Source organism: Hevea brasiliensis, chromosome 17 (genome assembly GCF_030052815.1).
Source record: "Hevea brasiliensis isolate MT/VB/25A 57/8 chromosome 17, ASM3005281v1, whole genome shotgun sequence".
In the NCBI taxonomy this organism is placed as follows: Eukaryota; Viridiplantae; Streptophyta; class Magnoliopsida; order Malpighiales; family Euphorbiaceae; genus Hevea; species Hevea brasiliensis.
This window is the reverse complement of record NC_079509.1, coordinates 22,881,388-22,953,476: the sequence shown is the minus strand read 5'-3', so window position 1 is coordinate 22,953,476 and position 72,089 is coordinate 22,881,388. Positions and strand designations below refer to the sequence as shown.

The window sequence follows — 72,089 nt, the reverse complement described above, 5'->3', positions numbered from 1 at the left end:
TTTTCTGGATTGGCAGTGTTTGGTCATCCGGTTTGGGCAGAATTGGTCATGATTTTGACAGAATTTGGGCAGGGTTTCTTCTTGAAAAATGAAGGTTTGGATGTCCCAAAACACCTTCAATTGGCCTCATACCAATTGGAGTCACACATTGTCAGTTAGGGTTCAACAAACACACTAGACTCATTGAGTCCCAACCTGCAGAAAATTTGACACTCCCAAAATTCAATCTTCTCCTTCTCCAAACTCCAAATAAGCATAAATGTCACTTCTATTATCATTAATCTCAACACAATTAGGTTAAATTCAAAAATGTCACAAAATCCCCACTTTCAAGTGTACAACCCTAATTTCAAACATCAAATTCACATATATAACCATGAAATCAATTCCCACATATAATACCTTGTTAATTAACTTCCCTAACTAAACTAAAACCAACAAAATCCATCATTTTCATGGTTCCTCTAGGACTGCCAAATTCAAGGGTTTCTTTCCCAAATTTTTTTGTTTTTAATTTCATGTAAATCTTCATTTGGTTTAGCATGATTTTCATGCTTAAAGAAGAGATTAAGAGTTTTGAGCACTAACCTTTTTTTGTAACTTGTTAAACTTCACTTTTCTTGCTTCTTTTTGGTATCTATAGCTTTCTTAAGGTGTGGGGAGTATTTTTAATGAAGTGTGTTATGTGTTTTGGTGAGTGAAAGCTTGGGAAATCAAGCTTGGAAGCTTGAATATCAATGGAAGAAATGGGGACCAAGGGTGGCGGCACAATGGAGAGAAAAGAAGAAGATGGAGAGAAAATGTTGGTGGGTTTTGTCATCTTATGGTATATATATATTCTATTTGTGTACTTTAATTTTTTTTAATTTTTCATAAGCCATTTTTCTTTTCTTTTCCTTTCTTTTCTTTTCTTCTTCTTTCTCTCCTCATTTCCCTAATTCAAATTCAATAAAAATATTTTATGTTAATTATTTTATTTGTCAAATTTTTAATTTGACATTTAGATCAAAATTCACCTCTGGGGGTGAAATGACCAAAATGCCATTCATGGTGCATATCGATTTATTTTTATTATTTTGTTTTCTCAAAATTTTTTCTATATTTTTTTAACATTTATTTCATCAATTTATGCCTCATCACTATAGTCTAAGCGTAGTTTCAGACATTTTGACTGTCCGAATAGACATTGGTTGTCGGAACAGTAAAATATACGGACTACCTATGGTGAGGACGTTACAAACGCGCTAAGCATAACGCTTAGTGGTGCATAATTTATAATAACAATAATTTAACAATTGAAGTAATATCTGCAAATCATAATTTATGAGTCTTTTACATTTTTATTCTCTTTGGAAGCAATTAACATTATCGGGATCTTTTATGATTATTTATTGTATTTTAAGTCTTAATTAATTTTTTTATCTGTGCCAAGAAACCTATAACAAATTATAAAAACTAGATGCACGGGTGTATACTAGTTAGACAGCTATATGTCTATTCAGTATACGTCTATCAGGCACAAGGCCAGTTGTCAGGCATGAGATCCACTGTCAGGCTTGTAAAGCCAGAAATAAAGTAGGCACAATGACCAGTAAGTAGGCATATAGCCTGTAGAATAATCATATCAGACATATATTGTCAGTTCATGATTTTTTCGATAGGCAGTACTGCTATCTGTAGTCCCTAATTGGTATACCAATTTATCTAAACTAAATAAATAAGTCTATGTATACTATGGGCAATTAAACATTTTTAATTATTTTAGCACTATTCACTGTTACTACTTTCTCTGCATCGTTCATTGGTACCATTAATTTCATATTAATAGGACATTAGTCCCAATTTACATATTCATATCATTTTTAATATTTAATTATCCTTATGAGTATTTTAATTATCATATATAGCATTTTTCCCATGAACCTTTCTTTAGGTTCATTTTGATGTGTTATCTTTATCTAGGAATTTGACTAGGTTAGGATATTTATTTAGTCACACTTCCTTCATAACAATTGCTCCTCTATGTTTAAACTTGAATTTCAATTTTCGAATCACTGAATTTGGGGTTATAGAACTCAAGTTATGGTCAAAATACCAAAGGAACAGTATTTTGGACAATTTCTGGGTTGGCAGTTTTAGTGACCCAACTTGTGCTAACAATTTGAATTGGTTAAAGCCAAAACTGGGTCAAGTGGTCTTCATGAAAAGTTTAGTCCTATGTCTAAGCTTTCCATTGATGGAATTTTAGGTCATTTAGACCAGTATGGAGAGAGTTATGACCAAATGAACACGCATCGCTCATTTGGTCATTTTCTGGTTGGTATTTAGTGACCCAATTTGTGCTAACAATTTGAATTGGTTAAAGGCAAAATTGGGTCAAGTGGTCTTCATAAAAAGTGTAGCCCTACGTCTAAGCTTTCCATTGATGAAATTTTAGGTCATTTGGACCAGTATGGAGAGAGTTATGACCAAATGAACGGTCATTTTCTGGGTTTTAGTGTTTGGTCATCCAGTTTTGGGTAGAGAATTGGTCATGATTTTGACAGAATTTGGGTAGGGTTCCTTCTTGAAAAATGAAGGTTTGGATGTCCCAAAACACCTCCAATTGGCCTCATACCAATTGGGGCAACACAAAGGGAGATATGGCAATAAAAAGCTACTGGATTCAATAACAACACAACCTACAGAAAATTCACACTCCCAATTTCAATCTCCTCCTTCTTCCAAACTTCAAATAAGCATATATGGCACTTCTATAAGTATCAATCTCAACTCAACCAAGTCAATTTCAAGTATTTACATAAAGTCCCCACATCATATACATAAACCCTAATTCCAATCACCCAATTTATACAAACTCAACTCTTTTACACTTCTTATCATATCAACTATTCAAACATCCTTATGGAACCATTTTTCATTATTTAAAAATAGCAAACTTCACAAGATTCATGGCTGCCAAAATTAGGGTTCTTCAATTTCTTTTTTTTTTTGTTTTCATTTTTATGGAATACTCACTCATCTCATCATTCTTACAAGATTTAAAGAAGAGAGGGAGTGGTATTTTTGCACTTACCTTGTGACCCAACTTGCAAACTTCAATTTCTCTTCTTCAAATGGGTATCTAAAGCTTCCTTAGGGTGTGGGGAGCATTTTTAATGAAGAGTGTTATGGGTTTTGGTGAGGAAATGAGGGAGAAATCAAGCTTGGAGCTTGAATGACAATGGTGGAAATGAGGGACCAAGGGTGGGCGGAAACTTGAGGGAGAGAGAGAGAAAGAGTAGAGAAGAAGATGGTGTTTGGTGGCTTTTGTCTCTTATGGCTTTATATATATATATATATACATTTATGTGTACTTGAATTTGTTTTTTTTAAATGCCATAAGTCTTTTTATTTTCCTTTCTTTTCTTTTCTTTCCTTTTCTTCTTCTTTCCTAATTCAACTCATAATATTAATTTGTGTTAATTATTTTTATTCTCTAAATTTAATTTTGACATTTAGGTCAAAATTCACCTCTGGGAGTGAAATGATCAAAATGCCCTTCATAATGCATATTTGGTTATTTTATTATTTTTGTACCAATTTATAAATCCTCTAAACTTTAATTTATTTTTCTCCAAATTTTTCCTATATTTTTTTAACATTTATTTCTTCAATTTATGCCTCCTCACTATAGTTTAGGTGTAGTTCCAGACATTTTGACTGTCCGAACAGACATTAGTCGTTGGAATAGTAAAATGTATGGACTACCTATGGTGAGGGCGTTACATAGAGGCAGAAAGGGAAGAGGACGGTTGAGAAAGGAGTCATTGTTCAGTAGACATGGTGCCAAAATGCTGTAAAGCTCAAGGCTCTAATACCATGTAAAATTCTTATTCTTATTGAATTCCTTTAGAGGTTACAACTATACGTGTATATATAGCAGCTACTGGATATACAGAGGAAGTGCAAGATATACACGTAAGGTTATCCTAAACTATTAGAGATAGAGATAGAGAAAACAACAAATATGATTTGTTACAACAAGATATCAGCTGTAACTATTGGATAAACCTTATCAATAAGAGACATAAAATTATTAATATTACATATGAAATTAACAAGGAAGTTTAAAAAAGAAAAAAACATTACTAGGAGATTTTTAAGTGTATATATTGGCTTAGATATATATTAAATGAACTATCACTCACACACATAATTTAAAATCATTGCCAATTTTCAATGTTATGAAACACAGATATATTGTTTTATTTTTTTTTTCACTTTTTTTTAATGTTTGTTTGCAGCCTTCGTTGTAGGCACAATTATATTATGACTTTCAAATTTCTAACTATTATAATTACATTTTAATTAAATTTTACAGGTTATGATTGCCTTTTTCTGTGAGAATATTTTGAAAAATGACCATGAAAATAACTATGAATTACAAATTTTCAAGATTAAAAACTGTCAAATAAATTAATATAAATATATAATTATCGTTATTACATTGATAATTCAAAATCAGATTAAATAAAGTGAATTTGTAAAATTTTAGAAATGTATTATAAAAAAGCGCTATTTAAATGAATAAAAAGTTTGGAATGCACAGCTATTTGAATAATCAAAAACATGACACGTGTTAAGTTTTACTTAACATGCAGATCTAAATTCACATTTATGCGTGTGTGAATTATTATATATTTTTAAATTTAATTTTAATTTAGTAAGTTTTATTTTAATTTTTCAATCAATATTATTATTTTTAATTTGTGTGCATGATTACATCATCTCCAAAAGGACTAAATATTCAACCATCATCTCAGAATAAGTTCGAATTTCTTTGTGGAGAGAAGTAAAATCAGCAAGAACTTATCAAAACTAAAATAAATGAATGCATAAAAGTTTAACTAAACTTAAAAAGAGGTTTCCATTATAGATGGATAGTCTGTGTAGTCACAGGTTTCTAATGTAAAGTTCAAAGAGGAATTATTAACTCAAAGAAATTCTTATAAACACATCAAATATAGAGTTAGAAATAGGAAAAATCTAGGAAAATAAGTGGAACTGAAAAGCATTTATGATGTTCTACAAAACAAGTAACTATTTGTTTTTTGATAGAGAGAAATTTAACACCAATATCACCTACCCATAAGTATCCTGTCTAGGGGAGATTGGGATCTACTAGTGAGACCAATAGTTGGTTTGTGTTGACCCCACAAGCTCAAAGGAGCATAGATTTTGATGATACCAAAACTCAACTAGAATCAAACTAACATTGTTTTAAGTGTTGTGAAAAAGACCAAGGATTTCATGATGGATTCGTGCTTTTGAAGAAAGGATGACATTCTAAGGATAACACAGGACGAATCAAAGGAGATAAAAGAAGAGAAGGTTACCTTCCAAGGTTGCATTGAAAATCAGAATTGAAGGTACATATAGTATTAGAGTTAGTTTTATCTTTTAGGATTACTTGTGAAAAGAATTGAGGAGTAAAAGTCAATGATGCTTATTTTCAATCCCTCAAAAGATTTTCTTTTAAATATCATTACTGGCCTAAAAAGTATTTGACTATGATTTGGTGTAAAGTTTTATAGTTTTGAAAGTTATGCAGAAAAGTTTTCATGGTATGCTAACTGGTTTGCTACTTATTTTAGTATGCTAACTGGTTCGCTATTTTCTCAAGTACGCTAACTGTTTCAACTCTGCACAACATCGCAGAAAACGACAAAATAACGGCTATTTTCTTGAAATTGTATTCAGAACGTTCAAATGAGTTCTGCAACGGTAAAAAACGTTCCAAAGCTATAAATACACATTCCTTTGGCCATTTTGCACTTAATGAAAGTCCCTCTACTGTTCAAAATCTTTAAAGCTTTCATTCAAAGTGCTCAAAGTGATTTATTGCTCATCATTGGCTTATTTACTCAACTCTTCTTTATAGATTCTGTTGTATTGAGTAAGAGTGAGTTTTAAACACATTATTATCATTTGTGAGAGGTCATTCAAGCACCTATTGAAGCTTGGTTGTGAAAAGTGTTTGGGATAACACTTGGTAGAAGTGTGAAGCTACTTGTAAAAGCTTTGTTGAGAAGATTTGTAAAGGGCTTTGTCTCTTGCCTTGAAAAGAGAAGAATAGTGGAGTGAAGACTCAAAGTGGGATCTTTGAGAGAGTGGACGTAGGCTAGTTAAAGCCGAACCACTATAAAAATTTCAGTGTTCATTTTCTCAACCCTTGCTCTTTACATTTATGCATTTTAACTCTATGATTGATATGCTTTTGCTGATATGAAAACTGATATCATATGCTGTTGATCTTGCTGCTATCTGAGAAAAACAAGCCATCGCTAAATCCGATATCCGATATAATCGCTTGTTGCTTAATCGCCGCTTAGTATATCCGTATTCTCGCTTCGTTGCTGTGTTAAAAATCTATCCAGATTACTGATATATTTACTGAATGCTAATATAGTCTGTTATATTAGTATACTGATTGCATATAGCTTAACTTTGAATCAACTTGTCATTAGAGTTATATTGTTCATATTTCACATTAGTCTATTGAGTTGAACCTATCTGCAATTTTCAAAGGTTTTGAGCAAGAACCGAAAATTGTTTTTAAAGTCCAATTCACCCCCCTCTTGGACATATTTTGGGACATCAATTTGGTATCAGAGCTTGTCTCTCTTGCTTGAGGATTAAACCCCTTAGAGTGATCCACACACATGGCTAGTTCATCTAGAAATTCTGCTGGTATACCTGCCCCCTTAGCTAAAGGTTATTCCATCACTAGACCACCACTTTTTAATGGCATAAATTACTCCTTTTGGAAAACTAGAATGAGAAACTTTATACAATCTGTTGACATTGATGCTTGGAGAATAGTTAAAGATGGTCCTTATATTCCTTATAAAACCAGTGAAGGAACTGTACAAATCCCTAAAGCTGAAGTTGAATTTGATGATAATGATTGGAAGAAAATTTCTACAAATGCCAAGGCTATTAATATTCTTCATTGTGCTCTTGATATTAATGAGTATAATCGTGTTTCAGGATGTCAAACTGCTAAAGAGATATGGGACAAACTAGAAGTCACATATGAAGGAACTGATGTGGTGAAAGAGTCAAAGGCAAACCTCCTCATCCGTGATTATGAATTATTTGAGATGAAACCTGGTGAAACTATTGCTGAGATGAGTACCAGATTTACAGACCTTGTAAATCTACTTAAAGCTCTTGGAAAGAGATTTGAAGAACAAGAACTTGTAAAGAAAATTTTGAGGTCTCTTCCAAAGACGTGGGAAGCAAAGACTACTGTTATTCAAGACACCAAGGATTTCAGAAAATACACCTATAATGAGCTGATTGGTTCTCTCATTGCACATGAGATAATTTATAAGAAAGATGAGAATGAAGGTGATCAAAAGAAAAAGAAAGGGATAGCTTTCATGTCCGAAAAAGTAGATGAGAAAAAGAAAAATGTTGCTCTTAAAGCTAGTTCAAGTGATGATTCAAGTGCTTCAAGTGATGATGATGAAGATATGGCTATGATAGTCAAAAGATTCAAAAGAGCATTTAGAAAAGGTGGAAGCAAATACAAGAAGTTCAGAAAGAAATATGCTCCAAAGACTCCAAATCATTCAAGTGAAATAGTTTGTTATGAGTGTAACAAACCAGGCCACATTAAGCCAAAATATCCTACATTGAAGAAGAAAAACAAGTTCAGAAAGGACAAAAGCAAAAAGGCAATGGCAGCAACTTGGAGTGACAGTGACTCTTCATCAAATGATGAAACAAGTGACAAAGAGGCTGCAAACACTTGTATGATGGCAATTGAAGAGAAAGGTGAAAGCTCACACATCGAAGATAGTGAAAATGAGGTAAATCTTGAACTTTCTAACGTTGATGAATTAGAACTTGCATTTGTGAAGACATATGATAAATATAGAACTTTTAAAAAGAAATGCAAAATTTTAGTTCATGAAAATTGTGCTTTAAGATCAGAAAATATTTCATTGAGTATGGTTTCAAAGGAAAATGAATTTTATAAATCTCAAATGAAATTATTTAAGGAAGTTAATGATGAGCTTCAAAGATCAAAAGAAGTGTGTGAACAACTTCTTGAGAAAAATAGAATTCTTGAAGAAAAAGTTGAATCTTTGACAAGAGATTTATCTAAATTTACAAAAGGTAAAGAAACACTTGATATACTTCTTGGGAATCAAAGATCCACAAATGAAAAATCTGGAATTGGATATGATGGATTTATAAAGTATGAAAAATACAAACAATTTTTTGTTAAATCTACATCCTTTTCTCAACCGAGTATTACATGCTTTTATTGTAATCATAGAGGTCATATGATTAATGCTTGTCCTATTAGGAAAGGAACCTTTAAGGCAAAGAAAGTATGGGTGCCTAAAGGAACCGTACCTAATGTTACTAACATTCAAGGACCCAAAGTTGCTTGGGTACCTAAGAACGCTTAATCGATTTCAGTGTCCGCTAAGGAGTATCTGGAAATGTAACATTGGTACATTGATAGTGGTCTGCTCTAGGCACATGACAGAAATAAAGGCAAGTTTTCCTCTCTTACCCTGAAAGAAGAAGGTTATGTGAAATTTGGTGATAAAAGCAAAGCTAAAATTGTTGGATGTGGAACTATTGGTAAAAATCCTTGCATTGAGAATGTTGCATTAGTTCAAGGATTAAAGTATAATCTTTTAAGTGTTAGTCAACTATGTGATAATGGTTTTAAAGTTATTTTTACTTCTACACATTGTGAGATTCATGGAAATGATGTTATGTTTGCTGGTGCTATAATAGATAACATTTACTTACTTGATTTAACAAGTCTTGAAGAAAATTGTGAAACATGCTTTATGACTTCAGATGATAGTGCATGGTTATGGCATAGAAAATTAGGACATGCTAGCATGAGTACACTTGCTAAACTTTCTAGAAAGAACCTTGTTAAAGGACTTCCAAAGCTAAGATTTGAAAAAGAATTTCAATGCAAAGCTTGTACACTAAGCATACAAAATCTTCTTTTAAATCAAAAAATGTTGTAACTACGTCTAGACCATTGGAATTATTACATCTTGATCTTTTTGGTCCAATCACACCTAGAAGTCTAGGAGGCAAGGCATATGCATTTGTAATTGTTGATGATTTTTCAAGATTCACATGGACTTTCTTTCTTACTCATAAAGATGAAACCTTTGATATATTTGAAACTTTTTGCAAAAGAACTCAAAATGAAAAAGGATATTGCATTACATCCTTGAGGAGTGATCATGGAAAAGAATTTGAAAATAACTGCTTTGAAAATTTCGCTCTCAAAATGGTATTTATCATACATTTTCAGCTCCTAGAACTCCACAACAAAATGGAGTTGTTGAAAGGAAAAATAGATCTTTGCAAGAAATGGCAAGAACAATCTTGAATGAAAACAGCTTTGCCAAAATATTTCAAGCGTAAGTAAATACAAAGATGCTACATTTTGAACAGAGTTTCCGTTAGAGCTATTTTAAAGAAAACTCCTTATGAACTATGGAAAGGAAGAAAACCAAATATTGCATATTTTCATGTCTTTGGTTGCAAATGTTACATTTTGAATAACAAAGACAACAATCTCAAGAAATTTGATGCTAAATCCCATGAAGGAATTTTTCTAGGCTATTCAACAAATAGCAAAGCATATAGGATTTTCAACAAAAAAACATTGACCATGGAAGAATCAATGCATATACTTTTTGATGATGCTAACACTTCCCTGCAAAGGAAAGATTCTTGTGATGATGAAATTGAGCAGATTCTAAACTCAAAGAGTTCAAATAATGATGAGCTTGAATCAAAAGAACCAGTGGAGGATGATCAAAATGACAAAGAAGAAGAACTCCCTTGCTCCACAAATATTGAAATTCAAGATGACTCCCAACCAAATGTGGAAGAGCTACAAATTGAGGAACCTCAACATCAAGATATTCCACAAGAATGGAGGTATCATAGAAATCATTCCAAAGATGACATTCTTGATAGTCCATCACAAAGAATGATGACAAGAGCTCAACTTAGAAGATATTTTGGTAATGTTGCTTTTGTTTCTCAATTTGAACCCAAAACATATGATGATGCTCAAAATGATGAAAATTGGCTTTTTGCTATGCAAGAGGAATTAAATCAATTTGAAAGAAACAAAGTTTGGACACTTGTTCCTAAACCTAAAAAGCACTCTGTCATTGGAACTAAATGGGTATTTAGGAATAAGATGGATGAAAAAGGACATGTAGTTAGAAATAAAGCTAGACTAGTAGCTCAAGGATACAAAATTGATTTTGATGAAACCTTTGCCCCGGTTGCTAGAATTGAAGCTATTAGAATGTTATGTGCATTTGCATGTTTTAAGAATTTCATGCTTTATCAAATGGATGTTAAAAGTGCATTTTTAAATGGATACATTGATGAAGAAGTTTATGTAGCTCAACCTCCTGGTTTTGAAGACCCTTACTTTCCAAATCATGTTTACAAGCTTACTAAAGCTCTCTATGGATTGAAGCAAGCTCCTAGAGCATGGTATGAGAGACTTAGTAAATTCTTGCTTCAAAATGATTTTAAAAGAGGAAAAGTGGATACTACTCTTTTCATTAAGAAAATGGGAAATATTGTGCAAATTTATGTAGATGATATTATTTTTGGTGCTACTAACCATTCTCTTTGTAAGAAATTTTCCAACATGATGAAAAGTGAATTTGAAATGAGTATGATGGGTGAACTTACCTTCTTTCTTGGATTGCAAATTAAGCAAATGAAAGATGGAATTTTTATAAATCAGTCCAAGTACATAAAGGATATGCTAAAGAAGTTCAAAATGGAGGATATGAAAAGTGTTGGAACTCCCATGAGCTCAACAATTAAATTGGAGAAAGATGAAAAAGGTAAAGAGGTAGATAACAAATTTTATAGAGGTATGATTGGTTCTTTACTCTACTTGACAGCATCTAGACCAGATATTCATTTCAGTGTATGTTTATGTGCAAGATTTCAATCATGTCCAAAAGAATCTCATCTTGTAGCAGTTAAGAGAATTTTTAAGTACCTCATTGGCACTCACAACATTGGCTTGTGGTATCCAAAATGTGAATCATTTGATCTTATTGGTTATAGTGATTCAGATTTTGCTGGTAGTAGATTGGACAGAAAAAGCACTTCTGGAACTTGTCAATTTCTAGGTCATGCATTAGTTTCATGGCACAAGAAAAGCAAACTTCATTGCACTTTCATCTGCAGGTTTGAATATATTGCAATGGAAGTTGTGTTGCACAGATTTTGTGGATGAAACAACAGCTTGAAGACTTTGAAATTAAATTTGATCACATTCCCATAAGATGTGACAATACTAGTGCTATAAACCTATCAAAAAATCCTGTTCAACACTCTAGAAGCAAGCATATTGAAATTAAACATCATTTTATTAGGGATCATGTTCAAAATGGTGATATTCAAATAGAATTTGTCCCTTCTGAAAAACAGCTTGCTGATATTTTCACAAAGCCACTTAATGAAGAAATTTTCTGCAAAATAAGAAGAGAACTTGGTATGATTGATGCTTTTGATTAAGTTTTGATGCATTCTCATGTTTCTATATGAAAATGAAGTGATATATGTTGGTCTGTAGTGTTAAAGATGCATTCTGATATTTTTGGTGCAATTTGAAAAATTCTGGATCTTATCAGATATGAACAGTGTTCTGCAGAATTTGATCACAGTGGCATACTAATCCGTTTGCTAATTTTCTTGTTTGCTAAATGCTTTACCACTGCTCCTACTTTTTCGTTGGCAAACTCGAAGTCAGGTCTGATTGCTCTAAAACTCTAAAATTATTTTTTCTCTCGAGCGCCTATTCTGCATGTTTAAAGCCCATATTACTTAAATACCCCTCTACTTAGAGTATTGCATCTTTATGTATCTAAGGGCAAAATGGACTTTTAACACATTAATTTGCGCGGGATTCAATTTTTTTTTCTGAACCATCAGTCTTCTCGCCGTCTCTCCTCTGCTACACGCTACCTATTCCCTGCAAAAACCTACAGTTGTGTCTTTTCAAGTTTTAAAATTCAAAACTTCATTTCCTTTCGTCGCTCCGTCTCCCAGAACCCGAACGGCTGCATTTTTCCTTTCCACCTGCAAACCCATTTCGGTCGCACCCTTCCAAGCCATCGTCTCTCTTCATCATTCTTAAATATTTTCGAAATCTGTTGATAGTGAATCGATTAAATCGATTGTTTGCAGAAAGAAAATCCACAAAATTTTTCGTTTCCTTTATTTCACTAAATCTGCCCAAAAAAATCATTTGCTGTTGGATATTTTTCTTTTGCCTAAGTCGATTCGCACTCTCTGTTTCAGTATATTTCAGGTATAAAATATAAACCTTTAATGGAATCGTGTTTTACATTTTATCTATGCCTGTTTTATTTGCTTTCGCAATATGCTGATATTTTTCGACCTGCTTTCGCTTGTTCTGTTTTTCGCGCTATTATTTTTGGGCATTAACATTTCGTAAAATGTGGTATATAATAATAAATCGACTGCCATGGATTCGTAAGAACCTGAATATTTTTTTTTGCTGTCTGTTCTATTTTTTTGCCATTGCGCTCTGTTGTGATAAATGAATGTTGATATGCTTCGATTGATTATATATATAAATATATATTGGCTGCTCACATCGCTAAATTTATAATCTCAGTCCTCACTGTCCTTACGGCCTAATTTGCTTCTGAGATTGGTTATGGCGCGGGACAAAGGAAAAGGGAAAGCCAAAATCCCCACATATTCATCATCGGACTCCACTGACGCAAGTGTTCCAGCGTCTCCTCCTCCACAAAAAGATGCTCCTCTGGTAATTGGTAAACCAAAAGAAACACCCAAGAAAAGAACCAGTGAGCCAGTTCAAGAAAAGGGAACCAAAAAGAAAAAGACTTCAAAAGCTCCAGTTGTGCATATGGAAAGGGCCATTCATGAGCCAAGGTATATCCACTGGCCTGCTTTTATTGAAGTTTCTGTTCCTTTACAATCCTTATTTGAATATCAGAAATGGGATAAATTGTGTTCTGACACTGAAGGAGTGTATGTGGATTTAGTTCAAGAATTTTATAAGAATTTGAGGGTTGATGATTCTGACAAAGATGAGTCTTTTAAGGTGAAAATGAAAGCGAAAATCTATGAAGTGATAGTAGCTAGATTAGCTAAAGCCCTAGGAATCCCAAACAGTGGGAATAAAATATGTTCTCACAAAGATGTTTTTGCTGTTGGTGGATTTAACAAAAGGGATTTTGAGGGTGAAGTGTTTAAAGGGGAAGTTAAGGATAAAACTAGCATTACCCATGCTCATCAACACATCAAAATTCTTCATAGTTTTATCATTTATGTGTTGAATCCTAGAACTTGCAGTCCAAACTATCTGAGTACCGTTGATCTATGCATAATTTGGCATATTGTGAACTAAATTGAATTTAATCTTGCCTATTTTATGCTGAAGCAAATCATGAAATGGAAACCACCTTACAAGCTACCATATGCCCATCTTCTTAATGGTCTGTTTAGAGACTTTGGGATACCTTTGGAAACCGAGAAACTTAGGACCAATATGATCCCAATTACTAGTTTGCAAAAAGATGATGATGGTAGAAAGCTTAGATTTGAGCAAGGTGCTAGTTCCAAAGATAGTGCAAGCGGCACTATTAATGTTGAAGGTATTTTGGAGGAAGTAAACAATTTGAGAGAATTTGTTGAAATGGAACTTGGAGAGCTACAGAAATTTAGAGGCTTTCAAACTGTTCTTATGAATGCTCTTAATTCTAAAGTTGATGGGACTTTGATGTTAATGTACAAGATTGTGGAAGAATTGTTTAAAATCAAAGTTCATTTGGGTATTTCAACCACTGAGGCTGGAGAAACCAGTAAGGCTACTACTGGTTCTGTTCCTCTAGCCGAGAAACAAAAAGAAAAGGAGGAAGAGAAAGAAAAGGAGGAAGAAGAAGAAACAAAAGAAGAAGAAGAAGAAGAAACAGAAGAAGAGGAAGAGAAAGAAACAGAAGAAGAAGAAAAGGAAGAAGAGGAAGAAAAGGAAGAAGAGGAAGAAGCTGAAGCAGAAAAAGATGACGATGATTCTGATGATAATGGTAATGGAGGCAGCAAAGAAGGTAGTGGGAAAGATATGAGTGACTCAGAGTCTGAGGCAGAACCAGAGACCCCTGCTCCTGCTGCTCCTGCAAAAGGAAAAGGAAAAATAGCTCAACAGGAACAGAGAAGCAAACAGAAAGAGGAAACTGGTAAACCCTCTGGCAAAAAGACTAAAACTGGCAAAAAGTCTGCAGCTGAGTCTGGTACTACTGTTGTCACTGAGCTCACAGCTGGGCCTATTGTTCATTTGACACCCAGAACTGAATTGGCTGCTGCAATTCTTCAAACCTTGAGTGACAAACCTGTCAAGCCCAAAAAGCTGAAAATGGCTGCTCCAAAACCAATCAGGAGAAGCTCTAGGCTGAAAGGATAAACTGAATTCTGATTAAATGTTGTCTAACAATCTGTCTGTTAGTTTGCTACTTAGTTTGCTACTTTTGGTTTTTCCGAACTTTAAATTAGTCTGCTATATCAGTTACTGTTTTGACTGTTTATTCACTGAACTTAAACTGAATCTTGATTTATTCACATGTGCATGCTTTCTCCCGTATTCTTTTGATGCTGACAAAAAGGGGGAGAAAAGTAATGAATGGTAATCTTGATGTGTGACATAGGTTGTGATTACTTATGGATGATATAGTTTGTGCATATTATTGATATAACTTTATAGTGTGCATATTGTTGATATAGTTTATGAATGATATACAGTTTGTGATTAGTGTGCATATTGTGCATATTTAGTTAGTATCTTTAGTCACACTTGACTCCTTAAGAAAATGATTATGAATATTTCATTGAAATTATTAAGGGGGAGTTATTTGTGAATAATTGTTGATATAAGCACATATATAGGGGGAGTTATTCACACATCATACATATACTCACACTTATTAACATTTACATGGTGATTCAATTGAGTTTTGTCATCATCAAAAAGGGGGAGATTATTGACCCCACAAGCTCAAAGGAGCATAGATTTTGATGATATCAAAACTCAACTAGAATCAAACTAACATTGTTTTAAGTGTTGTGAAAAAGACCAAGGATTTCATGATAGATTCGTGCTTTTGAAGAAAGGATGACATTCTAAGGATAACACAGGACGAATCAAAGGAGATAAAAGAAGAAAAGGTTACCTTCCAAGGTTGCATTGAAAATCAGAATTGAAGGTACATATAGTATTAGAGTTAGTTTTATCTTTTAGGATTACTTGTGAAAAGAATTGAGGAGTAAAAGTCAATGATGCTTATTTTCAATCCCTCAAAAGATTTTCTTTTAAGTATCATTACTGGCCTAAAAAGTATTTGACTATGATTTGGTGTAAAGTTTTATAGTTTTGAAAGTTATGCAGAAAAGTTTTCATGGTATGCTAACTGGTTTGCTACTTATTTTAGTATGCTAACTGGTTCGCTATTTTCTCAAGTACGCTAACTGTTTCAACTCTGCACAATATCGCAGAAAACGACAAAATAACGGCTATTTTCTTGAAATTCGTATCTGTAACGTTCAAATGAGTTCTGCAACGGTAAAAAACGTTCCAAAGCTATAAATACACCTTCCTTTGGCCATTTTGCACTTAATGAAAGTCCCTCTACTGTTCAAAATCTTTAAAGCTTTCATTCAAAGTGCTCAAAGTGATTTATTGCTCATCATTGGCTTATTTACTCAACTCTTCTTTATAGATTCTGTTGTATTGAGTGAGAGTGAGTTTTAAACACATTATTATCATTTGTGAGAGGTCATTCAAGCACCTATTGAAGCTTGGTTGTGAAAAGTGTTTGGGATAACACTTGGTAGAAGTGTGAAGCTACTTGTAAAAGCTTTGTTGAGAAGATTTGTAAAGGGCTTTGTCTCTTGCCTTGAAAAGAGAAGAATAGTGGAGTGAAGACTCAAAGTGGGATCTTTGAGAGAGTGGATGTAGGCTAGTTAAAGCCGAACCACTATAAAAATTTCAGTGTTCATTTTCTCAACCCTTGCTCTTTACATTTATGCATTTTAACTCTATGATTGATATGCTTTTGCATATATGAAAACTGATATCATATGCTGTTGATCTTACTGCTATCTGAGAAAAATAGTTTACTGCTAAATCTGCTGATATCTGATATAATCTGCTTGTTGCTTAATATGCTGTCAGTTAGTATATCTGGTATTCTGTTCTGGTTGCTGTGTTAAAAATCTATCCAGATTACTGATATATTTACTGAATGCTAATATAGTCTGTTATATCAGTATACTGATTGCATATAGCTTAACTTTGAATCAACTTGTCATTAGAGTTATATTGTTCATATTTCACATTAGTCTATTGAGTTGAACCTAGCTGCAATTTTCAAAGGTTTTGAGCAAGAATCGAAAATTGTTTTTAAAGTCCAATTCACCCCCCTCTTGGACATATTTTGGGACATCAGTTTGATACCCACAATTAACACTGGATGGACATAAGATGGAGCCATCAGTCTCAGTCCCGTGACACTATCGCCATTTGTCGCATCGATATTCTTGATCCGCTACTTGACCCACATGGCCCTGCTGATTGAACATAAGGATTCTGCAACCAAACTCAAACACAGTTCCCTTATTTATCTATTACACAATTGAAATCACTTGGCTAATTAATAGAAATAGTATTAATTTGTGAATAGCATTAATTTGTGTGGATGTTTGGTTTGGTTTACTTAACTATTAATTTTCTGCAAACAAGTAAGAGTATTCTATTAGTCTTCATTCCGTTATTAATCCTTCCATTTGCAGCTTCACGTGGTTGCATCGCTAGTTCTGAATTATAGTGAAAAATCAAGGAAATTAATGTTTTTTTTATTATTATTTTTAGTATTAAGCTAATTAGGTTGATAATCATCTAGCAGAATGAATTTTTTTTTTTTTTTTTTTTTATTTATGAAAAGTCGTTGGCAATCTTCTAAAAGTACAAAATTTCTTAGGCTCTGTTGGGATGGATGGGGTGAGGGAAGGGTAAATAAAGGTAAGGAGTGGTAAATAATTATTATAACCCTGTTTGGAAAAGGGTGATTAATAATTTATTAGTAGGCCTTGTTGTTTTGAATATTGTTTAATAGTCTCCTCCATGAGGAAGCAAATCCTAATTTAACGTCTAATATTAACAATGTCCAGGAATTATTTTCAAATATATAATTAGCTTAAATCATTTACAAGTGCCAGAAAATTCAAATACATCATTTGGTTAGGGGGAAAAAAACTAAATGAAAATAATTGAACACTGGAAAACATAGATCGTCAAACAATGAACATGGAGAGCCTCAATTATGTGAAACTCTAAATTTGGAAAAAAGAGGAGTATTGTCCACCACAAAATAGTAGCAATTGGTGAGGCTCATCTCTATGAAGTAAAACCATCTCCCTCGCCAATATGGGTTTATGTATAAAATTGCTGCTATTCCTAGCAACACCATGATGTAAGACACCATAAAGCTCACATAAAAAACACCCAAGTCCATGAAGCCATTATCTTCTTGTTCTCCTGTTGAAGTTCTTGGTGGTGATGGAGATGTGTTGTAGCAACTCTTTGGCAGTGGTGGTCCGCAAAGGAAGGGATTTCCCTCATAGCTACTTTGTTCAAATGTTGCAAATTGTGCAACTCTCTCTGTGTTTTTTCCAGATAGGTTGTTGTGTGCTACAATCGAATACCGCTAGAGAATATAGCTGAATAAGTTGAGGAATTTTTCCATACAAATTGTTATAAGAAAGATCCAAACTCTCAATTTGCTGGAGGTTTGAAAATGTTGGTGGGATTGGTCCAACCAATTTGTTGTGGGACAAATTCAACACCTTGATCATGCTAAGATTTCCAATTTCAGGAGGAATCTCACTTGTCAAACTGTTGCAAGAGAGATCGATTCCAGAGAAATAGCGGAGGATTCTTGGTTGGTAAAAATAGAAATTATTCTTGGTTGTAAACTCCACAGGCTGTTCAGGTTGTACACTAGATATTGGAGCTAACCAATCATCATTTCTAGATCTTAGGCAATAAGGAATATGACCAGAAAGATTGTTATGAGAAAGATCAATCAAGTGCAAGTTATCCAACTTGCATAGCTGAAAAGGGATTTCACCTTCAAAATGATTATGACTCAAGAGAACATAGCCCAATGGAATCTCGCCAATCCAATTTGGAATGTGCCCTATCAAATTATTATGACCGAGATCTAACACCAATAATGAAAGGCAATTATAGAATGAATCCATTAACAATCCTTGTAGCCTGTTTTTAGACAAATGGACTTCTATTATACCTAGAGGGCAGAAATTGGATGGCAAACTTCCAGAAATGTAGTTCTGTGAAAGATCCAAAATTTGAAGAGAAGACATATTCCTCATCCAATTAGGGATCTTACCAGAGAGATTATTATGACTAACATCTAACTCTCTCAAGTTATTACAATTAGAAAGGCTATTTGGAATGCTTCCAGTGAAACTGTTGTCTGAAAGTATGAGTTTATCTAATGAGACACATCCCATGGTTAGGTTTGATATACTACCTGATAATCTATTGTTGGATAAGTCTAACATTCGCAATAAGCTCATATTTCCAAAAGAATTGGGAATACTACCCTTGAATCCATTTCCCCTCATGTATAAATATACCAATCTTAGTAGATATGTTTCGATCTCCACTGGAATTGATCCATTGAAGCAATTGTCTGAGATATCTAATATTGACAAATTCATATGAGAATGGAGTGGCAGTTGGAGAGGCCCTGAGAGAGAATTGTTGACCAAGTAAAGTGTTGCTATTTTTGTGTTGTTCTTTATCAACCAATATGGAAACACATCTCTCATTTGAATGTGTGATAGATCAACAAATTGTAGGTTATGCTGATGATGTAGGAATTTGGGGAATGCTTCACAATATCCACCACTAGATAAATCAAGCCACTCTAATTGAAACCTTGGGTTCAAATATTGGTGATTTGTTTCTACAAATATCTCGTTACCCCTACTACCCAGGTGCTTGAGCTTTGAATGGTTGAAAAATGGACTTAATGAGATTGGGATTTGGAAAAGATTGTTTGAGAGAGCTAGATATTCGAGACTTGTTAAACTCCTCAGGGGAGATAAAGAGATGTTTCCAATAAAATGATTTTCAGAGAGATCTAACTGTTGAAGGGATGTCAAATTTGCTAGACATAAAGGCAAGCTACCACTGAGTTCATTGTAGCTAATATCTAGCGACTGGACATATTTTAATTCGCATAAACCTGCAAGTTATTCATTTATAAAAAAATTTGTTAGAATATATAATTAAGATAAAAGAGATCTTAAATAAAAAGATATCATATCCAATTTACCTTGGTTCATGAACATTGTGTTATTAAGTTCACAGCCCCACATTGATAAATGTTTTGAGGGAGGACAACACTCCAATTATTTGCAGAAAGTTACCGTTAATAAGAGATTCATTGAAATATAAATGTTCCAAATTCTTCAGACGTGTCAAACCTGTAATAATAATAATAATAATAATAATAATAATAATAATAATAATAATAATAATAATAATAATAATAATAATAATAATAATAATAAATTCAAATATATATGGGAGAAGATAATGATATATTAGACTTGAATGTGAAGCTAAAACTCTTGTATTCTCCACGAAGTTAAAATGTTACCATTGTTCTTCTCGATAAAAGAGAGAGTTAGAAAACAAATTTACCTTGGATTGGTAGGGTGCAATTCAGTTGAACTAAAGACAAAAGCTTAAGAGAAGAGAGTGCTTCAAGACTTTGGAGGAAGTGTTCATCTAGAGAAGACCCATCTAGATATAACTCTTTCACATTGGTCACATTAGATCCTGCTTGTAAGAAGTAGCAAATTTTAATTTTTCATGAAAGTATTGCATTTGTAATAAGCATATTTAACTACTGATACTAACCTTTATTAAATAGTGTCCCTTCAAAATTACTCCAACTTAGATGCAGGATCTTGAGATGGGTCAAAGCTCCTAATGATTCTAATAGCATGCTTCTTCCTTTTATAGTGATATTGTAACGCCCTCACCATAGGTAGTCCGTACAATTTACTGTTCCGACGACTCATATCTGTTCAGACAGTCAAAATGTCTGGAACTACACTTAAATTATAGTAAAGAGGCATAAATTAATGAAATAAATAAAAAAAAATATAGGAAAAATTTTGAGAAAAATAAATTAAAGTTTAGAGAATTTATAAATTGGTATAAAATAATAAAAATAACCCGATGAGTACCATGAAAGGCATTTTGGTCATTTTACCCTTAGAGGTGAATTTTGACTTAAATGTCAAATTAAAATTTAGAAATAGAATAATTAACATAAATTAATTTTATGAATTTGAATTTGGAAAATGGAAAGGGCAAGAAAAGAAAAGGAAAGAAAAGAAAAGAAAGGAAAATAAAAAGACTTATGGCATTTAAAGAAAAGAAAAAAATAAGCTTATGAAAATTTAAAACAAAATTAAGTACAATAAAAATATAAATATATAAAGCACAAGAGACAAAACCCACCTACTTTTCTCTCCATCTTCTTCCCCACTCTCCCTCTCTCTTGCCGTCCACCCTTGTGCTCCCTCTCCACCATTTTTGTCAAGCTTTCAAGCTTGATTTTCCAAGCTTCCACACACCAAAACTTATAGCTCCCTTTACAAAAAATACTCCCTACACCCTAAGGAAGCTTTAGATACCCATTTGAAGAAGAGAAATTGAAGTTTGGCAAGACACCCAAAAAGGTTAGTGCACTAATCCCTCTTCTTCTCTTTATTAAACATGAAAAGCATGTTTAGCTAAGCATAAATACCATTAAAACAAAAAGAAAATCTAGAGGAAAGAACCCTTGAATTTTTGGCAGCCATGGAACTTGAAATTTATTGCTTTTAAGTGATGAAAAATGGTTCTATGAGAATGTGTAATTAGTTGAAATGTTTGGGTGTTTGATTGTGTAGTGTTTGTGTAAATTTGAAACTTTGAAAACTAGGGTTTGTGTAAATGTTGAGGACTTTGTGTAAGATGTTGAAATTGATCTATTGGGATGAGATTGTTACTTATAGAAGTGTATTGCATGCAAATTGAAGTAAGGAAGTTGGAGGAGATTGAGTTTTGGAAGTGTCAATTTTCTGCAGGTTGTGTTTGTTGAGGGCAGTGTACATTTTAGGCCATAAATAAAATTGTGTGACCCCAATTGGTATGAGGCCAATTGGAGGTGAAACTAGACCCAAAATAGCCCATTTTCCATGAAGAAACCATGCCCCAATTCTGTCCAAAACTTGACCTATATACTGCCCAAATTCGGATTTCCCTGCAACCCAACCCAGAAAATGACCAAATGAACAGTACATGTTCATTTGGTCATAACTCTCTCTATACTGGTCCAAAAATCCTAAAATTTTAACCATGGAAAGTTTAGACATAGGGCTACACTTTTCATGAAGACCACTTAACCCAGTTTTGCCTTTAACCAAATCAAATTGTTAGCACAAGTTGGGTCACTGAAACTGCCAACCCAGAAAATGACCAAATGAACAGTACGTGTTCATTTGGTCATAACTCTCTCTATACTGGTCCAAAAATCCTAAAATTTTAACCATGGAAAGACATAGGGCTACACTTTTCATGAAGACCACTTAACCCAGTTTTGCCTTTAACCAAATCAAATTGTTAGCACAAGTTGGGTCATCAAATCGCTAACCAGAAAATGACCAAATGAACAGTACGTGTTCATTTGGTCATAACTCTCTCTATACTGGTCCAAATGACCTAAAATTTTAACCATGGAAAGTTTAGACATAGGGCTACACTTTTCATGATGACCACTTAACCCAGTTTTGCCTTTAACCAATTCGAATTGTTAGCACAAGTTGGGTCACTGAAACTGCCAACCCAGAAAATGTCCCAAAATACTATTCCTTTGGTATTTTGACCATAACTTGAGTTCTATAACCCCAAATTCAGTGATTCAAAAACTGAAATTCAAGTTTAAACATAGAGGAGCAATTGTTATGAAGGAAGTGTGACTAAATAGACATCCTAACCTAGTCAAATTCCTAGATAAATATAACACATCAACATGAACCTAAAGAAAGGTTCATGGGAAAAATGCTATTTATGAAAATTAAAATCCTCATAAGGATAATTAAATATTAAAAATTATATGAATATGTAAATTGGGACTAATTTCCTATTAATATGAAATTAATAGTACTAATGAACAGTACTAGAAAATAGTAACAGTGAATAGTGCTAAATTAATTAAAAATGTTTAATTGCCCATAGTATACCTAGACTTATTTATTTAGTTGGATAAATTGGTATACCAATTAGGGACTACAGATAGCAGTACTGACTACCGAGAAAATCATGAACAGACAATATAAGTCCGGTATGATTGTTTTACGTGCTATATGCCTACTTTATTTCTGGCTTTACAAGCTCGACAATGGCCTCGTGCCCGATACCGCCTCGTGCTCGATGACGATATATCGATAGACATATGGCTGTCTAACCAGTATACACCCGTACATCCAGCTTTTATAATTTGTTATAGGTTTTCTTGGGCACTGAAAAATAAATAAATAAATAAGACTTAAAATACAATAAGTAATCATAAAAGATCCCAATAATGTTAATTATTTCCAAAGAGCAATAAAAATGTAAAATACCCAGAAATTATGAGTTGCATATATTATTTCAAATTATTAAATTATTGTTATTATAAATTATGCACCACTAAGCGTTATGCTTAGCGCGTTGGTTTTCCATCGCGTAGGTATCGAGATCACCAAGAAGAAGACTAAAGAGTACAATCGATGAGCTTTGATCAGATCTGCCATTGTCCAGAGTCACCTCACCGGTCTGTTGTATTTTGGTAGGGCCCATGTATAGACTAGTATTTTGGTTCATTATGTTTAGTCATGATGTAATTACTAGTTTATGATGTATTTCATTTTGGACTTGTAATTAAACTTTGAGATTGAAATGAAAACTTGTAATTTATTATCTATGAATTTCTATATGAATGCAATAGATAATACTTCATTTTGAGATCTCATAAATAATTGTAAATGATATGATACATGAGAATATGATATGGAAATGTGTAAAATGAATATGAACATGTTAACAGGTGATTAGTGGAATCCGCCAGATGCTAATAAATAAGGGAGGCTCTGTCCGGGTCTCCACAGAAATAAGATATAAAAAAAAAAAAAATTTCTACACATAGAATACATGTTTTAAATGACATAAAAAGTTTACAATAGATATGATAAAACAAGATAGGGTGCTCCGGCACCGAATGTGGTACTTCTTGCTCGGCTATACTGTAGACGGGTAAGGGGTGTCACATTTAGTGGTATCAGAGCAGAGGTTTAGGCGGTCCTAAACCTAGATAGATAGAAAGAAATAGTTGCATCACTTGCATGGGCCTTTAAATATAGTCGAGGTGACACTAATGCAGATCTGTTCTTTATCTGTTTTATAGGATCGATGGCATCTGATCCTTCAGAGCACGGACCTCCGAGACCGATAGAGGAGGAAGTAGAGAGTCACGCACCTGCTCCTAGTCGGGGGAGAAGTGGTAGTAGAGCAGAGTCATCTCGAGGTACTGTGAGTAGGGCACAGCAGGCCTTCTATGAACAGATGACACACTGCTCCATCGTCACGGAGCCATTCCACAGCCACCTCCACCTCCACAGCCACAGCCACAGCCACCTCCACCTCCACAGCCACAGCCACAGCCACCACCACCCCCACCACCTGTACAGCCACCTCCACCCCCACAGCCACAACCTATACACAGATCTCCACTAGAGAGACTGCGAAAGTATGGGGCAGTTGACTTCAGAGGTAAGAGGGATGATGATCCAGCTGCAACAGAGTATTGGCTGGAGAGGACAGAGAGGGTATTGCAGCAGTTGCATTGCACCCCAGAGCAGCAGTTGGAGTGTACTCTATCACTGCTACAGGAGGATGCATATAGATGGTGGGTGACAGTATCTAGAGTAGTACAGCCTGCACAGATCACCTGGGAGTTCTTTACGCTGAATTCGTAAAGAAATACATCACCATGTGTACTTGGAGGCCGAAGAAGAGAATTCTGCACCGAGACAGAGGCAAGCGATACCTCGAATATGAGCGAGAATTCGTGAGACTTAGCGAATATGCATTGGAGTTGATGCCAACAGAGGTTCATAAATGCGTAAGATTTAAGGATGGATGAATGACAACATCAGTTGATAGTGACATCTCACCACTTCACGATTTCTCTCGTTGATAGCATCACTTGATGTGGAGAGAGTCGAAATGAAGAGCATCCAGAAAGGATAGGCAACGCAAGAGGGGTTCTGGTCCGGTCATCCGTTCACAGACACGGTAGTAAGAGACCCAAGGTGTCTCGTGGTCGACTCAAGGTCGGGCAAGAAACGAAGTCTCGGTTGCTCCAAGGAGAGGAGGAGGACAACTGGGTGCATCGGTGGGTAGTTCACTGTGTGCGATACACGGGATCACCCCACCACCGCTTGTGTACATTGTGGTAGACCCCACGCAGGAGAGTGCGATTGTTGACAGGTGGATGTTTTCAGATGTGGGTCTACGGATCACTCCTGAAGGATTGTCCACAGAGGAACACTAGTGCTCCCACTGCTCCACCTCAGATGGAGAGGTCTCGCCTCAAAGAAGACAGTAGGGGTAGGAGACTGCGAGGCCCGACACACCGGGCACATCACAGGCCTACTGCAGAGACACCTGCAGGCAGAGATTAGGTAGCACCTCGTGCTTATGCCATGAGAGCTCGAGATGAGCCAGAGCCAGCTGATGTCATTAGAGGTACATTTTCTTTTTATGACCTGCTAGTATGTGCATTGATTGATCCGGGTTCCACACATTCATATGTGTGCATCACACCACCAATTGATAGAGGGGTACAAGTAGAGGAGCTAGAGGAGGACATACAAGTCACAAACCCTTTAGGCCATAGTGTCATGGTGAAAAGGGTCTACAAGGATTGTCCTCTGAAAACACAAGGGTATGAGTTTTTAGCTGACTTGATTGAGCTACCATTCCATGAGTTCGATGTGATATTAGGTATGGACTGGTTATCACGTCATCAGGCGATGGTAGATTGTCGGCTAAAGAGGATGTCACTACGCATGTAGATGGGGATGTGATTACGATTGTGGGTGAAGGAACGGGTTGTCTTTCCACCATTATATCACCACAACAAATGTAAGATTGATAAGAAAGGGCTGTGAGGCTTTCTTAGCACATGTGGTTGATACCAGGAAGACTAGCCCAAGCATGCAGGAGATCCCCACTGTATGTGATTTTCCGGATGTGTTTCCGGAAGAGTTGCCGGGTTTGCCACCCAATAGAGAAGTGGAGTTTGCTATAGAGGTTATGCTGCATCGCACCAATGTCCATTGCTCCATATAGGATGGCACCTACTGAACTGAGAGAGTTGAAAGTTCAGTTACAGGAGCTACTAGACAAAGGCTTCATACGCCCTAGTGTGTCACCCTGGGGAGCACCAGTGCTATTTGTGAAGAAGAAGGACGGTACCCTTCGGCTATGTATAGACTACCGGCAGCTGAATAAGGTGACTGTGAAAAACAAATACCCTTTACCTAGGGTAGATGACCTATTTGATCAGTTGAGGGGAGCTGGAGTATTCTCCAAGATAGATCTCAGATCAGGCTATCACCAGTTGAGAGTGAAGGAGACAGATGTTCCTAAAACTGCTTTCAGGACCCGGTATGGACACTATGAGTTCCTAGTGATGCCATTTGGGCTAACAAATGCACCAGCAGCTTTCATGGACCTAATGAACCGCATCTTTCATCCCTACTTGGATCGGTTTGTTGTGGTCTTTATAGATGATATCTTGGTGTATTCTAAGAACCGGGAAGAGCATGATGAACACCTGAGAGTAGTACTACGTACAATCGCGAGAAAAGCAGTTATATGCCAAGTTATCCAAGTGTGACTTCTGGTTGGATGAGATATCCTTTCTTGGACACATTGTGTCAGCAGATGGAATCAGGGTAGATCCAAGGAAGATTGAAGCAATAGTTGAATGGAAGCCTCCCAAAAATGTAACAGAAGTCAGAAGCTTTTTGGGGTTAGCTGGATACTACAGGAGATTTGTGAAGGGATTTTCCCTTATAGCAGCCCCACTGACTAAGTTACTGCATAAGAATGCAAAGTTCGACTGGAATGAAAAATGTCAAACCGCTTTGAGAAGCTGAAGGCTATGCTTACAGAAGCTCCAGTGTTGACACAGCCAGAGTCAGAGAAAGACTATGTGATCTATAGTGATGCCTCTCACAATGGGCTTGGGTGTGTTCTAATGCAGGAAGGGAAAGTAGTTGCCTATGCTTCTAGACAGCTAAGGCCACATGAAAAGAACTACCCAACTCATGATCTGGAATTGGCGGCAATAATATTTGCATTGAAGATATGGAGGCATTACCTATATGGTGAGAAGTGTTACATCTACACTGATCACAAGAGTCTAAAGTACTTGCCAACTCGTAAGGAACTCAACTGAGACAGAGGAGATGGATTGAATTCCTTAAAGACTATGATCAGTGATCGACTACCATCCCGGGAAAGCAAATATAGTGGCCGACGCCAAGCAGCAAGTCCATGATGGCTTTGAGAGCATTGAATGCTCGACTGTCTTTAGCACAGGATGGGGTACTTTTGGCTGAGTTGTGTGTAAAGCCAAGTTTGTTACAGCAAATACAAGAGGCACAGTTAAGGGATGAAAAGTTGCTAACTGTTATGGGCAGAACTCAAGAGGGGAAGGAGACTGATTATGAGTTGAAAGGAGATGGGTGTCTGCATTTATAAAGGCAGAATATGTGTACCAAGAGATGAGGAACTGAAGAAGAATATCTTAAAAGAGGCGCACAGCAGCTTCCATGCTATGCACCCAGGAAGTACCAAGATGTACCAAGACCTGAAAACACATTATTGGTGGCCTGGAATGAAGAAAGAGATTGGTGATTTTGTGACTAGATGTTTGACATGCCAGCAGGTTAAGGCTGAGCATCAGGTTCCATCAGGGTTGTTGCAACCTATATCCATACCAGAATGGAAATGGGACCGCATTACCATGGATTTTGTGACTGGGCTACCATTGACACAGAGGAAGCATGATACTATATGGGTGATTGTGGATAGATTGACCAAGTCAGCTCATTTCCTACCAGTTAGAACCAGCTACTCATTAGAGAGATTTGCAGAAATTTACATAGATGAGATAGTCCGGCTACATGGAGTGCCAACATCGATCATATCTGACCGAGACCCGAGATTTACTTCGAGGTTTTGGAAGAGGCTGCAGGAGTCTTTAGGCACTCGACTACACTTCAGTACGGCTTTTCATCCACAGATGGATGGACAGTCAGAACGGGTGATTCAGGTAACCCTTAGAACCTAGTAAATTATTATAAATGTTAAAAGACTACTAAAAATGACATGAATCACATAATAGGTATTGGAGGATATGTTGAGAAGCTGCATCATTGATTTTGAAGGAAGTTGGGAGAAGTATCTTCCTTTGGTAGAGTTTGCTTACAACAACAGCTACCAAGCCAGTATAAAAATGGCTCCATATGAAGCGTTGTATGGGAGGAGATGTAGAACTCCCTTATGCTGGACAGAAATGGGTGAGGAGAAAATAGTGGGCCCAGATTTAGTGAGACAGACAGAGGAAAAAGTGAAACTCATCAGAGACAATTTGAAGGTCGCCTTGGACAGACAGAAGTCATATGCCGACCTGAGGAGAAAGGATATAGAGTATGAGGTTGGCGAGAAGGTGTTTCTAAAGGTATCACCTTGGAAAAAAGTGCTAAGATTTGGTAAAAAGGGTAAGTTGAGCCCTAGGTTTATTGGTCCATACGATGTCATTGAGCGTGTGGGTCCAAAGAGCCTCTGAGCTAGCTTTACCACTGAAATGGACAAGATCCACGGTGTATTCCATGTGTCGATGCTCAGGAGATACAGATCGATCCTTCACATGTCATTTCAAAGAGAGGAGATAATTGTGCAACTTGATTTGACATATGAAGAAGAACCAGTTAGAATCTTGCAACGGGAAGTGAAAGAACTCAGAAATAAGAGGATCCCACTAGTGAAAGTCTTGTGGAGACACCACAACACGGAAGAAGCGACATGGGAGAGCGAGGAGACGATGAGGCAGCAGTTCCCTCAGCTCTTCACATTAGGTAAATTTCGAGGACGAAATTTCTATTAGAGGGGAAGAATTGTAACGCCCTCACCATAGGTAGTCCCTACAATTTCATCGTCCGACGACTCATATCTGTTCTGATACCAAAATGTCTGGAACTACACTTAAATTATAGTAAAGAGGCATAAATTAATGAAATAAATAAAAAAAAAATATAGGAAAAATTTTGAGAAAAATAAATTAAAGTTTAGAGAATTTATAAATTGGTATAAAATAATAAAAATAACCCGATGAGTACCATGAAAGGCATTTTGGTCATTTTACCCTTAGAGGTGAATTTTGACTTAAATGTCAAATTAAAATTTGGAAATAGAATAATTAACATAAATTAATTTTATGAATTTGAATTTGGAAAATGGAAAGGGCAAGAAAAGAAAAGGAAAGAAAAGAAAAGAAAGGAAAATAAAAAGACTTATGGCATTTAAAGAAAAGAAAAAATAAGCTTATGAAAATTTAAAACAAAATTAAGTACAATAAAAATATAAATATATAAAGCACAAGAGACAAAACCCACCTACTTTTCTCTCCATCTTCTTCCCCACTCTCCCTCTCTCTTGCCGTCCACCCTTGTGCTCACTCTCCACCATTTTTGTCAAGCTTTCAAGCTTGATTTTCCAAGCTTCCACACACCAAAACTTATAGCTCCCTTTACAAAAAATACTCCCTACACCCTAAGGAAGCTTTAGATACCCATTTGAAGAAGAGAAATTGAAGTTTGGCAAGACACCCAAAAAGGTTAGTGCACTAATCCCTCTTCTTCTCCTTATTAAACATGAAAAGCATGTTTAGCTAAGCATAAATACCATTAAAACAAAAAGAAAATCTAGAGGAAAGAACCCTTGAATTTTTGGCAGCCATGGAACTTGAAATTTATTGCTTTTAAGTGATGAAAAATGGTTCTATGAGAATGTGTAATTAGTTGAAATGTTTGGGTGTTTGATTGTGTAGTGTTTGTGTAAATTTGAAACTTTGAAAACTAGGGTTTGTGTAAATGTTGAGGACTTTGTGTAAGATGTTGAAATTGATCTATTGGGATGAGATTGTTACTTATAGAAGTGTATTGCATGCAAATTGAAGTAAGGAAGTTGGAGGAGATTGAGTTTTGGAAGTGTCAATTTTCTGCAGGTTGTGTTTGTTGAGGGCAGTGTACATTTTAGGCCATAAATAAAATTGTGTGACCCCAATTGGTATGAGGCCAATTGGAGGTGAAACTAGACCCAAAATAGCCTATTTTCCATAAAAAAACCATGCCCCAATTCTGTCCAAAACTTGACCTAAATACTGCCCAAATTCGGATTTCCCTGCAACCCAACCCAGAAAATGACCAAATGAACAGTACGTGTTCATTTGGTCATAACTCTCTCTATACTGGTCCAAAAATCCTAAAATTTTAACCATGGAAAGTTTAGACATAGGGCTACACTTTTCATGAAGACCACTTAACCCAGTTTTGCCTTTAACCAAATCAAATTGTTAGCACAAATTGGGTCACTGAAACTGCCAACCCAGAAAATGACCAAATGAACAGTACGTGTTCATTTGGTCATAACTCTCTCTATACTGGTCCAAAAATCCTAAAATTTTAACCATGGAAAGACATAGGGCTACACTTTTCATGAAGACCACTTAACCCAGTTTTGCCTTTAACCAAATCAAATTGTTAGCACAAGTTGGGTCACTGAAACTGCCAACCCAGAAAATGACCAAATGAACAGTACGTGTTCATTTGGTCATAACTCTCTCTATACTGGTCCAAATGACCTAAAATTTTAACCATGGAAAGTTTAGACATAGGGCTACACTTTTCATGAAGACCACTTAACCCAGTTTTGCCTTTAACCAATTCAAATTGTTAGCACAAGTTGGGTTACTGAAACTGCCAACCCAGAAAATGTCCCAAAATACTATTCCTTTGGTATTTTGACCATAACTTGAGTTCTATAACCCCAAATTCAGTGATTCAAAAACTGAAATTCAAGTTTAAACATAGAGGAGCAATTGTTATGAAGGAAGTGTGACTAAATAGACATCCTAACCTAGTCAAATTCCTAGATAAATATAACACATCAACATGAACCTAAAGAAAGGTTCATGGGAAAAATGCTATTTATGAAAATTAAAATCCTCATAAGGATAATTAAATATTAAAAATGATATGAATATGTAAATTGGGACTAATTTCCTATTAATATGAAATTAATAGTACTAATGAACAGTACTAGAAAATAGTAACAGTGAATAGTGCTAAATTAATTAAAAATGTTTAATTGCCCATAGTATACCTAGACTTATTTATTTAGTTGGATAAATTGGTATACCAATTAGGGACTACAGATAGCAGTACTGCCTACCGAGAAAATCATGAACTGACAATATATGTCTGGTATGATTGTTCTACAAGCTATATGCCTACTTTATTTCTGGCTTTACAAGCCTGACAGCGGGCCTCGTGCCCGATACCGCCTCGTGCGATGTGACGATATCTTTGGATAGACATATGGCTGTCTAACCAGTATACACCCGTACATCCAGCTTTTATAATTTGTTATAGGTTTTCTTGGGCACTGAAAAAAATAAATAAATAAATAAATAAATAATTAAGACTTAAAATACAATAAGTAATCATAAAAGATCCCAATAATGTTAATTATTTTCAAAGAGCAATAAAAATGTAAAATACCCAGAAATTATGAGTTGCATATATTATTTCAAATTATTAAATTATTGTTATTATAAATTATGCACCACTAAGCGTTATGCTTAGCGCGTTGGTTTTCCATCGCGTAGGTACTGGAGATCAGCCGCAGCAAAGAAGAAGACTAAGAGTACACCGTGCAGCTTTGATCAGATCTGCCATTGTCCAGAGTCACCTCACCGGTCTGTTGTATTTTGGTAGGGCCCATGTATAGACTAGTATTTTGGTTCATTATGTTTAGTCATGATGTAATTACTAGTTATGATGTATTTCATTTTGGACTTGTAATTAAACTTTGAGATTGAAATGAAAACTTGTAATTTATTATCTATGAATTTCTATATGAATGCAATAGATAATACTTCATTTTGAGATCTCATAAATAATTGTAAATGATATGATACATGAGAATATGATATGGAAATGTGTAAAATGAATATGAACATGTTAACAGGTGATTAGTGGAATCCGCCAGATGCTAATAAATAAGGGAGGCTCTGTCCGGGTCTCCACAGAAATAAGATATAAAAAAAAAAAATTTCTACACATAGAATACATGTTTTAAATGACATAAAAAGTTTACAATAGATATGATAAAACAAGATAGGGTGCTCCGGCACCGAATGTGGTACTTCTTGCTCGGCTATACTGTAGACGGGTAAGGGGTGTCACAGATATGGTATAGATAAAGTGTGCTAAAATTTCTCAAGCTTTTCATTCCTACAGAGGAAAAAAATAAAATAGTTTTTATAACATATTTAATATTTATTTTATGAAAAAATTCGTCGATTTGAGAATATTATTTTAATATAGTGATGTAATTGTGGACAACAGAAATAATTGCACGAAAAAGTATAATATAGACCTATTAGCATAAGTATTTTTCTGTTTTTTTAAATAAAAACTTTCATTTAATTTTAATAAAAATTTAAATTATATTGAAGATTTCGTAATTCTGAAAACAATGCTACTAAATTAAAATATACTCATATTAGAATGATTTATAACCATTTAAAAAATATAATGAAATTATAATTTATATAGTAAAAGTATTTAATAATTGTATAATTTAATAAGACAAACAAGCAATTATAATATCTTATGTTTCGATTTCTATAATATCTTATATACTATGTGCTTAATTATGAATTTGTTCAGTTGTGACTTGGGAAAGTAATCAATTTTTATTATGAGGTTGAAGAGCATCTCATGCAATTGAGAGTATTCACTAATTATAACTTTCAATCTTGTATCTAATCGATCTCGGATTACTTTAATATTTGTTATTATATGCTAATGTAAATGGCATGGAGACAAAGAAGAGAACTAATGAAATATTATTTTTATTTAATTTTATTGCAAAATACTTTTTTTTCAACTAATACTCTTTTCTGATAGAAATTTTTTTTAACAAATCCAATTATCTAATATTTGTCTTCTAATAGGATGATGAATCGCAAAATCTTTTCTACTTATAATGAGGCAATTATATGGTTATGAGATGAATAAAGGTGAATAAATATCATTTAGGTCTTTATTTTTTTGGGTGAATTATATAAAAAGAATTTCATCAAGTCAAATTTAAATAATTTATAGATTAATTATTATTTTAGATTAAAATTATAATTTTTATTTAAAATATTTTTATTAATTTAATTTTAAGATTAAAATATAAATTAATTGAGTTAACATAAAAGAATAGCTTTATATTGACTCATACGAACTATTGAATTGACCATCAATTTTGAGAATCAGTCAAATTTAGATATTTTAAATTCTATAGGAATTGCAACCAATTATTGGTTGAGAAGGAATTGAATTGATGAATATATCAAAATTTACCACTTTTAAAAATAATTAAAAAACAATATACAATAAAGGTATTATGGTCAGGGACATATGCATTCAGAAAATTTTATTAGAAAGACAATATGTATCGTATAAATATTTAAATATGAGTTCTCAGGCACATAAATAATTATAATTTTATTTTAAATATTTAATTAATAAATTTATATTTAAACAAAATATTTTGAAACAATACATTTCAATTTAATTTTAATATTAAAAGATATAAAGTAAATTAACCCAAATATTTACTATATGTATTTACTAACATTTCCTTTCTTACATGGAAAGATTTAAAAAGAAAAATCTCTGAATAATGATAAAGATAATATGGTAACTTTAACTTTTATACATTTAAAATGGGTTGTGGCCTTAGTAAACATATAATTGTGAAAAAAAGTGAAAAAGGTTAAATTGATATGTAATAAATACCTCTTGAGCTTACAAATTTTGTAATGTTATTTCTGCTCAAATCCAGCTCCTTTAGATTGCTTATAGTGTCCAATTCTGATTAAGCAAAAAGACTCAAATAATAAAATGATTATGAATCATGAGCAATTGAACCAATTAATAGCTTCATAAAAAAGGGGGAAAAGAATCTAACCTTTCAGATTGAATGGTCCTTTTAATAGATTATATCCTATCCATAGAGTTTTGAGAGATGAAAGCCCCTTAAGGAATGGTAAAATGTCAATGCCAAAGTGATTGTCACTTAGATCAAGATCCTACAGATTGCTCATATTTAGTAATTTTTCACCACCTGCATATAAAAATACACACACATGTATATTAATTTCTTTTACTTATTTAAGAAAACAAAATAAAATATTCTGCAGAAATAATAATTTATACCATGTAAAGATTTAAAGCCTTCAATTTCGTTGCCCCATATATCCAACACTTTTAGATTTGTTAGATTATTCAATTCTACACCCATGAGTAATAAGAAGCATTAAATGCAAAATAATAGGGATAATAGTGTGGTCTATGTGCTATGTGAGACACAGAAAGATAGAGAAGAATAGTTATATTCACCTTGAATATCAATTCTTCCTTTCATTTCATTTTCATATAGATATAAATATTTTAAAGATGAGAGATGACTTAGAGATGATAAAATGTTAATGCTGAAGTTATTATAACTTAAACGAAGAAACTCCAAATTCTCAAGCGTGGATAGCCTTTCAAAACCTGCATAAAGAGATGTAAACATATTTAATAAAGAAAAAAAAATAGATAAAAAAAAAGAAAGAAATGATAATATGAAGTGCATTTTGATGGATATCCAAATACTCATTCAATTTGGATTGTAATTGATTATAGTAATGAAAGAGATAGACTGATTGACCTTCATTCTTAATGCAACCAGCTATATTATTTGTGGATAAATCAAGGCGCTTCAGTTGTTGGAAGGGAAGAAATACGGAGGCATTTAGATGCCAATCTCTTGAGGAATCCCAATGTCTTATGTTATGAAGAAAGAGTTGCGTAACATGCCCTGTAGTGGCACTGCACCTGACTCTTCTCCAATTACAGCACTCAACATCATCAGAATAATAGTTAGGAGAAAAAGAGTAGTAATCATAACGATAATAGTAAGAAGAAAAGGAGTAGTAATCATCAGAATAATTGAGTTGAGCCTTGAGTTGCAAGAGAGCATTTCTCTCATGCTCCCAACAACCATTAGAGTGCCAACTTCCATGTAATAATAAAACCAGCATCATTAGTAATGCCCAAAAAAACTCCTTAATTACCTCCATTTTAATGTTGTTTTTTTGTTATGTATCTCTCACTTTGATCTTATAACACACAGGCTTTAGCCTTTTATAGATATAGGGTCATGGCTTCGCTATTCATAATTAGATTAAGCCATCTCATGAAAAAATAGTGTCTAATTAATGTATTTTTAATTGAATGATGAGTACATTTTCAAAATTGTTGACCTGTTCAATGAAATTCTATATCATTAATGTGGTGTATATTTAGTAAGCATGTTATTTGGTTTTAAAGCTATAGTTTGTACCAAATGTCTTCCTCTTCTTCCACTTTATATTCATTATCAAATGCCATAATTTCAGCCAGAAGTACTTCTCTTTTACTTTATTTTCTTACTATTTATGAAAAAAGTTATATTTATTTATTATCTTATTAGTTCATATATATAAATATAAAGAATATATAAAACTCTCTATTTGAAATTTAAAATGAATGGAGATTTCAGTTTACTAAAGTATTAATGTTGATATGGATTGATCATTCTATTATCATTTTTTTTTTAACTTTTAAGGAGACTTTGACTTTTAAGTCAATTATATAAATTTTTGGATTTCTTATAGCATTTTATTCATTTTCTTGTGTATTGTGTATTTTTCAAAATAATTATGATATCCATTTTATTTACTTTATTTCTCTTAATAAAAATAAATAATAATAATAGTATAGGTTATTTATTGCACTCATTTCATATAGGCATTTTAAGATAGTTGTACATTCATTTTGCCTTTATATTTTATATTTTTAACTTTATTTTAGCTTATTTGCTAACTTTAGTTATTTTATATTTGATTTTTGTAATTTTATTATTTTTAATAGGTTTTTGTGGCAAATTGAAGATCAATGAGTGCATTAGGAAGTGATTTGAAGAAATTTATAACTCCTTAAGCATGGAGGAAAGTTGAAAAAATCAAGCCTTAGAAGATTAAGTTGGTCGAAATTTGCTTTATATTCATTATCAAATGCCATAATTTCAGCCAGAAGTACTTCTCTTTTACTTTATTTTCTTACTATTTATGAAAAAAGTTATATTTATTTATTATCTTATTAGTTCTTATATACATATATATATATATAAAAGAATAGATAAAATTCTCTATTTGAAATTTAAAATGAATGGAGATTTCAGTTTAACTTTTAAGGAGACTTTGACTTTAAAGTCAATTATATAAATTTTTGGATTTCTTATATCATTTTATTCATTTTCTTGTGCGTGTATTTTTCAAAAATAATTATGATATCCATTTTATTCACTTAATTTCTCTTAATAAAAATAACTAATAATAATAGTATAGGTTATTCACTGAACTTTTCTTAAATAGTTTTATATAGATTCCTTCTTAACGACAATTCATGCTATAACATTTCAAGAGTTTAAGTAAATTCATTTAATAAAATAAATTAATGATAATAAATTGAATCAAATTGCAATACCACAATCAATTTATTTTTTAAAATAAAAAATTTTCAAAACAAAAGAAATCTTATATAAAGTATAATTAAGAGAGATATATATAAAAAAAAATAAACTATCAAATTTATAAAAATATGGACCATCCATCTATGTTTTATATGATGCTTTTTATTATTATCTTATTGTTACTTAAAATTTTAAGTTTGAAGTTGAAAGTACTTTTTTAATAAAATTCTATGGTTTATGATTGCTTTTTTTTGAAAATATTTTAAACAAAGGAACATGAAATAATTGTGAATTATTCAAAATCATATATTAACAAATTAAATAAACTGAATTTTGTAAAATTTTTGAGAAATTTACTACGTAAATCTGCATTTAACTTTGAATATATAAAAATTTAAAATGAATCGATATTTAAATTTACACGACATTTAATTTATAAATTAAATTACTTTTTAATTTTTTAATTAATATTAATATAAGTAGAAAAAAAAAAATAACAATGTAATATAAATTCTGTTAAATAATTGACTGGTTCTCGGATTAATCAAACCCAAATATAAAGTCTTCTTCGTTGTTCAATAATTGTTAATTTATTATTAATATAGTACGTGTTTAGTGAGCGTCTTATTTGGTTTTAAAAATATCATTTTCTACAACAAGTCCTTTGCCCATCTTTTATTCTCTATGTTCACTATCAAATAGCCATTATTTTCTATACGAAAAGCAACACTTGTCATTTACTTTATTATTTTATTATTTATGAAAATTATTATTATATTATTTTTTTGTTCTTTTGTGAGAGACCTTCACTTCAAGTCAATCCTATACACAATATATCTTCTATGTGTAAATTAAATAATTTCATAAATTTTTTTTAATCAAAAGAAATTAAAAAAGAAATATTAATTTATTGATATTAAATAAATTATTTCTAACATTACACACATATAATTTATATATCATTGTCAAATTTCAAGTATTTTTAATTAAAAATAATTTTCATTAATAAAGAGCCATGTAGAATGTACAATAAAATTCTTTTTCCTTAAATTTAAATATTATAATATAATTGTTCTCTCATATTAATGATAACTGTGATTTAAATTTATCTTGAAATCATGACACTATTTCTCACCATGAAAATTATTAACAACATTACATCGATTTTTTTATTAGGTATCTTACAATAATTAATGCTATAGAATGTTTCAATTTATATGATATAATAAATTAATGATAATAAATTGCATTTAATTATAATGTTACAATCATTTCAAGAGATGAGATGAGATGATAAGAGTCATTTCTCCCTCAATTAGTGATTTTAAGTTCAAGTTTTGAATATGGTACACCTTTAAAGTTTAGAAGGAAGCGCTTTACTCTCTTTTGTGAGCCTACTCGATATGAATTTGGATTAGACGAGCCAGTGAGCAACTTTCAGAGACTAATATATACATATACACACACACAAAATCGTTTCATCTTTCAATGATATAAAAACATCTGATTTTCAATTATATTATCCAAACGTTTTTGTGTGTTTAGAAACGTAATTGAAATAATTATGAATTTTTTTTAAGATTAAAAATTTTGAAAATAAAATAAAATTATAAATTTATAAAACATCATTTTATCATATTGATTATTCAAAATCATAAATTAACAGATTAATTAAAGCGAATTTTATAAAATTAAAAAAATTTATTGTATAAATCTCGATTTAAATTTTAATATATAATAATTTAAAGTGAATAGATATTTAAATTTACGTTATATTAATATTTCATATTTAATTTATAAATTAATTTTCTTTTTAATTATAATTAATATTATTAATATTTTATTGGGCCTTCACTTTGTGTGGATTGCATTAAGCGGCTGCCATGTTAATTGGTTTAGTTTAGTTAACTATTAATGTTGATACGGATTGATCTTTTTAACTTTTAAGGAGACTTTGGCTTTTTAAGTCAACTATATAAATTTTTAGATTTATCATTTAATTCATTTTCTTATATATAGTGTATTTTTTAAAAATAATTATGATATAGATTTTTTTCGTCTATTTTTTTTAACAATTTTGGATGATACATCTTACACAATAATAATAATAATAATAATAATAATAATAATAATAATAATAATAATAATAATAATAATAAAGTTGATATTCCAGGTGTTTTGTGACTTATTTTTTTTTGTTTTAAAATTTTAATTTAATATTTGTTATTATATTTTATATTTTAAAATTATATTATAAAATTTTCATAATTAAGAGAGATATAAAATAAAATAAAATATATAAAAAAATTACAAAATAGAGAAAACTAAAGAAATCGATTCACCTTTCAATGTTATAAAAATATCAACCATGCATCTATAGGTTCTATGATGCTTTTTATTATTATTTTAATTTTTTTTATGCGTTTGTTGTATGCATAACTCTATATAAAATTGTGACTTAAAATTTTAAGTTTGACACTAAAAGTAATTTTTAACAAAATTCTATAGTTTATGCAATTTTGTGAAAATATTTTAAACAAAGGAATATGAAATAATTATGAATGATGGTTTTTTAAGTTTAAAAGTTTTGAAAGAAACTAAATTATAAGTTTATAAAATATTATTTTATTAGATTGATTATTCAAAATCATAAATTAACAGATTAAATAAAGCGAATATCATAAAAGTTGAGAAATTTATTATATAAATCTCATCTGAATTTTGAATATATAAAAATTTAAGATAATAAATATTTAAAATTACATTACATTAATATTTTATATTTAATTTATTAATTAATTTTTTAAATTAATATTATTAATATTTTGTTAGACCTTGATTTTGATCTATTGTCTTAAATATGATGCCGTGCTCTTTGATTCAGTTTACTTTAAGCATTATTATTGATATGGATTGTTCATTCATTCTATTATCGATCTTTTAATTTTCAAAAGACCTTTGGATTAATTTTCTTAAACAAGTTTTTTTCGTCTTTCATTCTCAATATTCACTATCACATGCATTATTTTCTGCAAGAAGTGACACGTCTCTTTTATTTTTTTTTTTTATGATAACTGCTATTATAATGTTTTTTTTTTTTTTGGAGGTCGAGATATTAGTGGGAGATTTTTAGGTCTTTAAGTTATTAAGAGGCATGCATATATATAATACAATATATATATATATATATATATATATATATATATATATATATATATATATATATATATATATATATATATATTCAAGTATTTTTAAGTAAAAATAATTTTCATTCATAAAAAGCCATATAACATGTACAATAAAATTCAATTTTTCTTAAATTTAAATATTATAATATAATTGTGAATTTTGTTAAGATTACAAAAATTTTGAAAGTGAAATTAAATTATAAATTTATAAAACATAATTTTACTAGATTGATTATTCAAAATCATAAATTAACAAAATTAATTGAATTTTTTAAATTTTGAGAAATTTATTATATAAATCTCGATTTGAATTTTAAATATATAAAAATTTAAAGTGAATAGGTATTTAAATTTACATTATATTAATATTTTATATTTAATTTATAAATTAAATTTCTTTTTAATTTTTAATTAATATTATTAATATTTTATTGGACCTTGACTTTTTGAAATGCATTAAACAACTACTGTGCTGCTACTAAGTCATTTTACTGCACAGATTATTTAATATTTTATTTTAATAATATCGTTTAATATATATTTTTATATCTTATATTTTCATAATCATTCTATAAAATATTTTAATGATAAATTTTAAATATATATATAATTTTATATCAAGTGTTAATATATAATTTTTTATAATAGCAAACAGTATAATGTCGTATTTGAAAAAAAAAACTATGTATTTAATTTTAAAATTTTTAAATAAATTGATTAATAGATTAATAAACTGATAAATAAAATAGGAAAAAAATATGTCACATGGCAATTTTTAGCTTTTTTATTAAGTTCAGTGGACACGTATATATATCATTATTAAAAATTCTTAGATTTTAAATATAAGAAATATTATTAAATAAATATTATAAATAATTTTATAAAAAAATAATTCATATTTTTTTAATTTAATCAGAATTTAATTAAAAAAGATTATTTTTTAGAGATACATAATATAACTAGCAGAATTTTATAAGGCCTGAAATTATAAAATTGGGAATTTTAAAATTCTTAAAAATGTAGTAAAAAAATTTTAGATAATTTTTTATGAGATAAGATTTTAGTAGTTGAAATTTTCTTATATGCCAAAACAATTATGGTATTCATTTTATTCACTTAATTTCTCTTGATAAAAAAAATACCCCTAATAATAATATAGGTTATTCACTATATTTTTCTTAAATAATTTTAGATAGATTCGTTCATAACAACAATTCATGCTATAACATTTCAAGAGTTTAAATTCATTTAATAAAATAAATTAAAGATATTTAAATTTATCAAATTGCAATGCCACAATCGATTTATTAAAAAAAAAATAAAAAAAAAAAAAAAAACTCTTATGCAAAGTTTAATTAATTAAGAGAGATAAAAATTAAAAAAAAATAAAAAAATCTACAAAATAGAGAAAACTAAAGAAATAACTTCACCTTTCAATATTATAAAAATATGGACCATCCATCTATGCTTTGCGTTCTATGAAGCTTTTTATCATTATTTTAACTTTTTTTTTAATGCATAACTATAATAATTGTGACTTAAAATTTTAAGTTTGAAGCTAATAGTACTTTTTAACAAAATTCTATAATTTATGATTGCTTTTTGTGAAAATTTTTTACACAAAGGAATATGAAATAATTGTGAATTATAATTTTTTAATTTTAAAAGTTTTGAAAGAAACTAAATTATAAGTTTATAAGAAACTAAATTATGAGCTTAAAATTTGAAATGAATAGATATTTAAATTTACATTATATTTAATTTATCAATTAAATTTCTTTTTAACTTTTTAATTAATATTAATAATATTTTTTTGGACTTTGATTTTGCGTGCTGTTTGGTTTAGTTTACTTAATTATTATTATTGATATGGATTGATCCTTTCATTTAATTGAATATATAAAAATTTGAAATGAATAGATATTTAAATTTACATTATATTTAATTTATAAATTAAATATAAATTCTGTTAAATAATTTCTCAATTCTCCGATCAATCTAACCCAAATATTAATTCTTCTTCAATGATCATTTCATTTGCACAATGTATCTATCATTGATATATTATTAACTTATTCAATGAAATGTAGCTATCATTTATGTATTGTATATTTAGTGAGAGCGTGTGATTTGGTTTTAAAAGTATAATTTTTTACTACAGTCCTTTGCCCATCATTCACTCTCTATATTCACTATCACATGCTATTATTTTCTATTAAAAGCAACACTTTTCTTTTATTTTGTTATTTATGAAAACTATTATTATATTGTTGTTTGTTCTTTTATGAGAGACCTTGATTCAAGTCAATCTATACACAATATATCTTCTGTGTGTAAATTAAATAAGTTCATATTGATTTTTTTTTTTTTACAAAAAGAAATTAAAAAAGAAATAATACATATTATTCACTATTTTTTTTACTTTTTTTTTATAAAATTAAATATGAGAACTTCCTGAATTGAGATAAGATTCATAGATAACAATATTGCATAAGATTATGATCAATGTATAAAAAAAGAAATAGAAAGACATATGTGGAGATATATGGAGATATTAGTGAGAGATTTTTAAGAGATCATCATATATATATATATATTTGCATCAAATTATAATATTACAAGGGATTTATATGTTAAAAAATAAAAAATTAATAACAAAAATATTTTATATAAAAAATAATACTTTCAGATATTAAGAAAAAAAAATCTACAAAATCGTTTCACCTTTCAATTGAAATCTATGGGCGCTTTGATTTTCTATTATATTATTTTAACATTTTTTTTTTTGTGTTTATAAATGTAATTGAAATAATTGTGAACAATTTTTTTTTAAGTTTAAAAGAAATTTGAAAATGAAACTAAATTATAAATTTATAAAACATTAATTTTATTATATTGATTATTCAAAATTATAAATTAACAGACTAACTAAAGTGAATTTTGCAAAATTTGAGAAATTTATTATTTAAATCTCAATTTGAATTTTAAATATAAAATATGTAAAGTGAATAAATATTTAAATTTATATTATTATTTTATATTTAATTTATAAATTAAATTTCTTTCCAATTTTTTAATTAATATTATTAATATTTTTATTGGACCTTGACTTTGCATATATTGCATTAAACAGCTGCCGTGTTGATTGGTTCAATTTAGTTAGTCATTCCATTATTGATCCTTTTAATTTTTAAGGGGATTTTGGCTTTTAAATGAACTATAAATTTTTAAATTTATGGTTTGACTCATTTTCTCGTGTACATTGTATTTTTTAAAATAATTATGATATAAATTTTTTTCTCCTCTATTTTTTAACAATATTGGATGATACATTTTACACACTATTATTGATAAATAATAATATATATATAAATAAAATCCAATATAAAGAATAATTAGGATCTAGGAAATAATATTATAGTGGAAATCTTAACAATCTATTTAACTCATCAATTCAGTGAATTAAAATTATGGGAGTTTTTGAAAATTTTGAAATTTTCAAAAAATTTATTATATTTAAATTCAGTGTAACGTGATTTATTATTATTATTATTTTTTAAATGAATTAAAAATTATACAATATAAGATTATCATAAATCATTATTAAACATAGTGTAACTTTCTTACTCTCCAATAAAATACTTATATTGTTATTATTTTAAAAATTTATAACTTACCTTTAAAGTTTTCAATCAAATATAGTGTAAGCCGTGAGGAGCAATTGCTTATCAAAACATCACTAATGAATTTTTTTTTTTTTTATAGAGGAAGGTTTAGTGGACCTCACAATAATATGCTCTGGTAGTTTTGTCATGTGTTGTGTGGCTTATTTATTTTTTATTTTAATACTATAATTTAATATTTATTTTTTATATTTAAAAATTATATTATAAAATAAAATAAAAATAAAAATTTAAAAATATAGACAGCAAATTGAGCATTATTCCATAGATTAACAATAATTTATATATCATTGCCAAATTTCAGGTATTTTTAAGTAAAAATAATTTTCATTCATAAAGAGCCATATAACATCTAAAATAAAATTCATTTTTCCTTATATTTCAATATTATAATATAATTTTCTCTCAATTTAATGATAATTTAAATTTATCTTGAAATCATAGTACTATTTCTCACCGTGAAAAATATTAATAATATTACATCGATTTTTTTGTTAGGTATCCTTCAATAATTAATGCTATAGTATTTCAAATGTTTCAATTTATATGATAAAATAAATTAACGACAATAAATTACATCAAATTATAATATTACAATCAATTTATCTGTTAATAAAAAAATTTAATAAAAAAGAAAAATATTTTATATAAAAAGAATAAAACTTTCAGAGATAAAAAAAAAAATAAATCTACAAAATAAACTTACAATTATATGAGTTTTCTATTATATTATTTTAACTTTTTTGTGTTTATAAACGAAATTGAAATAATTTTTTATTTTTTATTTTTCAAAAGACTTAGCTTTCAGGTCAATTAAATAAAAATTACATTTTCTGTATATATTTTAAAACATTTCTAAAAGTAATATTTATTAATGAAACTATCATAATCGTGGCTGTAATTTTCTTTCCATCTACTTTCATAATCAAATGATATTATGATCTTTCACAAATTACAAGACTTTTTGTTATACATTGTCAAAGCGTGTAAACTAATTACAAAGAAAAAATCTCTTCCAAATTTTACCATAATTTTAGTCACAAATTTTACATTTTTTTTTTAATTTCTATGTAAATTATTATTGAAGTAAGACGACCAACTCAACCCATATTTTACGATTTGTTTGTTTAAAAGACCTTGACTTCAAGTGAATTGAACAAATTTGAAGGTAACAAACGGATTAGATCATGAAAATTTGAGTTATTTTTTATTCAAATCATTTTAAGTTTTTTTTTTTTAAATTTTTGTCAAGTATAGTTATTTTGAATTGTGAGTGAATTTATGGATTACAGATTTACTTTGAATTTAAGTTTACTATTTGATTGCCATACAAAAAGGAAAATTTCGAGTCAAAATTCAGAATAATTTATGGATTGCAGATTTTTTCAAATCGCTTCAAAATAATTAATTTGAATTTAAAATTTATCTATTTAATTTTGCAACAAAACATATGTTAAGATGAATCAAATCCAAATGAATTAGTTTTGGATTGTTAGAGCACAAGTTAAATTAGAATTGGGAGATTAGATAAAATAAGAAATTTAGTAGAATTTAAAAATTTTAATAATTAGAGTCTCACAAAGATTAGGTTATAGTTATCTATATATATGATTAGTTGGTTGGCCATTATATGGTAGAGAGCTCACGAAGTGGAGAGGTGTATCAAATTTAATGAGTTTTAGTTTTATTTGAGTGACTTGTAAGGGTGAGAAAAATAATTAGTGGTTATAATTATTTTTTCTTTATAGTGTATTTTTTGGTGGTTAAACTTACATGAACCATATTAAATTTTGTATTCTTTAATTTGAACAAGTGTGATTTTCACAATAAGATGATACCAATTGTCGTGCATCGTAGAATTGTGTAAACTACAAAGAAATAAAATAAATAAATAAAATATTAATATTTACGTAATTTACTCTTTTCATATAAAGCTATGTTTACAGGCATGCCATCTACCACTATTAATAATAATAAATAATCAATAACAAGCTCAAGTTATACTATCCATTATCCCAATAATCCTCACAAAAATTGCTCATAGTAAATATATTTAATTAGTTATTCAAATATCCTATAGACATAACCCAATATATTCACTATTATAATTATTACATCACAAAGTGTGCTTTCAACTATAATAGACAATAATACATTCCTCTTAGATTATGTTTTTTCTCCACCTTAGGTCGAAGCCCCTTTTCTTCCATGAGAATGGATAAGAATTTCTCATCAAAGGTAAGGCCAAATCCTTAGCAATTGGCAAAGCTCATTTTTTGCAATAGTGACAACTTCACTCTATAAGTTAAAAGTCAAATAATCTTTTTATTATTCTTCTATTTATTGTGTTAATTCCCTTAATCCTAATTTAATTATGAGTCTCACTCGAATTAGAAATAACACTAAAATAAGAGTTTTATTCTATATTGAAAATATTCCTTTATTCTCTTGAGAAATATTTTTCACATTTAAATTAGGAAAAAGTCTTACAAATCAACTAAAATTTTGAATCATCTAACCTCTTTCAAATGGTACGTTAACAAAACCTTGAGAATGATTTTGTACAATTAATTGAGATATTCATTTATTGATTCTGTAAGTGAAAAAAGAAAGCAAAACATTAATATATGCGCATAAATTTGATCTAGATCATATGTATTAAGCTTCTTCTCATTGTTTCCTTTTATGATTGCCTTTTCTGTGAAAATATTTTGAAAAAATGCCCATGAAAATAATTGTAAATTATATTTTTTTAATTAAAAATTTTTGAATAAATTAAATTATAACTTTATAATGATATATCATGTTATTGCGTTAGTAATACAAAATCAGATTAAATAAAGTGAATTTTGTAAAATTTTAGAAATTTATTATATAAAACTCTAGCTATTTAAATAAATAAAAAGTTTGGAATGAACAGGTATTTAAATGATTAAACTTGGCATCATGTTAATATACAAATTTTCACTCAAAATACAGAAGTCTATGTATATGTGTGTGGATTATTGTGTATTTTTTTTTTAATTTATTAAGTTTTATTTTAATTTTTAAATCAATATTATTAATCTTTCATTGGACATTTGTGGGCATGATTACATCAAACTGATGTCGTGCAGTTTGGTTTAGTTTACTCAACTATTAATTTTCTGCAAATAAGTGCGAGTATTGTCTTAGTCTTCCTTCCATTATTGATCCTAACTTTTAACTTTTAAGGAAGACCTTGACTTTAAGTAAACTATATAAACTATAATTATTATTAGCTGTAATTTTCTTTCCTTCTATTTTCATGATCAAATGATATTATGATCTTTCACAAATTACAAGACTTTTTGTTAGACATTGTCAAAGCGTGTAAACTAACTACAAAGAAAAAATCTCTTCCAAATTTAACGTTTTTTTTTTAATTTCTATGTAAATTATTATTGAAGTTAGACGACCAACTCAACCCACATTATACGGTTTGTTTGTTTAAAAGACCTTGACTTCAAGTGAATTGAAACAAATTTGAAGGTAACAAATGGATTAGATCATGAAAATTTGAGTTATTTTGGATTCAAATCATTTTAAGTTTTTTTTTTTTAAATTTTTGTCAAGTATATGATGTGGCCCAACCGCAAGTGCACGGGTCGTACAAGTAATATAGAAAAGATATCGTTCCCACGAGGAGTTGTGTTAATGATTGAATCTTTGATATAAAAAGTTGACTAGATTGAACTATTTTTGAAATTAAAGCAATAAATTGATGGGTATTGGAGTATGAAATCTATATGTGCAAAATTAATAATCTATCCAACAATGTATTAATTAAACTAAAATTGCATCAATTTGAAATAAGCAAGTTGAAATACGGCAAAATTAAAATGGCAAGCAATTAATTTCAATTAAAAATTAAAAATGACAAAAAGGCGATTCCGGAGTTCGGGATTTCATATTCGAGCTATTTTGAGATTTCAAATTGGTTGTCCAATCTTGTGGAACTTACGGGTTTTAAGGAGATTAATTCTTAAATCCTTTGAATACCCTTTCGAGTGAGACAAAGAGTGCCTTAATCAATCTAATCCTACATTAGTGGAGTTAGAGTTAATTATGACCCATTAGGTTCTTTAATTAATCTGTGAATCCTCTTAATGCTTAGTCTATTTCTAGATCTAAGTTAATTAAGTCCTATTTCTTGATTATCTATCACAAGGCCTTCTCCTTTGATTGCCTCAACCATGGATTAAGAACATAACTTAATGGGATCCTACACTAAGCATGTCATTAAGCACACAAGAAATGAATAAAACTCATTAAAACCACAAAATATGGATTACCCAATCAAAATCCACAAAATATCTCAAATATTACAACCCTTACTCCAGAATCAATGTAAAACTACTCACTACCCATAATGTTTACAAGAAATTCTTAGTTTGTATGGAAATAAAGCTTTAATCTAAGCTAGGAAACAATAAACTAAACACTAGAAATGTAGGAAGAATGTAAGAAAGGAAAGAAATCTGCAAATCTTGGTTGAAAATGGTGTGGAAGGTGAAAGTGACTCTTTAGCTGCTGCCTACACCTCTTCCTTTTTCTGCTCTCCTCCTTCTTCCCCTTTCTAAAATGGAAAATGGGACTATTTATAGCATTTTCTGACATGGAGCCCTAAAATGGTGTGTTTGAGGAGGGATTTTTTGAGAGAATCTTCTGCCAGCTCATTAATGAACTCTTTATGGGACTGCATAAGTGGGTGCCTAAGTCATGCGGTCCCTTATGCGATTCGGTAGCCACAGTTCACTTATCTGGCGCATGACTTGGTGCATAGGTTATGCACAATTCCGTGAAAGTGCATAAGGGAGGCGTGAATGTGCATAAGCTATGCAGTCTCCTTATGCACATTTCGGCAGGTATTGGAACAGTGATTTTTCTCCTTATGCAGATCCGCATAGCTTATGCGGCAAGTTATGCACAATTTTGGTCAATGCATATTTCAGCTTGAAAACTTATTTTTGACATCTTTGGCTGTGGAAGTCACTCCTCAATGGCAAAATTTCTTTTCAGTCCTTCACAAACACCATTTTTCCTACAAAACAAAGTAAAAATTATAAATTAATCCAAAATTGACAATTATAAAAAACTAACTAAATAACTAATGAAATTAGCTAAAAATAACTAATAATAAAATAAAATGGCTATGAAATTAGACCTAAATGACTATGCAAAATGTATGCATCAAATACCCCCAAACTCAAGCTTTTGCTTGTCCTCAAGCAAACTTTAAAATGTGATGCAAAAATTTTTAAGGGTGCCTTATCCAAAGAGCTATGAAAATCACCTATTAAAGTAACTTAACACATCTTTAGCCATACCATCAATCCATATACCCATCCTTCAAAATGCAAAGAATCTAATGCTTATCCAAGCTTTCACCGCTTAGCCATCAAGTCAATTATCATTTAAAATCCCCAAACCAACCAATCAAAAGAGAGAGTCATGCTCAAAAGGAATTCTAGAACAATCAATAGTCAAAGTGTCTCTATATGGAATGATGGAATTGAATGAATGAATGAATAGTTTTCCAATCCCATAGGCAAATTCCCTACTCCCATCTCCACTAATGTAGCAAGTACTATCAAGAGATTAAAGGTCTTTTTAGGGGTGTAATGGGGCCATGGGGTTCAAAATGAGGCTAAGAAGAAGAATGGGTAAAAAGGATTCAAAGCATGAGAATGTTTCTAATCTTAACAACATAAGGTACACTTCTTACTTTATTATATATATATATTTTTTTCTTTTTCTCCTTTTTTTTATTTATTTATTTATATGGGGGAGAGAAATACACAATGAGAATTGTCAAGTACTAGCAAAAAATAAAAAAAACATAAAAATGGAGGGACATTTATATACTATAAACTTGTAACTTTCAATTTCTTTTTTTTTTTTTTTATTGTCCCTAAAATTTGCCACCCCAAACTCATTTATTTTAATACTTTATTTTGATTTCTTTCATTTTGAATGACAATGGTAAAAAAAAAGCACATATACTAGCACCTTTTTTACAAGATGACAAGCATTTCTTCTCCCTTTTATTGTATTTTTTTCTTTTCTCTTTTTTTTTTTTATGTATCTAATATTATGAATAGTTATTCTCATGAAAAGGGTTGGAGTGTTTGGTTCATTGGCTAGGTAGTAACAAGGATTTCAAGAAAAAATTAGGGATAAAAAGGCTCAAAGGGGTTTGCAAGGGTAAATTTTAATTGGGAAAAAGGGCCAAAGGTTTAAAATGAGAAGGTTTTAAATCAAAGAATGCCTAATCATCTCTCTCTTCAAGTACACGCTGGTATTTGGCCTTGAAAGGTTTAGAAAATTTGTTCTAGGATTGGTGAGACATCATTTGACTACCTTATATCCAATAACTCCCTCTAAACATTCCAATCTCCAAATGACTAGTTGGGTGGCTTTTTGGCTAAGAAGCTATAGGCAAGGGACAGACACTTCAAAACCTTGCACCTCTTAGGAAACTTTCAATCCACAAACCCAACTAAAAGGTGAGTCAAATCACTCTCATAAGCAACTTTTCAATACTCAAGGGATTTGGCAAAAGATTTTAATGCATGATGTATGATTCCTAAAAATGAGTAATGCATTAACTAAATGGAGGAAATCTATTTGTCTATTTGTGTGCAATGTGTACAATTTCTAAGTGATGTATAATGTGTGTGTAAATGTGTAATGTATATGTATGTAAGGATGTATATGTAAAATATTTACAGTATATGTAAATGGAATGGGATGAGATGCTCTATACTCAAAATGTGAAAACTGAAGCAAAAATCAAAATGTGTACCCCCAAACTCAAAATTAGACATTGTCCTCAATGTCTCAAGCAGTATATTATCAAAACTCAAAGCAAATAGTAATTACCAAGAATTGTGAAATGTTAAGAGCAAAAAGAAAAGGTTACCTGGTATAGAGCAGATGAGAATTCAAGAGATAATGGGAATGCATAAGTAGCTGCACAGGTTATGCAGAATAAAGTGCTGTCCAGAATAGGTGCATAAGTATGGTGCATAAGCTGTGCGGTTCTGCATGAGTGGCTATAAAGGGCTGCACAGGCTATGCAGGACATTTGCATAAGGATGTTACAGCCTGTGCAGTTCTGCATAAGTGGTATAAAGGGCTGCACAGGCTATGCAAAATAATTGCATAGGGGAATTCACAGCCTGTACAGTATATTCAAAAGCTGCTGCATGATGATTAGCAAAGAAAAATGTGCAACCACCAGTAGAAGCATGCAAAATTATACAATATATGGACAATTATGCACAAAAGGGCAGTAAAGGCAGTGAAAATCAATGAAAAACTAATGTAATGGCCATCCAATAGAACTTTAAGAAAAAACAGAACTCAAAACAAACTAATTCAAAACAAACAAACAAAATTCAAAACAAACTATAATTGTTTGAACATATGTACAAAGAAAAAGTCCTACAAGTTTGAACAAAAGTAAAACAAAAACTAATCTAGTTCAATTGTTTTGCCCTTGTCCATTGATGTTGCTAAGGGGCTGGTTGCATCTGTCTGCTGTCGAAATGATGGTGCTGGAGGAGGTGATGGAGGTGGAGGTGGCATTCCCAGAAAAATCATGAGTTTCTTCATCATCTCCTTCAATTCTTTCTGCTTGTCCCTGGTTTCCATGACAAGGTCAAATAGGTGATCATGACGATCCTTGAGGGTATCAAGACCAGTGTCAAGCTTCCTATCCACAAAGTATATATCATCACTAAGCCTTTCAAGATAGGTGAATAAGGCTTTAGTGTTGAATGCAGGAGGGGCTGTGGATGAGGAAGGTTCAGCTGTAGGAGGGGGTGGGGTAGGTTCAGTAGAGTGCTGTGGGACTGATGGGACAGGTTGGGCTTCTGGTTGTGCAGTGGGTTCAGTTTCTGCTGCTGGTTGTGCAATGTCAGAATGTGGCAAACTGAACCCTGTTTTGGATAAGTGTGCAGCATCAAAATATAAGGTGTCCACAAGTGCTGGTATTGGGTGCTCTTCAGGATTAAAACCAAAATGCTTGACTATGACAGTTATGAGCCCACCCAAGACAATGTCACCTATGGATTTGGTGGCAATATGCAGCACATGCTCACAAAAGAAATAACCAGGAGAAACCTTGACCTTGTGAAATGCACACCATAACATAAATAATTCAGATTTCCCCACAGCACCAGAACTAGTCCCTCTGCCCAAAATAGTGCTAGCAATCAGCCTATGAATAAACCTAAGTGCAGGGTCAAGTATTTGAGAGGTTTTTGATGCACTTGTGAGAAAAAGTCTGAGGTTGGTTTGTAATAATTCTCCAAAATTGAGCAGCATTCCAAATACCCTTGTTTGCTACCTCTACCCCTGTATATGGCACTCTAAATAGCCCATCAATTGCAAAACCAAGAATGATATGAAATTGATCCAATGATAACTCTCTATTTTGCCCCAAACATCTAAATTTCATAGTTAGCTTAAAATCTACATCATGCAATTTCAGGGTGGCAGAGAATGAGGAAATAAATTCCAAAACTAAAAATTTGGGTAAACAATTTCTTGTTTGTGCACAAATTCCATCAACCCATACCATCAAGATAGGCAACTACATTGTCAAATAAACCAAGTGACTGGAGAGAGTCCACAGAAATATACCTAGTGGGTTGCACCTTCCTTTCCTTAAGTCGTTTAAATGTTGCTTTGTGAGTTGCATCAGGAAGGGACCAAGGTAGTTTTGAGACCTGTGAGGTTGCTAACAATTGCTTTTTACTGGAAGAGGGTGTGGAGGCTAAAGTTTTTGGCTTTTTGGGTGGAGGCTCTGACCTTGGGGTGGTGGGTGGTTCGTTGCGCTTTGAGAGAGGAGGTGCAGAGGACATGGGCCTGGTGGATTTCGACCTGATTTTTCGTTTATACGTGGTTGTGGAGGGTGGTGGGGGTGTTTCTTGTGGAGGGGAATTAGGGTTAGGAGGTCGCATTGACAATGGCGAGACCTCGAGAGGAGAAGCTGGAGGAGAGTGAGGAGGCGACTCCATAGTTCCCGATGTTGAAGATGGAGAAGGTGAGGGAGAAAAGAAAAATGCAAGAAGAGATTAGGGTTAAGGCGGCAGAAGTAAGCGTGGTAGAAGAAGGGAAAGAGATAATGTCGGGAGAAATGGAGATGGAAGGACGGTCTTAAATAGAAGAGTCGGGAAGTGGAGGTGGGAAAATTGGTTGCCGAAAAGAAATTTGATTTGAACAGGGTTTGTGTAAAAACTGCATAAGTGAAAAGTGAGTTGTGCATAACCTATGCTCTCTCTTATGCATGTTTAGGTGGGTGATAAAAAGGTGTGAAAAACTGATTATGCAGGAGTGCATAGCTTATGCACTAACTTATGCAAGTTTCGGTTTGTTTTGGACTCCAGAGAAGTAGCTCATGCAAAAGTGCATAAGTCATGCACTGTCCTTATGCACTGTTCGGCAAGTTTTGACTTTCAGGGAGAGTGGTCATGCAGTTGTGCATAAGCTATGCACTCTGCTTATGCACTTTTCGGTGAGTTTTGATTTTCAGGGTTTGTGGTTATGCAGAAGTGCATAAGTCATGCACCCTCCTTATGCAGCTCTCGGCAGATTCTGGATTTCAGAGTTTTCGGTCATGCAGAAGTGCATAAGTTATGAACTCTGCTTATGCACCTCTCGGCAGGTTTTGGGTTTTTGGGGAGTGTGGTCATGCGGAAGTGCATAAGTCATGCACCCTCCTTATGCAGGTCTCGGCAGAGAGAGAAAATGCAGGATTTGAAGTCATGCAGTTGTGCATAAGTCATGCATCTCCTTATGCAAGGTTTGACAGATATGAAATTTGTCAAAATGAGGTTATGCAGAATTGCATAGGCTACGCACTCTTCTTATGCACTTGCAATAAAGGTGAAAAATGGCAAGAATTGTGGTTATGCAGGATTGCATAAGCTATGCAGTTGCTTATGCACAATTCAACAAGATTGAGATTGCAATGGAAAATGATTTACAAGTGTGAAAAATACCCTAGAATGAAGAAAGATAATTCCATGAAGCATAAACCATGAGAAATCTTCACCAAAAACACATAAATATATACAAAGTTCATCAAAATTTCATCACACATGCTTGTAAAAGTGAATCCTGCATAAAAGGCATTTGTGACCCATCCCATTTTGACTCAAATTCTGCAAATCAACATTTAGCACAATAAAAACTCAATAAAACCTGCATAAAGTTGCATTTATCTACAAATGATGAACTCCCCAAGTCATGCCAAGGAAATGCAGCATGTCCATCTTAAATCTCACACCCCAAATAAACTCAAAACTACAAAGATGACCCACTTACCACCATATTAACATTAAAAGCACATATACTTAAAAGTTACACACCCAACCTCACCAAGAACATAAGTAATCTGCTGCAGACCCTTCTTTGCTGCAGAATTTCTTCTTCCTCTCTGCATAAACCAGGTAGCAGCTCCTGCACAGGTTATGCAGCAAAAACCAATCAGTTTTTGGGAGAGTTTGAAGGACAAAATTTTCAAGTTAAGAATCACTCCCCAGCAGTTCACCAACCTTTCTTCATTGAAATACATCTACAAGGGACAAAATTCAACAATGTCAAAAATTGAATTTGGGGAGATTCAAGATAAAAACAACAGTAATGAAAGTAAAAGTAAATCAGCAAAAGCAAAATAAAAGGACTTGGGATGCCTCCCAAGAGGGCTAATTTATAGTCCTTAGCTGGACTTTTCATGAATTTCACTGAAAAGAGGTGAGGGATTGGAGAGCTTGTAACAGCTTACTCCCTTTATCGGGTCTCCAGTTATGTAATGTTTCAATCTATGCCCATTTACCTTAAAATTCCTAGATTTTTCACTCCAAATTTCAATTGCTCCATAAGGGAAAACCTTAGAAACTCTATATGGACCAGTCCACCTTGATTTAAGTTTTCAGGAACAATTTCAATTTTGAGTTGAACAATAAACTGAATCACCCTCTTTGAATTCCTTTTTCTAAGATGCTTATCATGCCAAACTTTGGTTCTTTCTTTGTAAATACGGGCACTTTCATAAGCATCCATCCTCAATTCTTTAAGCTCATTAAGTTGCAATAGTCTCTTTTCACGGCTTGCTTAAGGTCAAAATTCAAGGTCTGAATGGCCCAATATGCTCTATGTTCTAGCTCCATAGGTAAATGACAAGACTTACCATACACCAACCTAAAGGGAGTAGTTCCTATAGGGGTTTTGTAAGCAGTCCTATATGCCCATAAAGCATCATCTAGTTTGATAGACCAATCTTTCCGAGAATTGTTCACTATTTTCTCCAAGATATGTTTGTGCTCTCTGTGAGAAACTTCAACTTGTCCTGAAGTTTGAGGGTGGTATGAGGTAGCTATCTTGTGCACTACACCATACTTCCTCATTAAGCTCTCAAATTGCTTATTACAAAAATGTGAACCACCATCACTAATTCTGACCCTAGGAGCACCAAATCTACTCAAGACAAATTTTTTCAAGAATTTCACTACCACTCTAGCATCATTAGTTGGAGTTGCAATAGCTTCCACCCACTTTGACACATAGTCAACTCCAACTAGGATGTATCTATTACCAAATGAAGGAGGAAATGGCCCCATAAAATCTATTCCCGGACATCAAATAATTCCACTTCAAGAATATCATTTAGGGCATTTGATCTCTTTTGATAAATTTTCACTCCTTTGACATTTATCACATTCCAACACAAATTTCCTCACATCCTTAAAAGATTTGGCCAAAAGAAACCAGCTTGCAAAATTTTACTATTTGTTTTAGAGATTCCAAAATGTCCTCCATAATCAGAAGCATGGCAATGTTGCATAATACTCTGTGTCTCCTCATCAGGAATACATCTCCTTATTAAACCATCACAACATCTCCTAAAGAGTAAAGGATCATCCCATCTATAAAATTTTACCTCATGCAAAAACTTTTTCTTTTGTTGCCATGTCATTCCTAGAGGTAAAACTCCACAAGATAGATAATTCACAAAGTCTGCATACCAAGGTAATTTAGCAACAAGAGAGAAAAGTTGTTCATCCAAGAAAAACTCATCAATAGGGATTTCATCCATTTCTTCATCATCAAATTTCAGCCTACTCAGATTATCAGCTACTACATTTTCAGCTCCCTTCTTATCTCTAATCTCCAAATCAAACTCTTGTAGCATTAGAATCCACCTTATGAGCCTAGGTTTAGCCTCTTTTTTACGGAGCAAATACCTGATGGCTGCATGATCTGAAAATATAACCACCTTTGAGTCAATAATGTAAGGTCTAAACTTTTCCAATTCAAAGACAATTGCTAAAAATTCCTTTTCAGTTGTTGCATAATTTGTTTGGGCCTCATCCAGTGTTCTACTAGCATAATAAATAGCATAAGCCTTTTTGTCATTTCTTTGACCAAGAACAGCTCCAATTGCATAGTTGCTAGCATCACACATAATTTCAAAAGGTAGGCTCTAATCAGGTGGTTGCATGATTGGTACAGTGATAAGAGCTTGCTTCAACCAGCAAAAGGCATCCAAACACTCTTGGTCAAATACAAATAGTGTGTCATTACTTAACAAATTAGACAAAGGTTTGGCTATTTTAGAAAAATCCTTGATAAAGCGTCTGTAGAACCCGGCATGTCCTAGAAAACTTCGAATTCCTTTGACATTAGTAGGAGGAGCCATCTTCTCTATCACTTCAACTTTGGCTTTATTAATCTCTATTCCTCTGTTAGACACCAAATGTCCAAGCACTATCCCTTCCTGAACCATGAAATGACACTTTTCCCAGTTTAACACAAGGTCGATGATTCGCACATCGCTGCAAAACTTTAGAAAGGTTAGCCAAGCATATGTCAAATGAAGATCCATAAACAGAAAAATCATCCATAAAAACCTCCATTATATCTTCAATGAAATCTGAGAAGATTGCCATCATGCACCTTTGAAAAGTGGCTGGTGCATTACACAACCCAAATGGCATCCTCCTATAAGCAAAGGTTCCATATGGACAAGTAAAAGTGGTTTTCTCTTGATCATTTGGATGGATAGGGATTTGAAAAAAACCTGAATATCCATCTAAATAGCAAAAATAAGAATGCCTAGCCAGTCTTTCTAATATTTGATCAATGAAGGGAAGTGGAAAATGATCTTTTCTAGTGGCAACATTTAATTTTCTGTAATCTATGCACATTCGCCAACTAGTCACTGTTCTGGTGGGAATTAATTCATTATTTTCATTTTTGACAACTGTCGTTCCACCCTTTTTTGGGACAACATATACTGGGCTCACCCAAGTACTGTCTGAGATAGGATATATAATCCCTGCATCAAGCAACTTCAAAATTTCCTTTTTAACAACTTCTTTCATATTTGGGTTCAACCTTCTCTGATGTTCAATAGATGGCTTGCAATTTTCTTCCAAAATAATTCTATGCATGCAAAAGTGTGGGCTTATTCCCTTAATGTCATCTATGGTATATCCTAAAACTTTCCTAAATTGTCTCAACACTCTTACCAACTTATCAGCCTCTAAAGTACTCAAGTTTGCATTTACAATTACTGGATAAGTGTTATTAGTGCCAAGAAATTCATACCTGAGCTGAGAAGGAAGTTGCTTAAGTTCTACCTTAGGTGCATCTTCTTCCTTGAATGATGGTTGCTTAGATTCTACTTTTTCCTTTTGTGTGAGTTGAAAAACTGGAGCAAAAATGAATGGTGGACTACCCTCTAAATGTTGAGCATATGCAGCCACATGAGGGTTGTCATAGTCTATGCCTCCTCCATGAACCAAACAATTTTCAAGTGGATCTTCCGGATATTTCTTTCTGAAATGTTCTTCAACCAGCTCATCAATAATATCAACTCTCAAGCAAGTATCAGCTTCAAAATAATACTTCTTCATAGTGTTATTAATATTGAAAACCAATTGATCTTCACCAACTCTAAGAGTCAATTTTTCTCCCTTAACATCAATCAATGCTCCTGCTGTAGCTAGAAAGGGCCTTCCCAAGATAATTGGAATATTAGAATCCTCCTCCATGTCCAAGATGACAAAGTCAACAGGTATATAGAACTTCCCAACCTTCAGAGGCACATTCTCCAAAATCCCTTTAGGATACTTAATTGATCTGTCAGCTAACTGAAGAGAAACGTGGGTTGGTTTAAGATCTCCCATATTGAGCTTCTCATAAATGGAGAGGGGCATAAGGCTAACACTAGCCCCTAAATCACATAAAGCTTTTGTAGAACATGATTCCCCAATGTGGCATGGAATTGAAAAACTCCCTGGATCCTTGAGCTTTGGAGGAAGTTTCCTTTGGAGGATAGCACTACATTCTTCTGTTAAAGCTACAATTTCATGGTCTTCAAGTTTCCTCTTGTTTGAGAGAATTTCTTTCAAGAATTTTGCATAAGAGGGCATTTGTGAAAGAGCATCAATAAAAGGCACATTTATGTATAGCTTCTTCAAAACCTCTAAAAACTTCCCAAATTGCTTATCAAGCTTGGCTTTTTGAAATCTTTGTGGAAAGGGAAGTTGTGGCTTGTAGGGCTCTGGAGGTATATACTTCTCTTCCTTCTCTTTAATTTTCTCTTTACATTTTTCTGCACTCTCTTGTTTTTCACTCTCTTGTTTTTCATTCTCATTAATTTCTTTCTCATTTTCTCTCTTCTCATTATTTACACTTTTCTCATTTTTTTCACTCTTCTCATTATTTACAACTTTCCCACTTCTTAAAGTAATAGCTTGACACTGCTCTCTTGGGTTTTCTGGTTGACTTGGAAGCTTTCCAAAAGACTTGGTACTTGAGGAAGATACTTGTTGTGCAATCGATTTTCCGACGATACATTATGTGTTTGCATCATTTCTAGCCTTGCTTTCATCTCTCTCATCTCCTCATCATGCTTATTTTGGTTAGCAAGAATGCATTTGTAATAAAGCTTCGTGGGGAACTTTGTTCTTCTTTGTTTTGGTGGAGGATTCATATTTTTCTGCTAAAAATTAGGCAATGGTTGCCTATTTTGCTGATATGAAATTCCTTGTTGCTGTTGTGGTTGAAAATTCTGATTTTGGACTTGATTTTGCTGATTTCCCCATGAAAAGTTGGGATGATTCCTCCAAGTTGGATTATAAGTTTGAGAGTAAGAATTCCCCATTTGCTTGTTTCCATAATTACCAACATATGCTGCTTGCTCTTTATAGTCTACTCCATAGCTGGTAGTTCCTTCTGCATAAGCCACTTGTTGTGAACTTCCAGATGATAATGTTGAACTAACCAACATACTCAAATCTTCCATCTTCTTAGCTAAGACATTTGTAAGTGCATCAAACTTTGCATTAATCATGTTGAATGGATCAAGATCATACATTCCAACAGCTTGCCTCCTTTGAGTTGGAGCTAGTCCTCTTGGACTACTCCAAAGATGAGTATTCTTTGCAATTTTCTCCAGTAGCTCATAAGCTTCATCTTCATGCTTCATAATAAATTCTCCTCCTGTTTGAGCATCAATAATCCCTCTAATTGCTGGAGTAACATTTGTGTAAAAATTTTAATTTATCATCCATTTCGGAATGGCATGATGTGGGCATTGTCTCTCTAATTCCTTCCATCTCATCCATGATTCATAAAGAGTTTCATCTTCTCTTGGTGCAGAAAATTTGTCATTTGATTCCTCAATTCTTGAGTTTTCAGTGGAAAATATTGTGCAAGAAATGCATCGATGAGTTGCTCCCAATTTGTAATTGAGTTGTGATGTAAATAATCAAGCCAATACTTTGCTCTATCTTTCAAAGAGAATGGGAATTGCTTCATTATTGCTTCATAATCAGACACTCCAGGTTGTTTTTGCATGTCACAGATCATAGCAAACTTCTTCAGATGTGTGTGTGGATTTTCAGAAGGATGTCCTCCAAATTGAGAATTTTGAATCATTTGAAGAACTCCAAAATCCATCTTGTAACTATTTGCATCAATTCTTGGTCTTGCTATGCTCTCTCTCAAGTCATCAAAACAAGGAAAAGCATGATCCATCATACTTCCCCTAGGCACATTAGCATTTACAACCTCTTCTCCTTGGGCTACATTTTCATTGTTTCGATCATTTCCAGCATTACCACCAATTCTAATTCTTTCATCAGCCATGACTTCTTCTAATTCAGTTTCTCTCAGAGCTTCTTTTCTTTTTCTGGTTTCTTTCTTGTTGGCTTTACAAAATTTCTCTATTTCAGGATTGAACAATAAGGATGTGTCACTTGTGCTTCTAGCTCTTCTCATAAAAGATTAAAAGTACCTGAAAAAGAACAAACAAACACAAAATGAAAAGATAACAAAAATAAAACTATAAACAACTAAAATAATCAAGAACTCAATCTTAAACAAACAACTCCCCGACAACGGCGCCAAAAACTTGATGTGGCCCAACCGCAAGTGCACGGGTCGTACAAGTAATATAGAAAAGATATCGTTCCCACGAGGAGTTGTGTTAATGATTGAATCTTTGATATAAAAAGTTGACTAGATTGAACTATTTTTGAAATTAAAGCAATAAATTGATGGGTATTGGAGTATGAAATCTATATGTGCAAAATTAATAATCTATCCAACAATGTATTAATTAAACTAAAATTGCATCAATTTGAAATAAGCAAGTTGAAATATGGCAAAATTAAAATGGCAAGCAATTAATTTCAATTAAAAATTAACAATGACAAAAAGGCGATTCTGGAGTTCGGGATTTCATATTTGAGCTATTTTGGGATTTCAAATTGGTTGTCCAATCGTATGGAACTTACGGGTTTTAAGGAGATTAATTCTTAAATCCTTTGAATACCCTTTCGAGTGAGACAAAGAGTGCCTTAATCAATCTAATCCTACTTTCGTGGAGTTAGAGTTAATTAAGACCCATTAGGTTCTTTAATTAATCTGTGAATCCTCTTAATCCTTAGTCTATTTCTAGATCTAAGTTAATTAAGTCCAATTTCTTGATTATCTATCACAAGGCCTTCTCCTTTCGGTGCCTCAACCATGGATTAAGAACATCACTTAATGGGATCCTACACTAAGCATGTCATTAAGCACACAAGAAATGAATAAAACTCATTAAGACCACAAAATATGGATTACCCAATCAAAATCCACAAAATATCTCAAATATTACAACCCTTACTCCAGAATCAATGTAAAACTACTCATTACCCATAATGTTTACAAGAAATTCTTAGTTTGTATGGAAATAAAGCTTTAATCTAAGCTAGGAAACAATAAACTAAACACTAGAAATGTAGGAAGAATGTAAGAAAGGAAAGAAATCTGCAAATCTTGGTTGAAAATGGTGTGGAAGGTGAAAGTGACTCTTTAGCTGCTGCCTACACCTCTTCCTTTTTCTGCTCTCCTCCTTCTTCCCCTTTCTAAAATGAGAAATGGGACTATTTATAGCATTTTCTAACATGGAGCCCTAAAATGGTGTGTTTGAGGAGGGATTTTCTGAGGAATCTTACGCGACTCATTAATGAACTCTTTATGGAATTGCATAAGTCATGCCGTCCCTTATGCGATTTTAGGTAACGGTTCACTTATCTGGCTGCATGACTTGGTGCATAGGTTATGCACAATTCCGTGAAAGTGCATAAGGGAGGCGTGAATGTGCATAAGCTATGCAGTCTCCTTATGCACATTTCGGCAGGTATTAGAACAGTGATTTTTCTCCTTATGCAGATCCGCATAGCTTATGCGGCAAGTTATGCACAATTTTGGTCAATTCATATTTCAGCTTGAAAACTTGTTTTTGACATCTTTGGCTGTGGAAGTCACTCCTCAATGGCAAAATTTCTTTTCAGTCCTTCACAAACACCATTTTTCCTACAAAACAAAGTAAAAATTACAAATTAATCCAAAATTGACAATTATGAAAAACTAACTAAATAACTAATGAAATTAGCTAAAAATAACTAATAATAAAATAAAATGGCTATGAAATTAGACCTAAATGACTATGCAAAATGTATGCATCAGTATAGTTATTTTGAATTGTGAGTGAATTTATGGATTACAGATTTACTTTGAATTTAAGTTTCCTATTTGATTGCCATACAAAAGGAAAATTTCGAGTCAAAACTTAGAATAATTTATGGATTGCAGATTCTTTCAAATCGCTTCAAAATAATTAATTTGAATTTAAAATTTATCTATTTAATTTTGCAACAAAACATATGTTAAGATGAATCAAATCCAAATGAATTAGTTTTGGATTGTTAGAGTACAAGTTAAATTAGAATTGGGGCATTAGATAAAATAAGAAATTTAGTAGAATTTAAAAATTTTAATAATTAGAGTCTCACAAAGATTAGGTTAAAGTTATCTATATATATGATTAGTTGGTTGGCCATTATATGGTAGAAAGCTCACGAAGTGGAGAGGTGTATCAAATTTAATGAGTTTTAGTTTTATTTGAGTGACTTATAAGGGTGAGAAAAATAATTAGTGGTTAAAATTATTTTTTCTTTATAGTGTATTTTTTATACTATTGTGCGTCTGATGGGAGGGGACACAAGAGATTTTTCGATCTCAATTGGATTACACCAAGGATCAATCATAAGTCCTTACCTTTTTACATTAGTTTTAGATGAATTAATGAAACATATACAAGAGAGTATTCCTTGGTGCATGTTGTTTGCGGATGATATTGTTTTGATAGATGAGACACGAGAAGGAGTCAATAGAAAGCTAGAGCTTTGGAGAAGTACTCTAGAATCAAAGGGTTTTAAGTTAAGTAGAACGAAGACAGAATACATGAATTGCAAGTTCGGTGAAGGCCAAGCGGTGATAGGAAAGAGTTAATTTAAATGGAGTGGTCTTGTCCCAAAGTAATCACTTTAAATATCTAGGCTCGATCCTTCAAGTAGATGGGGGATGTGAGGAGGATGTTAGTCATAGGATTAAAGCCGGATGGTTGAAGTGGAGACGTGCCACGGGTGTTTTATGTGATCGTAAAATTCCCAATAAGTTGAAAGGAAAATTTTACCATACAGCTATACGACCGGCTATGTTATATGGTAGTGAGTTTTGGATACTAAAAAGAGTCATATCGTCTAAGATAAGAGTTGCGAGAGATGAGAATGTTAAGGTGGATGAGTGACCATACTAGACTAGATAAAAGTCCGTAATGAGAGTATTAGAGAAAAGGTAGGAGTGGTACCAATTGAAGATAAGTTGAGAGAAGGGAGATTGAGATGGTTTGGTCATGTGATGCGTAGACATACGAAAGCTCCAGTTAGACAAGTAGAGTACATTAGGTTAGAAGATAGAAAGAAAAAAAGGAGTAGACCTAAATTGACTTGGAGGAGAGTAGTACAACATGACCTAGAAGCATTACACATTTCTGAGGATTTAACCCAAAATCGTTTAGAGTGAAGAAAGCGAATCCATATAACCAACTCCAAATCTTTGGGATAAAGGCTTAGTTGAGTTGAGTTGAGTTGAGTTGAGTATAGTGTATTTTTGGTGCAGGTTAGACTTACGCGAACCATATTAAATTTTGTATTCTTTAATTTATGCAGTATGATTTTCACAATAAGATGATACCAATTGTCGTGCATCGTGAAGCTGTGTAAACTATAAAAAATAAAGTAAACATAAAAAATAAAGTAAACATGTCATCTACCACTATTAATAATAATAAATAATCTATAACAAGCTCAAGTTATACTATCCATCACCCGAATAATCCTCACAAAAATTGCTCATATTAAATATATTTAATTAGTTATTTAAATATCCTATAGACATAACCTAATATGTTCACTATTATAATTATTACATCACAAAATGTGCTTTCAACTATAATAGACAATAATACCTTCCTCTTAGATTATGTCTTTTCTCCACCTTAAGTCGAAGCTTCTATTCTTCCATGAGAATGAGTAAGAATTCCTTATCAAGGGGTAAGGCCAAATCCTTAGCAATTGGCAAAGCTCCTTTTTTGCAACAGTGACAACTTCACTCTATGAGTTAAAAGTTAAATAATCTTTTTATCATTCTTCTATTTATTGTGTTAATTTTCTCAATACTAATTTGATTATGAGTCTCACTCAAATTAGAAATAACACTAAAATAAGAGTTTTATTCTATATTGAAAATATTCCTTCATTCTCTTGAGAAATATTTTTCACATTCAAATTAGGAAAAAGCCTTACAAATCAACTAAAATTTTGAATCATCTAACCTCTTTCAAATGGTACGTTAACAAAACCTTGAGAATGATTTTGTACAATTAATTGAGATATTCATTTATTGATTACGTAAGTGACAAAGGAAAGCACAACATTAATATATGCGCAGAACTTTGATCTATATACTATGTATTAAGCTTCTTCTCATTGTTTCCTTTTATGATTGCCTTTTCTGTGAAAATATTTTGAAAAAATGCCCATGAAAATAATTGTAAATTATATTTTTTTAAATAAAAATTTTCGAATAAATTAAATTATAACTTTATAATGATATATCATGTTATTGCGTTAGTAATACAAAATCAGATTAAATAAAGTGAATTTTGTAAAATTTTAGAAATTTATTATATAAAACTCTAGCTATTTAAATAAATAAAAAGTTTGGAATGAGCAGATATTTAAATGATTAAACTTGGCATCATGTTAATATACAAATTTTCACTCAAAATACAGAAGTCTATGTATATGTGTGTGGATTATTGTGTATTTTTTTAATTTATTAAGTTTTATTTTAATTTTTAAATCAATATTATTAATCTTTCATTGGACATTTGTGGGCGTGATTACATCAAGCGATGTCGTGCAGTTTAGTTTAGTTTACTCAACTATTAATTTTCTGCAAATAAGTGCGAGTATTGTCTTAGTCTTCTTTCCATTATTGATCCTAACTTTTAACTTTTAAGGAAGACCTTGACTTTAAGCAAACTATATAAACTATAATTATTATTTAAGGAAATAGCATGTCTTAGTCTTCCTTCCATTATTGATACTAACTTTTAATTTTTAAGGAGACCACGAATTTAAGTAAACTATATAAACTATAATTATTATTTAAGGAAATAGCATGTCTTAGTCTTTCTTCCATTATTGATTCTAACTTTTAACTTTTAAGGGAGACCTTGAATTTAAGTGAACTATATAAATTATAATTATTATTTAAGGAAATAACATTAAATTGTAAATCTAATTGTAGTGCTTGGGTTACTTCCATGAAGTGATTATGCAGTATTCATTTGTAATTATATCCGAGTTGAAGCTGAGTTAAAGCTTATGGTTTCGTGTCAAATAAATTATTTATAATAAAAGAATTTAAATGAATTCTCATATAATTATATTTAATTTTTATTTTTTAAATAAATTTTTTTAAATTAAAACAATAAATTATTTTATTTTAAATATAAAAATTAATTAAAAAGAAATTAATTAATTTTCATTTTTATAACATTTTATATTCCAAATAGAGGATTATAAATTCAATGGGTCAAATTTAAACCCTTCAAAGTTTGTCTCATTTACACCCGCTAATTGCACAAAAATAAAAATTGTTATTGAAGTTAGACAACCAATTCAACTCATATTACACGATTTATTTATTTAGAAGACCTTGACTTCAAGTCCATTGAAACAAACCTGAAATTATTTCTCTTTAGAACGTGGCAAGTGATCATCTAAATTAATTTAAAAAGTACTTTTGTATTTATATTATAAATAAAAATTAAAATTTTAATATAATATTATTAAGTGGATATATTAAGTCGAAATTTTCTTATGTATAGTGTATTTTCCAAAACAATTATGATATTCATTTTATTCACTAAATTTCTCTTAGTAAAAATACCTCTAATAATAATATAGGTTATTCATTAAATTTTTCGTAAATAATTTTATATAGATTCTTTCTCGACAACAATTCATGCTATAACATTTCAAGAGTTTAATTTCATTTAATAAAATAAATTAAGGATAATAAATTTTATCAAATTGCAATACCACAATCGATTTATTTAAAAAGAAATTAAAAATAAAAGAACTCTTATACAAAGTTTAATTAATTAAGAGAGATAAAAATAAAAAAAAATAAAAAAAATCTGCAAAATAGAGAAAACTAGAGAAATCACTTCGCCTTTCAATATTATAAAAATATGGACCATCCATCTATGCTTTGCGTTCTACGATGCTTTTTTATCATTATTTTAACCTTTCAATTGAAATCTATGGGCGCTTTGATTTTCTATTATATTATTTTAACATTTTTTTTTGTGTTTATAAAAGTAATTGAAATAATTGTGAACAATTTTTTTTTTAAGTTTAAAAGACATTTGAAAATGAAACTAAATTATAAATTTATAAAACATTAATTTTATTAGATTGATTATTCAAAATTATAAATTAACAGACTAACTAAGTGAATTTTGCAAAATTTGAGAAATTTATTATTTAAATCTCAATTTGAATTTTAAATATAAAATATGTAAAGTGAATAAATATTTAAATTTATATTATTATTTTATATTTAATTTATAAATTAAATTTCTTTCCAATTTTTTAATTAATATTATTAATATTTTATTGGACCTTGACTTTGCATATATTGCATTAAACAGCTGCCGTGTTGATTGGTTCAATTTAGTTAGTCATTCCATTATTGATCCTTTTAATTTTTAAGGGGATTTTGGCTTTTAAGTGAACTATAAATTTTTAAATTTATGGTTTGACTCATTTTCTCGTGTATAGTGTATTTTCTAAAATAATTATGATATAAATTTTTTCTCCTCTATTTTTTAACAATATTGGATAATACATTTTACACACTATTATTGATAAATAATAATATATATAAAAATAAAATCCAATATAAAGAATAATTAGGATCTAGGAAATAATATTATAGTGAAAATCTTAACAATCTATTTAACTCATCAATTCAGTGAATTAAAATTATGGGAGTTGTTGAAAGTTTTGAAATTTTTAAAAAATTTATTATATTTAAATTCAGTGTAACGTGATTTATTATTATTATTATTAAATGAATTAAAAATTATACGATATAAGATTATCATAAATCATTATTAAACATAGTGTAACTTTCTTACTCTCAAATAAAATACTTATATTGTTATTATTTTAAAAATTTATAACTTACCTTTAAAGTTTTCAATCAAATATAGTGTAAGCCGTGAGGAGCAATTGCTTATCAAAACATCACTAATGAAAGTGAAGTAAATTTTTTTTTTTTTTTAGAGGAAGGTTTAGTGGACCTCACAATAATATGCTCTAGTAGTTTTGTCATGTGTTGTGTGGCTTATTTATTTTTTATTTTAATATTATAATTTAATATTTATTTTTTTATTTAAAAATTATATTATAAAATTTTGTTAATAATAAAATTTTTAATTAATCATGTTATGTATTAAAATTTTCACGTATAATATCTCCTTATCTGAATGATGAGTATATTTTTGTGAATTGTTATTTTTTCAATGAAAATTAATATCATTGACGTGGTGCATATTTAATAAGTGTATTATTTGGTTTTAAAATTATTATCAAATGCCATTATTTTCTACAAGAAGTAACACTTTTCTTTTGCTTTAATATCTTATTACTTATGGAAACTGTTATATATATATATATATATATATATATATATACACACACATACGAGGCCTTGTCTTGAAGTCAATCCATTCAAAATATCTTCTGTGTAAATTAAATAATTTAAAATAGATTACTTCTTAAAAAAATTAAAAAAAAAGAAATAATATAGATTATTCAATAATAAATAATTTTTAATATTTAAAATTTGAGAAAATGATATTCTATGATTAAAAATATAATATTTTATTAAATCATCACTAATTTGAGTATAAATAAAAAAATTTTAAATTAATTGGACTAAAATTAGAAATTGAGCATTATTCCATAGATTAACAATAATAAATTTTATCAAATTGCAGTATCACAATCAATTTATTTTTTAAAATAGAAACTTTCATAACCAAAAAAACTCTTATATAAAGTCTGATTAAGAGAAATAAAAATAAAAAAATTTAAAAATATAGACAGCAAATTCAGCATTATTCCATAGATTAACGATAATTTATAAATTAAATTTCTTTTTAATTTTTTAATTAATATTAATATATAATATTTTTTTGGTTTGCTTGCTCTTTGGTTTAGTTTACTTAAATATTATTATTGACATGGATTGATCTTTCCATTTTCCATGCTTTTTACTTTTAAGGAGACCTTGGTTTAATGGCTTTTAAAATTTAAGTCAATCATATAATTTTTTTTTTTTAGCTTTCTTACATCATTTGATTAATTTTTTTGTACATATTCCAAAATAATTATGATATTGAATCCATTATTATTATGATTGATTTTAGAAGAATTGGGAAAATTTAATATTATTAAAATTCGTAATAAGTCTATTTATTATTAAAAAATTAATAAAATATTTATTCATATTGTTAAATAATACATAACAATATCAATGTTATATAACTAACAAGTGTTAAGTGCAGTGATAAGACTTATTGTCCTTCTAAAGAAAAAATTCAAGTTCTATCATTAAAAAAATATTAAAATATTATTAAGAGGAACCGTCACATGCAAATCTTAAATAAATTAGTTTGTTAACTATAAAATAAATAAAAAGAATATTTTGATATACCAAAAATAATAATATAGTATAAATTCCACACTAATAACTATACTTGATAAAAATAATAAGTATAGTTATTTTGAATTATGAGTGAATTTATGGATTGCAGATTTACTTTGAATTTAAGTTACCTATTTGATTTCTATACAAAAAAGAAAATTTCGAGTCAAAATTCAGAATAATTTATGGATTGCAGATTTTTTCAAATCGCTTCCAAATAATTCAATTGAATATAAAATTTATCAATTTAATTTTGTAACAAAACATATGCTGATTTGAATCAAATCCAAATGAATTCGTTTTGTATTGGATCTTCAACTAAATTAACAAGACCTTGAGAATGATTTTACACAATTAATTGAGATATTCATTTATTCATTCTCTAAGTGAAAAAGGAAAGCAAAACATTAATATGTGCGCATAATTTTGATTTAGATCATATATATTAGGCTTCTTCTCTTTGTTTCCTTTTACGATTGCTTTTTCTGTGAAAATATCTTGAAAAAATGCCCATGAAAATAATTGTGAATTATAATTTTTTAAATTAAAAAATGTCAAATAAATTAAATTGCAAATTTATAATGATATATCATTTTATTGCTTTAATCATTCAAAATCAGATTGAATAAAGTGAATTTTGTGGAATTTTAGAAATTAATTATTATATAAAACTCTATTTAAATACATAAAAAGTTTAGAATGAACAGGTATTTAAATAATTAAACTCATTTGTGGATTATTGTGTATTTTTATATTTTAATTTATTAAGTTTTATTTTTATTTTTAAATCAATATTATTAATTTTTTTTATTGGATATTTGTGGGCATGATTGCCTCAAACAAATGCCGTGCAATTTGGTTCGGTTTACTTAATTATTAATTTTATGCAAATAAGTGCGAGTATTGTCTTAGTCTTCCATCCATTATTGATCCAAATTTTCAGGGGAGACCTTGACTTTAAGTCAATTATATGAAAATCTAAACTCTTTAAAGTTTGTCTCATTTGCACGAGCTGGTTGCATAAAAATGAAAAATTTTTTCAGATGGACTACTAAAAACCTTGTCTTCAAAATAATTAATTTAATATAAATTTTATCAATTTAGTTTTGGATTGGATCTTCATATGGATAAGTTGGCAAAATCTTGAGAATGATTTTACACAATTAATTGAGATTCATTTATGCATTCTCCAAATGAAAAAAAAAAATGAAAGCATAAAATGCATATAAGCATATAAATTTGATCTAAATCATATATAATACGTGTTATGCACAGTGAAATCATATAAAATTATAGAGAAATAAAGTAAATGTATAAAATATTAATATTTATGCGACTCACCCTTTTAATATATGACTACATCTATGGTCATGCCTTCTTCTACTATTTCCAATAATAAATCAAATAATTACAAGTTTATAGTTATCTACCTTTAATCCAATTACGATAAAAAAACTCTTAAATCAAATTATTCATAGTAAATATTTTAATTTAATTTCTCTCATTTTCTTCAAGACATAATCCAATACATTAAGTTTTCGCAAATTAAGTTTCCATTTTTGTCACACAAGTCATATCCTATTCATTTTTCAAAGAAGACTTGACTTGCGGCAACTATATATGTAACACCCTCCCGGTAACAACTCCGTACATTCTACTGTTCCGGTGACCGGTGTCGGTCCGGACAGCTAGAACGTCCGGAAAAATAATTAAACTTAAGTGAGGGACCATAATTAACTCAAATATTAATAAGAAACACTTAGTAAAAATTTTAGAAATAAAATACAACCAAGTCAAACGAGCCGGTGCCCAAGCGATGGGTAACCGGAGGGAAGTTGCGGTTCTCGCAACAAGGAGCCCTAGACCCGGGGGAAAAATTATAAAATAATTTTTGGGACTCCAGAGAAGGGTCATTGAGGTTCCTATGGCATTAGAATGCCAAGAAAATACCTAGAAAAATATTTCAATCGGTACAGACAATTTTGACCTGTTAAGCCAAACGGAGGGCATTTTGGTCATTTCGCCTTCAGAGGTGATTTTTGGCCGACTTGTCCAGTTGAGTAAATAATTAATATGACATAAAATATGAATAAACATTACTAGAAATTAAATTGAAATTGAGTAGTGATGAAAAGAAAAGAAAAATCAAAGAAAAGCTCATTTATGGCATCTTGATGATGTCATTTATAAATTATGACCAATCACAATTAAGCCATCCTTTGACTAACTAATAAAGAGACTAAATGAAGACTAAATTCATCAAAAATTGCAGCAGCCACCCCTCCTTCCTCATGCAGCCGAAACCCTAGTCCCATAGCCACCCTCCATTAAAGCTTTTTCAAGCTTTAGATTTCCATCATTTCCACCATATTTCCCTAACCCCTTTCATTAAACCTTGACCATATCACTTGGGGAAGCTTTTAGCAGCCAAGAAGAAGAAGGAAAGTGAAGTTTTGAGCTTGAGAAAAATCTCCCTACAAGAGGTTAGTGCATATATGTAGTTAAAACTCATTAATTCCATGATTGAGGCTTGTAAAGGATGAGAAATTGTGAAATAAATGACACAAATTCATGTGTATGTCCACTATAGAATTCGGCAGCCCTAATAGAGGAATGGTTTTGATTGTTTTAATGGACTTAAAGTGAGCTAGAAATGGTGTTTAAGGTGTGAATATGCATGGATGTTGAACTAGTGTGCTAATTGAGGTTTATGGGTAAATTGCATTGGACATTAGGGTTTTGAGGAATGAAAAATTGACTTGGCTTATCAAACTGTTAAAGAACACTCTAATGGTCAATAAGTGACCATTTGAGGTATGTTGACCACAATTTGGACTGAAAAATGGTATGGCAAAGTCAAGGTGTGAGCTGCCCTAGGACAGCAGCAAATGGACTGAAATTTCAGTCCAATTACACAGCCATAACTTTGGCTGTGTTAGTCCAATTGGTGTTTGGCCAATTGGACATGAAACTAGGCTTATAATGGCACATTTTTTCTGAAGAAACCATGCCCAAAAGACCAAAGCAAGAGGACCAAAACTTGGCCCCAATCCGGATACCATGCAACTGATTCTGCAGAATTGACCAAATGAACAGTAATTGTTCATTTGGCCATAACTCACTGTAGATTTGGTCAATTGACCTGAAATTTTTACAGCAACAAGTTAAGACATAGACAAACAACTTTCATGAAGGAACCTACCCCAAATTATGGCCAGAACCTAACCCAAATGGCAGTGGCAGTCACTGTTCATGTTACTGTAGATACGGTAATTTCTGCAAAATGGTAATCCGGCCAGCTGTGGTTTTTGGACCATATCTGGAGCTACAAAACTCTAAATGGAGTGATTCAAAAAAGGAAATTCAACTAGACAAAATAAGGAACAACTTTCATGTTTGCAATTTCTTCAAATTCCCACTGTAACAGGGCCCAATGGAACAGTAAAGTTGGGTCTCCAAAACTGAAAATTCTGCCCTCCTAGATTTAAGTTGAGAAATGGAAATGGCAATCAATTCCAACAAGTTTTAAATACAAAATGTGGTATGTTTGGGGTGTTAAAACCAATAGAACAATTTTTTAATTAAATAAAACAATTTCCTCTCTCATACGAGAGATATTTGACCAGAAGAATCACAATGCTTTTCTTTTTTGATAAAAAACAGTTTTCATTCCAAGAAATCAAAAGCTAAAAACATCAAGAGGAAAAAACTTAAGAAACAGAATTAGGCACCTCTTCTATACATATGCACTAATTCTCACCATCGCTTACAAAAGTAAGCTTTGCCATAGCATGAGCAATTGAGTTGCAAGATCAATGCACAAAAGACTAAGAATAAGAATCCAACAACTGAGCCAAATCTAAACAATCCTTTGGACCACAATAACTCAGTAACTCTTAAGCAATTTAATTCTATAATTAATTACTTAAAACTTAAATTAATCACCAGCTATAGCCCGTAAAAAATAGTCATAGATTTCGCAACATCATAGCCCAAGACCACGCTAGAGCCTGATCATCACAAAAAAAATGCTCCCAATAAGTTTCACCAAACCTTTTGGAGGAGGAGTCCACCTGCAATTTGTTGAGCAATTAGCATGGAACTGAACATCAACGTCATCCACTCTAGTCTAAGAATGGCTAATAAAAACCAACTGATTTTTCATATGCTAGATAAAATAATAAATACATGCAACCCAAACGAGCAATAAGATTAGCCCACCACCATTTGAATGTCAATCCATCCACTGAACAAACCTAGGACAAGCCACAGAAATGCCACGCCATCTGTACTTGCTCACAATCCCTACCCAAGGTAAGTTGCATCACTAGAACC

At 31.3% G+C, this 72,089-nt stretch overlaps 1 long non-coding RNA gene, 1 other non-coding gene and 1 pseudogene across 2 annotated transcripts; 1 reads left to right on the top strand and 2 right to left on the bottom strand.

Annotated features, from left to right (window-relative positions):
* Window positions 1–16,621: 16,621 nt before the first annotated feature.
* Window positions 16,622–20,187, bottom strand: LOC131175269 (cuscuta receptor 1-like; annotated as a pseudogene).
* A 13,419-nt stretch (window positions 20,188–33,606) lies between these two features.
* On the bottom strand, window positions 33,607–34,091 carry LOC110659484 (uncharacterized). Its single transcript, XR_009145732.1, has 3 exons — window positions 34,003–34,091; window positions 33,820–33,894; window positions 33,607–33,727 (listed from the first exon to the last, which is right to left on the bottom strand). It is a non-coding gene; the product is annotated as an uncharacterized LOC110659484 (long non-coding RNA).
* A 24,560-nt stretch (window positions 34,092–58,651) lies between these two features.
* LOC131175650 (small nucleolar RNA R71) lies at window positions 58,652–58,760 on the top strand. The gene has a single exon (XR_009145842.1). It is a non-coding gene; the product is annotated as a small nucleolar RNA R71 (small nucleolar RNA).
* Window positions 58,761–72,089: the final 13,329 nt, after the last annotated feature.